We start from the raw sequence: 60948 nt of genomic DNA on the forward strand, positions 1-60948 counted from the left end.
ACTTTAATAGCAGGATTGGAGATTGAATTCTTTATGTTCAGAGTATTTTTTTTTTAAAAATAATAGTTAAATAGACCCTCCAATTATATACTAAAGTGCAATTACACCCTTGAACTAAAAAAATCATCTAATTAAGCCCTTAAACATGTTAAAATTGTGCAATTCACATATTTAATAGGTTACAAAAGGTAACCAACCGGTCAATGGCACTTGATATAAAAATTAAAAAAAAAAACAAAAAAAAAAAAAAAAAAACAGAAAAGCAAAAAAAAAAAAAACAAAAAAACAAAATTCTGGCAACGTCAAACTGGAGAAGCCGGATTTGAATGGAGCACAGTCGCCGTGTCCAATTCTGCCATGGCAGGTTGGTTACCATGGCTTCTTTGTCCATGGCAGCCAACTGCCAAGGCTTCTCCGTCCAGATTTGGACGGAGAAGAAGCCACGACGGTTGTGCTCCATTCAAATTCGACTTCTCCAGTTCGATCACCCTAACAGGAAATCAAGTCAAAAGCATTTGAAGCTAATCCCCCGCAGAACTCATCTCGTTCGACCAAATCCAGCAACCAACAGAACGTGCCCACAAGACTCGTCGGAAAGCCGAGGAGCAACAAACATATGAAGTCAACAGGTTTAATTAAACCAACAAGAACCAGCCGTAACGTTCAAGATTAACGTATGAAAAACATCCATGAACAAACTAACCTCAAGAGAGTCACCGGAGATAGTCGCATGAAGATACACCAACCCGTACTCGATAGAGATCGCCCTGCCTCAAACTGACTGGAAAAAACACGGTACGCCAGAATTTGCCGGCAGCCATACAACCACCATTACATAACTCAAGTCCCCAAACTCCAAGGCATCATTAAGAGGACAGTGAATCCATCAAAAGGTCTGCAACCTTCACGTAACACACGCCAAAACCAAACACTCAGTCCCACCGGAAATCATGGTACCTTCAAAGAAGCTGATGGTGAAGCCTTCGTCCTGGGGAAGAAGAAGCGGTTTCTTTTTTTTTTTTTTTTAATTAGTTTTATTTTATTTTTGAATGAGATGACACATAGGATGCCATGCAATCAAATTAACTAGTTACCTGTTGGTAACCTGTTAAATATGTTAATTGCACAATTTTAATCAATTACAGGGTTTAATTAAAACATTTTTTAGTTTGAGGGTCTAATTGCATTTTGACATATAGTTAGAGTTTATTTGACCCTTATACCAAAAAATAAACTACAAAAAACGACAACATCAACAAAAATGCTTCTTTTTACTTTATATATATATATATATCAGATGTGGCAGCCTCCTCTCGCACGGCCGTATAAATAGATCTGAACCATTAGATGAGCTCAGATGGTTGAAAATCAATGAAAATGGGAAAAAAAACGCAATGGCAAAAGTCACATCTCCGTATGCGTCCACAACTCCACACAAAAAGAAGCACTACAAAGTACAAAGAATGCTAACAGAATGAATAGATAATGGAGGAAAGCTTGCAAAAGAGAATACAAAAACTAACTGACCTTACCATACAGAAAGTAATGCTTTGAGTACTTTGCCACTTGATAGAGTATCTATTTATATCACATGAACGTCAGACATGCTGCAAAGGGGGGGTTTATATTGATGGCATGCATGAAGAGACAAGTAAGATGATTTCTTTCTTTTCTTAGTATGTACTATGTAGAGTGAAACAACAAAAGTAGCAGTAATTCTCCAATGTTTGTACAACTGTGTACTTGTATTTAAATATAAGCTAAAACTAGTTAGAGGCAAGCAACACTGAGAACTTGAAATGACTGATAAAGCCATGTAGCTAACATTTCTTTACATTATATATTATTAAGTTTCAACACCATTAATTGATTAACATGCTTAATGACCTAGTTCATAGACAACTCTTACACTAAAAACTTTAGCTAATTCTAACTAATAAAAATTGAGCAAGAAGATATATAAGAGAAATCTTTGCCAAGGGAGTTTACCCTCAGACAGATAATGATAACTCAAATTGGTGCTGCACATGTTGTTCTAAAGTGCCCGGTCTGATTGCAACGACTGCAATGCACAACTCGCTTCACACGACCACGGTCTTCTGCTCTAACTCTTTTTTTTCTTGGACGGCCAGGAGGGCGAAGTGATTTGGGAGGATTAATTAAAAGCTCGTCAGCTTTGACAGCATCAGGATCCCCTTCAGTTAACTCCTTCCATAACGATTTATCTGGAATGGGATGTATGGTTTGAGAATATGTCTTCCGATACGTTGCAACTGTGAAGCAGCTTTCTGTGAATCGATGGACATTTTGCCTGCAAGAAAGTAGAGCTGCAACAGCATGTGCGCAGGGTAAACCATACAGCTGCCAGCCCCGACACAGGCAGCACCGATTTCTAATGTCAACAATATTGGTTCCCTCGTGGGATATTACTTCAAACTCAGCTTCATTAGCTCGCAGAACTTGGTACGTCCGGGCACGCTCTAGAGCTTCGGCAACACGCCTCTCAGCGGTAGGCACCAGAATTGATGTCCACTGCATACTAATTTCACGGCGCTCATTAAACCAAGTCATAAGTTGTCTTCTTATGCATTCCATCATCTGAATTATTGGAAGTCCAGATGCCTCAAGAATCCAGGTATTCAGCTGCTCCACTATGTTAGCAGTCAAATGCCCAAACCTTGTCCCCTCAAAGTATGCTGTAGCCCAAAGTCGAGGTGGGATGCGCCGGATCCAATATGCAGCATCTTGAGATATTTCTTCAATCTCCAGAACTTTTGCCTCAAATTCAATCACCGTAAGTGCATGAGCTGCTTCCCATAATAAGTTAACAAGCATTGTATTGTTAAACTCTTTACGAAAGCTTTCACTCAAGTGACGCATGCAAAAACCATGGAAAGCTGTAGGGAAGTTAGCTTCCACACCATCCACAATGCCCTTCTGCCTATCTGAAAGAATTGTAAGCCTCGGCATGTTTTCTGTATTGATCTCAAGCAGGCTATGAAGTTCGGAAAGAAACCACATCCAGTTATCATCATTTTCTTCATCAACAACACCAAAAGCTAATGGAAAAAGTCCTCCATCCCCATCAAAACCAGTAGCCAAAAGTAGAGTGCCAAGGTATTTACTCTTTAAGAATGTCCTATCAAGACCAAGGAGTGGACGGCAAGCATTCAGAAAACCATAGATAGATGCCTGAAAGGATATAAACAGTCGCTGGAAGCAACCATCACTTGGATTGCCATAGACAGATGCAATACTTCCAGGATTTGTTCTTTTCACCTGTTCACAGTACTGCGGAAGAAGACGATATCCTTCTTCAAAGGAACCACGCATTGCAGCCATTATCCGTTCCTTTCCGCGCCAAGCTTGCTTGTATGATAGAGTGATACCATGGACACGGTGAATTTCTTCCAAGATCTCCTTTGGCTTGCAGTTGGGGTTTTCTCGTAGGCGTTGCTCAACAGAGTTAGCAACCCACTGAACTGAGGCTTGCTGATGACCAAGATGACCAATTCCCCCACACGTATGGTTGTCATTGATGGTTCTGATTGTGAAGGTGGGCACACCAGGAAGTTTTGCAGCATGAATACGCCATGGGCATCCTTCAGTGGCACACTTAGCAGTAAATCGAGTTTTATCAGATTTTATAGTCTGCATTTCAAAGTGAAGGGCAATAGCTGTATCACGCAAGGCCCTACGACAACTTTTGACATCAGGGAATTCTTGTCCCACGTGAAGCTCGAAATCAGGGGTGGCAGGAATGGTTCGAAGCTGAAGGACATGATGATTAGCAAGTACCATCTGACCATGTTGAAGCATGTCATCTCCAGAATCAATTCCCATATCATGGTTCTCAACAACTGCTAGATCCATATTTTCATCAAGTTCTTGGTGATCAACAACTGCCAGCTCATTGTGTTCAGATATATCTAACTCATTGTTCTCACCAGTAAGAACCAATGCTTGTCCTTCGTTCTCTGGTTTCTGCTCCATTGCAAGCCCATCAGTCCCATCTTCATCATAATCATGTTCATCATGTCCCTCATGCTCGTGGCTCTGTTCTAAACGCATTTCACTCTCATGGGCATGCTCCAAACCCAGCTCATGCTCATGTTCATGAGTCTGCCCCAACTCCAATCCATGGCTCTGGTTCATACCCATACTATGACCAAGCCCTCCTAGCGCCATCTGTTGGTTCTGCTCAAGACCCAATTTGTGATTTTGGCCAAGCATCAGCTCACGGTTTTCCATTCACCTACTGCCACAACAACAATACTTCCAGCAAATAAATAAAAACAACACAAGGTATCTGTCATATGAAATATAAGAGAAATCAAGTTCAAGATTCAAGAACAAACCTTTCTTCTAATCTACTAACTTAAAGCAGAAAATATCTGTGTATTAAATAATCAGTGCTGTTCTTGCTCTAGAGGAGACAAACAAAGCCTGTCTTAACAAATGGAAAACAGATTGTATGAATAATCACATAATCATAACTACAGCATAATGCAGAAGAAATCAGGACATAAGCCTCCATCTTACTTTTGCTTCTTTATTCCACTTCAAAGCACTCTATGTCAACCAAAGCTCCATACGATAGAAACCCACCCCCCCAATCACAACTTCCAACTAGAAAACTGAAAAACGCAAAGGAGCCAGCATGTTTTAGTAAGACCAAAATCCCCAGAACGAAACAAAATATTTCAAATATTTCAAATCATCCACCACAAAAGATGAAGAATACCTGAATAAGAATGAAAAATTTACCACGAGAAGAGTGAAAACCCTAGCTGTTCACACCGAGATCGAGCCGGGAACGTAGCTCAACCCAGCTGGAACTTCAGCACCAGGCGTTCCCAGTGTTGAAGTCGAAAGGCAAGCAAAGATCCACCTGGAATTGTGGAAAGAAACAAAGTAAATCGAGAAAATGGTCGGGATTAGTTAGGGTTCGGAATTGGAAAGAGGAAGAAGGAAGAAATTCAAAAAGGGCGGGTAAATTGGTTTGAGGAGAGTGAAGAGGAGGAGGGGGGTGGAGAAAAGGGGAAAATCGGAAAAGAGAAGGGCAATGGAAGAGAGAAGGGAATGGAAATTGAGAGAAGGGCAGAGAAGGCAGAAGGAGGGTTGAGTTGGGAATTCCAGACGCCTCTCTACGTTCAGAACGATGGTATTTACGTCAAAAACTCAAGGGCCACTTCTCCTCACTTACCATACTACCCCTTCTCTTTCTATCTTTTTTCTTTCTTTCCCCCTATTTTTATTATCTTACATTTCCACCCTCTTACCCTTACAAGTCAACAAAACAAGAATAGAATAGAATTAGTGAACAGAATGTAGTACTAAAAAAAAAAAAAGAATAAGTAACAAAAAAAATAAAAAATAAAAACTTTTATATTTTGTGCAATCTAATATATCTACCATTATAATAAGAGCCAATAAGTTAGGCGCTTAATTGGAACAAAAAAAAAAATATCCATAGTATTGTTTCTTAAAATAAATGGTTCATATTATTTTGATTTTAGTATTTTTTTTAATGATTTTTCACTTTTACCCTCTATTATATTATTTTCTTCCCTTAAATAACTTAAATTTCGTTAATATAAACTTTAGGTTAAGTTTTTCTTTTTCCGTTTAATTAATTTTCTTTTGATTATTTAGATCAGAACAAAACTTAATATTTCAATTATACTTTTACATTATTGCTATGATTTAGGTCGTTATGGTATTAATATTTTTTGTATGTATTTTTATAATGATACAATTATACATTACTTTACAAATATTATACGATTATTTTTTTATCGGACAAAATTGTTTCTTACATCATTGTCATACTTGAACGACCTAACTACAAAGTTGTTGATCATAAATACAATTACACCTGGACTCTAAAACGGTAGGACCATTTTCCAAATAATTGACAATGTTGACATCTCACTAGCTCCAATTAAACAAGTTTACACATCAGAAATTTATCAAAGCATGAAACTTCTAAAGAAATTTGTAAGTTAATTTTACTACTCCGTATATCATTATAACAATATCTATTGTAACTATATATTTTGAATTATTTATTATCATCCTCTATTGACATGATTTGTAACAATTGTCATTGACAAACTCTCAAAACAATTTGTCTCAACAACAAATGTAAATTAAAAAAAAAAATCAATGATTTGATTATTGTTGATGAAAAGTATGTATGCCACTTTACTACTCTTATTAAATTAAATAAATTAGTAGCTACAACAAAAAATGATACATATGCATTTAATTATTTTAGAATTAGATGTCTATAATGCCTTTATTTAAAAAAAAAATTATTCATTATAAAAAATTTAAAAGAGATATAATTTCATTAGTTATATTATCTTTATTTTCTACAAGTCAAAGCTTCATTACCTTCAAATTTATTAATTTATTATATTCACTACATTTTCCATTGTCTTCTTTTTACATTATTTTGTAATTAAATATCAATGTTATAATACAAAATATGTTATATATATTTATTTATCAAGTATTTTATACAAATATAATAAATATTAATATTTTGTTCAATACATCCACATGATAACTTACGGCACACATCTCACAACGCATGAAATATATATGTAGGGGAAAAACTACCACTACTAAATATCAATAGGTGCTTGTAAGATAAAGAGTTAATAGTACAACTATGATCCCATTATATACACACCAAGGCAAATATGAAGCTTCCTATACCATAATCTCATTGCACGATGAACCAATCTATCCTACCAACATTAACCCAATTACACATGACACATTACCAATAAAAAAAAAGACATGAAGATGAAGACAATGACAATGCTACCCAAGAGAGAATTAAGAAGAATTAGAGAAATTTAAACAAAAAGTAGTACATATTAATTTAGACTATTGTTTTTAGACTAAATATTTAGACTAGCGTTATTACAAAGTTGCAAACATTTATTTTAGTGACAATATAATCAATATCTCATATATTATCTTGCATTTATATACTTTAAATTACCGATTTAAATAAACAAATTCAATATTTATTTACCTATGCATGAACATCTCCGATATAATATTTGTATTGGTATACTTTGAAATACTTATTTAAAAATAATCATTGAGCATTATTCTATTCGCGCAAAGCGCGTAAAAGAACTAGTATATATATATATATATATATATATATATATATATATATATATATATATGATCAAATGAGCAAAATAAATTGCATTTGCATTGCATAAACTGTCAAATGTGACCCTGCTAGCATTTGCATTGCATAAACTGTCAAATGTGACCCTGCTAGTTTTGTGCCTTGCATTCACAGTGAAACTAGCAAAATAACATGGTCAATTTTAATCAAGCAAATGACCTACAAAATACAGCAAGCAACTTCATTGTTTTGCTGAATACCAAAATACATCAAGCAACCTACACAATGCATACATCTTTACTTGCACTTAGGTGTACTAGATGAAACTGCTACTTGCACTTGTAATACATTTTACTTGGCACTTTGATATTCAATTATTTACGAAAATGCCATCGTTTTTTTTTTAAAATCAGTGTTTCTCATCCGTTAGATCTGGACACGTGACCGAATGTCAGGCGTTCTGAGTTCTCTCCTGGGCGCATCGTTCTCACCTGAACGCAGCTATACACACACACACACACACACACACACACACACACACACAAATCTAATAAGAGCCAATAATGTTAGGCCCTTAACTAGAACAAAAAAATATCGGTAGTAGTTGTTTCTTAAAATAAATGGTTCATATTGCCCTGATTTTAGTATTCTTTAATGATTTTCCTTATTTAACATCTATTATATTATTTTCTTTCCTTAAATAACCTAAATTCCGTTAATATAAACTTTAGTAACAAAATATTCCGTTAACTATTTATTATTTTTAACATACTCATTAATTTATATAAAAATGGTCTTAGGTTCGAACCATACCCCAATTAGAGTTGGCATAATAATTAAACATATATTATTAATATGTTAAAATGTATTAAAAATATATATAATATAAAATTTAACATAAACTTTGGTCAAATAATTAGTCCGACTAAATACATAGCATTCAAAGTTGAGCATCAAAGATTATAAATCAGGAACTTTAAAAATCATTTGATTTTCTTGGTGTTTATTTTTTATTTTTTATTTTTATTTTTTACGTTTAATTAATCTTCTTTTGATTATTTAGAACAAAACTTAATATTTCAATTATGCTTTTGGATTATTGGAATGATTTAGGTAATTATGGTATTAATATTTTTTGTATTTTTTAATGGTACAATTGTACATTACTTTACAAATATTATACTATTATTTTTTTTATCGGACAAAATTGTTCTTACATCATTGTCACCTGAGCGGCCTAACTACAAAGTTGTTGATCATAAACACAATTACAAATGGACTCTAAAACGGTAGGACCATTTTCCAAATAATTGACAATGTTAACATCCTACTAGTTCCAATTGAACAAGTTTACACATCAAAATTTTATCAATGCATGAAAATTTCTAAGGAAATTTGTAAGTTAATTTTTTACTATATCATTATAACAACATCTATTGTAATCATATATTTTGAATTATTTAGTATCATCCTCTATTGACAGCAATTGTAGCAATTGTCATTGACAAACTCTCAAAACAATTTGTCTCAACAAGGAATGAAAATTTAAAAAAAATAATTGATTTCATTATTGTTGATGAAAAGTATGTACGACACTTTATTACTCTTATTAAATTAAATAATTTAGTAGCTACAACAAAAAATAATACATATGCATTTAATTAATTTAGAAAATAGATGTCTATAATGCTTTATTTAAAAAAAAAAATTATTCATTATTAAAAAACTTAAAAGAAATATAATTTCATTAGTTATATTATCTTTATTTTCTACAATTCAAAGATTCCTTACCTTCAAATTTATTAATTTATTATATTCACTACATTGTTCATTGTCTTTTTTATTTTACATGATCTTCTAATTAAATATCAAAGTTATAATACAAAACATGTTATATATATATTTATTTGCGAAGTATTTTATACAAATATAATAAATATTAATATTTTGTTCAATACTTTCACATGATAACCTACGACACACATCTCACAACACATGAAACGTGTAGTTCGATGACCTATTTGATCCTTATTCCTATATTTCTGGTATGATGTATCAAGTTGATCTTTTAAAATAGGGAAAATGGTCAAATAGGCCCTCAAACTTTAACTTAAAAGTCAATTAGGCACCTAAACTTTTTAAAGGTGCAATTACACCCATCAACAATTCATTTAGGTGCAATGAAGCCCAAAAACAAGTTAATGACCTGCTATCACATGTCATTAGGGTTCAGGCTAGGGGTGTAAACGAGCCGAGCCGAGCCCGAGCCAGGGTAGGCTCATGCTCGTGCTCGTTAATGTTAGCACTGCTCGAGCTCGAGCTCGAGCTCGGCAATTGTCGAGCTGCTCGAGCTCGATTGTTCGAGCTCGAGCTAGAATTCGAGCCTGAACTCGAGCTCGAGTTTAGGCTTGAATTTGAGCTCAATTTTGATATCGAATTTGACTTGTTTGATTTAAAATTTAAACTACTTTGTTTTATGACTTTTATCCATACATAATTATTAAAGTATTTTAATTTTCCTCCCCTAATTATTATTTTTATATACTAATATAATATAATTATATTATATATTATATATTATATATTATATACTATATTATAAGGCTCGCGAGCGGCTCGTCGAGCCGCGAGCCTACAATACCTAAGCTCGGCTCGTGCTCGTTTAATCCACGAGCTGCTCGAGCTCGAGTCGAGCTCGATTTTGACCGAGTTCGAGCCGAGCGTTGACCGAACTGCTCACGAGCGACTCGCGAGCGGCTCAGCTCATTTACACCCCTAGTTCAGGCCACCTTCCGGCGAAATTTTCGGCAAAAAAAAAAAGTGACTAGCGAAATTTCTGGCAAAAAGGTGACCAGCGGCGACCGTTCATCGGTCGCCGGTCACTTTTTTTTTTTTTGCCGGAAGGTGGCCTGAACCCTAATGACCTGTGATAGCAGGTCATTAACTTGTTTTTAGGCTTCATTGCACCTAAATGAATTGTTGATGGGTGCAATTGCACTTTTAAAAAGTTTAGGGGTCTAATTGACTTTTAAGCTAAAGTTCGAGAGCCTATTTGACCCTTTTTCCTTTAAAATATTTTATTCTGTTAATTCTTGCTTGAGCTTTGATAAATTCTTCATAAATCAACCTTCTGAGCTTGATCTGGTTCATGGTGTTACGTACTAGCTTCATAAAAATGGTTCGAATTTTGCCATTTTTACAAGCTCCAACTTAGACTATGTCGTCCAACATATGGTCTCCAACTTAGACTATGACCTCCAACATATGCTCCAAGTCACGCTCCAAGATAGATTTCACGCGTAGAGATTAAGTGCTGAACTCGCGCTCCTTAGTTCTTCAACATACTCTTACACTCCAACTTCTACTCTAACCATAAAATAGTCTCCTTAGAGGTATATAATTGTTTGGGTTGGGATTCGATCTCGTGCCCTCTTCCAAACATTTACAGGGCGTTTGGTTGAAGGGAATTTAAATCCCCTCCCCACTTAATTCCCACCTAATTTCAAAGGTCACAAAATTTTCTTGTTTGGTTGAAAGGAATTGCAATTCCATGGAATTGCAATTCTCTCATTTTCATGGAATTAAAATCCCATGTCCCCCTTGGAATTTTAGGAAGAAAAAAAGATAGTGATGAGTCAAAATTATCCCTTCATTTTTTAACTTAAAATTAATACCTAACAACAACAATGAACATTTTTGACTTTATACTACTTATTCCCTTTCAATTCCCATGTATACCAAACATTGGAATTGAAATTCCAGTAATTCTATTCCTGTAAACCAAACACTAGAATTTAAATTCCACTTTATTCCCAGTAATTCATCTCCCATGGAATTGCAATTTCTTTCCCACGTAATTCCCCCTCTCCAACCAAATGCCCTGTTAGATCTTCTCCAACACTCCACTTGATCATATGTGTTAAAGTGGAAGCAAATGATTTACAGGTATCATAACATGGAGAATTCTATTTATAGAATTTGTATCAAAATTTGACTCGATTTTGACTTTAGAAGAAATTATGGGGAATTTCTAAAAATACAATTTGGCTCATCAAAATTATTACACTTTATTCCTAACAGTTCATGCCTCACTTCCATCTCGTTTTTAGGATTTTGCCTTTGAATTTGCTGTCTTTCTCATAAAAAAATGCCATCCATTGGCTTAGGAAACTCCAGTCCTCACTATATATTAGATAAATCTAAGCCATCCTATTCCTTTTTACATGTCTTTGGTTGTTTGTGCTATCCTCACTTGAGACCATATAATCGTCATAATATGAGTTATAGATCCTCACCGTGTGTATTTTAGGCTATCCAGAGTCTTTCCGGGGGTATAGGTGCATGGACTTACACACTAATAAGATTTATATTTGCAGGCATGTAAGGTTCGATTAGGCAACATTTCCTTTTTTCTGCTAAGGTTGTTTTGCAGTCTTACTCTACTCCTTCTGCCACAGTGGTACCTGTCTCTCCTCCTACTATGCAGCCCGCTCCTTTAGTGCCCGTTGCCCCACCATCACGGGTTCAGGCCTCAAAACTCACGACAAAGACACACACCATGGTCACTAGGAGCATTTCTTGCGCCGCGCCCGCGGTTCTGACTGCCCAAGTTTAATTTGCCCCTCTGAGCCCACTTGTTATACACAGGCTGTCAAATATCTCGAGTGGCGTGATGCCATGGATCAGGAATTCAATGCACTTCTTCACAATCAGACATGGAGCTTGGTCCCGTCTCGTCTTGGTATGAATGCAATTGGTTGTAAGTGGGTCTTTCGCACAAACAAGAGGGTCTATGGTTCAATTGAACGTCACAAAGCTGGGTTAGTGGCAAATGGGTTCAATCAGGTTCCTGGTTATGAATTTTTTGATACATTTAGTCTAGTGGTTAAACTCGCAATTGTCAGAGTAATTCTCTCTTGTAGCTTTATCTTCTGGCTGAGTCATTCGTCAGTTAGATGTGCATAATGCTCTAAATGGTAACTTGGTTGAGACTGTGTGTATGCGACAACCCACAGGATATACTGATACACAATTTCCCAATCATGTTTGCTTGTTAAAACGTTCTTTGTATGGTCTCAAACAAGCTCCTAGAGCTTGGTTTCAATGTTTACATGCCTTCTTGTTGTCAGTGGGGTTCAAAGCGTCAAAGACAGATGTTTCTTTATTTAACTACTCACAAAATTCTGGTTATGTTTATTTGCTGCAGGTGTATTTTGATGATATTTTTGTTATGGGCAGTTATTAGAATCTGGTGAATATGTTGTTATCTAAACTGTTGCATGCTTTAAGATTAGGGATCTTGGTGAACATGCTTTTTTCCTTGGTATTGAAACTGTAAAGCAGGATGATGGTTTGTTGTTCTCTCAGCAACGGTATATGACTTATATCTTGAAATGTGCTAGTATGTCAGACTGCAAACCTCTTACCACTCTCATCCCTGTTTCAAAGTCTATACCTCATTGCATAGATTTGTATGATGATCCTACTCAGTACAGGAGCTTAGCTGGGCGCTACAGTATCTCACTATTACACATCCTGACCTGTCTTTTATTGTGAATCAGCTCTGCCAGAACATGCATGCTCCCAACGTGACACATTGAGATCAACTGTACTGAAACATGTATTGAGGTATGTCAAGAAAAAAAAAAGATATATTGTACCATAAATAAAAACTAGAAACCATATCTCATGTTAAAAATTGTTATGTTTTCAAATATTAAACTAAAGTGGGGATCTTCTTTTTATCATCTTCGTTAATAGTTTTCTTTATGAATTTTTTTAAAGTTATTTGATGGATATATTGGAAACGAGTTCAGAGCGACACGATCCAAAGAGACGAGTCAAGTCAACCCAGACCGACCTCGTAGTCGACCCCAAACCCCAAAGTTGTCCTCCATATATGGTCGACCCAAGGCCTCAAGGCCCACCTCAACGGTCGGCCGCGGACACCTAAGGTTGGCCTTGAGGTCAGCTTCAGGCGCATGCACAAAGCTGGTCTTGGACTGGAGATGAGCGGGCTAGCTGAGACTTTGTCAAAGGGGACGGTATGTAATCGCCTGTCTACTTCGGGTGAGGCGTTATACGAGAAAAAATTTATTAAAAGATTGTTTATTTTGTCTTGTTATTACATTATTTTGAGTAAGCAAAAAACATAAAATTAAAGTTACATTTTAAAAAAAAAGTTAATTGTATGCTATTTTTTTTCCGAGTTTGTGAATGAATTATGAGTTTATTTGAATTTGGTGGCTTAATTGTTATCCACTCTAAAAGTTATATTATTGATTCACTTAAAAGAACTCCTGACTTCGCCAGTGTGATACAATGGCACAAATAAAAACACCACATGTGTATATTAGTGTATATATATATATGCTGTACCTTGAGAAGATACAAGGGTTTGAACATACAAATTAAAGAATGAAATTGCAAAAACGATACAACCTAACAAAGCCAAATCATGAGCTGATACAAACCTACACCAACCGCAACACAACGGGCGATCCAGTTGCCTAGCTCATCGCTTCGCTATCTAAGATTTATATAGATAAATATGTATATAGTTTATAGTATGTAGTTAACAAATTAAAGACTGTAAATACAATTATATGTATGTATATATATAGCAGAAAGATAGATATATAATGGAATTTTGGTGTTGATCCTCTTCATATCTAGACTGAGATACAGAAAGTATGAGTTTGTACTGGCCGGCATCTGATGCTAGTGGATGGGCGGCTACTGCAGCTGCGCCACCTTGTTTTCCTCGCCGGCGGCGGACATCACCGTCTTCGTCGACTCAATATTCTTAGGTGCCTGTTCTTGTGCTCCTCCTGCTGTCGTTGCTGCATTATTGTTGCTGTTTTGTGGAGCCATCTGCTTATCCACTTTCTCCGTCTTGGTTAGCACAATCTCAATCTGAAGTTATAATAATTATCACCATTTGATAAGGCCAATTGAAACATGTGCTAATGGGCTCCAAACAGATATAAGGTTATCTCTGATACTAAATTGAAACATGTGTTCTGTTTTAAAAAGGTGGAATAGTCAACTCAGACGCCTCACACATCGGCCAGACAGAATTGTAGAAGGATAAATCAGGCTCAACTGATCAACATATGTTAGACTTTTGTGCACTGTGCACAAGAAGCCTCTCTCATCTTGAGAGGTTGTTCTCACATTGTGAGACTTATCTATCCTTATTTCTTATAATAAATTTTAGCTGATAGTTGAATTGCACATTTACGTTTATATATTATATATATATGGTCAATATAATAATTTTTTTTTTGGTAAGGATGGTCAATATAATAATGGGTAAAGAAGAAATGTGATGCGATTAAATTACCCGGGCTTTCTGAACCATGCGGCCTTTAGCTTCATCTTTCACTCCAACTGTAGATGTTAGGACCTCTGCAACAATTTAAGAATGAATGTTGGCATTGATTAATTACTGCATATATAATAATATAATCCATGCATTATTGTTTTAATAAGTTTTCAGTATATTTTGCTTACTCTTCTCAGTTGCGTATCCGTTGTTCTTCAGAATCTCAGCAACGGTAACAACTGTGGTGATTGCTGTAATTATATTTAACATTGCATGGAAATTAAAATGAATCATTAAACATGGACAAAATAGCGAACCCAGAAACAAATGAATTGAAGCCATCATATGCATAATTCGTAGAAAAATATAATGATGTTAGACGATGAAAAAGTGACGGTCGTTACCCATGCCCAAAGCAGAGAGCTCAACCTCATTATGTTGCTGAATGTATCTCTGCAGACACAGAAGGATCCAACATTAAAACCACTCTCAACTTCACACATGCAATAAGAATCATCAATTAGTTAGTGGAGGCCAGTAAAGGACCAAATGCATTTGATTAGGAGATTAGATTGTTGAGCAGAGACCAATAAAGAGTCAAGTTCAACACTCTGTCGTTCGAAAATGTGATGACTGTCCTTAACTATTACTATAATTTTTCGTGCAGTGATAATTAAGCATTTGATCTTAACACATTTTATATATATATATATATATATATATATATATATATATATATATATATATATATATATATATAGAGGATCAGTTTCCCCGTACAGCCATGACGCCATGCACCATTAGGTAGGCATAAATGTATTACAAAGTGTTCCAAAATGCACCATTCGATGTGGTGTATTTTTTTTGTGTGTGGTGCATTTTGTGATGCATTTCATCGTAGTGCATTTCAGAACACTATATGGTACATTTATGCATACCTAATAGTGCAATAATCCTACTTACAGCACGGGAAGCCATGTCATCATTTGAATGGTATATATATATATATATATATATATATATATATATATATATATATATATATATAGAACAACATAACCTTAGCAAGATTGACGTAAAAGAAGAGGGGTTTCTTGGTGTTGGACACTTGAATCCTGTTCTTCTTCTGCCCATCAGAGTTGGTGTCGGCAGCGGCGGCGGCGTTGGTTTTTGGCAGCGGCTCCACCGTTCCCATCGTCATATCTCGATCAAGCACAGAACAAATTAAATTGAAACACACTTTGATTTGATTCTAGGTTACGCCCTCTAGCTCTCAGGTCTTTTGTTTCTTTCTTTCTTTCACCCTTAGCTTTGATTCATGGATGAAGTGATGAAGAATTGGATTGGATATAGAGACCCGGAAAATGGGGGCTACTAATATTGTTTTGTTTTGTTGGAGAAAAATTAGCAAGCATTAAGATCATCAATGGAGGCCCTTCCCTTTCTGCAACGCACAAAACATTGACCAAGTAAACACCCTTTTGGCAGTTATGGCTATGGAAACTGTAGGATGCTGTCCATTGAATCGGTTAATTATTTGCTTCCTTATATTATGTGTGTCTGCCTGTCTGCTTGGTAAATTTTGTTTCACTATGATGTTGATAATATGAATTAATAACACATTTTTTAGTATGTTTCGTAAAGATTATACTACCTATTAGGATTAATTATAAATTTGATCTCGATTTTAATTATTACTTTTTTCTTTTTTTTAAATTTAGTTTTAATCTTTGAGTATAAAATCAGTTAGATTTGGTCTATCTACACTATTAAAAATGTGCACTTTTAATTCTCAAATCGACATATTTTGAATAATTAATTAAAAGACAAAATTTAGTCAATTTTAATTGGAAAACCAAAAGGAGTTGATGATCCCGGTTAATTAAAAGAATAAGCCTGGGGTTGGGGTGGGGGTGGGGGTGGGGGTATGGGAGGAAGGGGGATGGATATATAGACTTACTGAGGAGGAAGGGGGATGTAAGCATGAAAATGTTAAGCAACTAACACAAAAGAATATGTGAGAAATTAAAGTGAGTAAAGTAAAGGAGCAAATTACACTTTTGGTTCTATGATTATACGTGTAAATTTTGGTTCTTGACTTTTAAAATTAATAATTTAGTCCTTTAATTGTGTTTTTTTAGTAGATTTGATCCTTTCGGCTAAATCACCGGTGGAAATTGACCGAAAAAACGTAAACTTTTTTAAAAAATTATTCACGGGGAAAAACGGTTATTTTACATTTTTTTATATAAAAAAAGGAAAGTTGTTATTTGCTTTGCTTCTTCCTCGCGGGCGAGTTATTTACTTTGCTTTGCTTCTTCTTCCACCGTCACCATGACTCACCAACAAGTTCCTCTCCCTCCGCCGTTCTCCTCCGTGCCACCAAGACAGACAACATGGAGGGAAGCCGAGGACAACGACGACCATTTCACCTCCACCTACGTCAAATCCCTGCTGGAAGAGCCGTACAATGTAGCTGTCCTCCAAATCAGCCACGCCATTATCTCCGGTGAAGAGGAAATTCTTGAAATCGCTGGAGATGGCGGAGGCCAAGACGGTGAGGGGATTGTAGGCGGGGTGACGTTGACCAGGAAGGCGAAGAAGAACATGACGGCGACGCGCGACGGCATGCTTGAGGATCTCTGTGGATGAAGACCTTGATGAGCACGCTGGACCATACCCACATCTAGGACATCAAAAAATCAAACGCCAGCATCCTCCGGCCTCTGCTTCCTCCGGTGAGTCTTGGTGGCGGACTGGCGGTAAGCGTGGTACGCGACGAAGAAGAAGCAAAGCAAATAACATTTCTTTAAAAAAAAATGTAAAATGACCGTTTTGTCCCCCTGAATAAAAAATTTAAAAAGTGTACATTTTCCGGTCAATTTTCACATGTGATTTGGCCGGGAGGACCAAATCTGCTAAAAATGCATAGTTAAAAGATTAAATTGTTAGTTTTAAAAGTTAAGGACCAAAATTAACACACCCCTATAGTCATAGGACCAAAAATGTAATTTACTCTAAAGTAAAGACACAACAAGTTTTATAATGGTGTAATTCCTCTAGTGAGTTTACTCCACTTTTCTCCTTTTTTACTAGGAATTAGATATTCACTAGTATCTTCGATCCACCACACAAAATTACCAATGAACCTAAAGGTTTTAGGACATACTTTTTATTATTTTGTTCTTTTCCTTTTTTTTTCTTTGTCTAGCACTGATGTCAAGATTGTTGCAACATCAGTTTCAACACACCTCTATTCTTTAACTTTATACTTCAATTTTTCTACAATCACCTATGATCTTTTATATTCTCAAAAATGAGTACAATATAATGTTAGGAAAAATATGAGGAAAACAAAGAATCAACCCACTTCAAGTATGCAAGAGATACACTTTCCTAAAAAAATTTAATCACCATGCATAAGCAATTTATTAGGTTTCAGAAAAAAACTTGTGAGATATAAGAAGTTGACAAATTATTACTGAACTTGCAATGAATAATTCAACAAAGGAGAAAAAGTTAAGAAAATATCTTAGATTTTTTGAGCTTATACTACAATACTTTGGAAAAAAGGTAATAATGGTGATAATAAAACCACCCTCAGACATCGAGATAATGGGAGGTTACAACTTACAAGGATCAAATAAGTTCTTGGTGTTGTAAAATCTTATTATGGACATTATTCTGGCATTAATAACATGATTTGTAACAGCTTAGTATTTATGGAATGTTATGTAATAGCTGTCAAATATAGATTATATATACTTTGTAATCTTGTAGAGAATGCACCGATGAATGAGATGATCCTTTTCTGAATATTCTTACAACACGTTATCGGCACTTTGCTCTACCAGAAAAACACTGGCTCTTCTCCCTTAAAAATCTCGGTTCGGTCGAGACGCGTCTCCGCAATTTTCGGCGTCGGCAGGCCTCAAATCGGCGATCAGCTTCGTCTCGTTGAGGCCATCATGGAGGTGGGTCAGCCGCCTCCCAACTCAGTGGAACAAGACCTAGATCGTGTTCGCGACATTCTTGCAGACTTGGGTCGTAGAACCGTCCGTTTATCTCCATCGGCGATCCGTCGGCCTCTGGCTGGCGATGAAGGTCCGAGACAGTCAACAGGCGTCACCAACAGGCAACAACATCATCGCAATCATCAATTCCCCAACTATCAAATCGCGATCCAGGGCGGCGGTGATAATTCTCCAACTACCCGGTTGATGAGGAGAACCCAGGGCCATCACCCACTCCCTAATCCGACGGCCGGATCACTGGCGATGGGATGAGAATCTGTTCTCTGTAAACAGCTGCGGCGAGAGGCGTGCGACAAGCGATCAGCGTGGTCTGCTTGGCCGTTCCAGGCGACTCTTCGATCGATTGAGTGTTCTCCATCAACCCCCCGGTGAACGACCAGACCAGATCATCGACCTCTCCGCAGTCGGCAATCGGACTTCACAATCCGGTAACCAGATCTGTCTCCTCTCTGCACTCATGATCGGCTTCTTTTTCCGTGGAGATCAAGACCAGCACGGCTACAGGTCACGCCCGGGGATGGCGTTGCCTCTTCATTGCGACTGCAGGACTGCAGCACAGCGGCATCATCACCGCCCCAGAAAATCTTCATAAGAATTTTGCCTCTCCTTGATCTGGTGAACCTGCGAAAGGGAAGCCTGAATACACCATCACAGAATGTTATAATGCTAACAATCCCATGACCTAAGGAGGAGGCCCAATTGTATGCTGCAACTGAGATTCCAACCAGGTTCCCTCTTATCAATTTATCTAATTTTGGAATGCTATTTGGCGATATATAATTATATTTGGTGATATATAATTATATCTATGCATATTGTTAATGATTTGAATGTTATAGCTTCCTTGTGCAATTTTTGTCTATGCATGGTAGTACTGCTACAATGGCATATGATTTGTGTGCATCAGAAACCAGTATATAGATATAGCCAAAGTTCAATTATCAGTAGTAAAAGGCTTATATGACAAGTTTGAACATGGGGATTTGAAAATGTGATTGAAATTGTGCACAAGTGTGTGTTTTGCTTGTTAGGAGGTTTTGACAAGTTAACTGTGAAGAGTATGACTGCTTTACATGCTTTGGTGTACATTTGGAGTGGAGTAGATCCCTGTTCGAAAGATTATGATGATTTCATTGTGATTTTATGGTGTCTAGAAAGAATGATTTTCACACATAGTAATCGTTGCCATAAAAATTTTTGATCGGCGCAATTTGAAAACTAAATTCGTGAAAAATACTTATTGAATTCCTTTTGGCATGAATTTTTTCCTGGAGAACCTACACTTATGATATTTGATGTCTTTAAAAAGATTTTCTCAAAAATATGCTTTGGTTGTTCCAGAAAAATTCTGTAAAGTTATGGCAGTGTGCTGCCAGTTATTTTTCTGCCTGGCGCATTGTTGGGAAAAGTTTTGGGAAAATACTTATAGACCTTGGATTGGCATGAAACTTTTTATGTACATTCTAGACTTGCTGAACTACATATTTTCAAAATTTTGTGCCAAAATGTGTTACCGTTTTCTCCAGAAAATTCTGCAATCCAAGTCAAAATTCTGAAATTTTCGGCCGATTTTAGCTTGTATATCTTGCTATTTGTGTTGTTAATCATGAGTTCAACCTTCATATTTGTGTTGCTAATGAGGAATCAATTTTAGTGGAACTCTTTATTGGCTTTCTAGCCATACTCATGCTGCCAATACCAACTGATGGAGCATGTATCTCATTATGGTGAATGGGTTTTGTAATCCCATTATCTAAGCTACTCAGTATATTGCACTGGTACCAAGTGGAAATGCATGGCATTCAACCATGGTAAAAATATTTGAACTTCAAAGTGAAGAAAATGAATGACTGTTTGGCACTTCAACTGCTTGTCCCTTGTTGGGGGTAACTCTGACCGAACAACGATCCACAAACTACTGATATCAAGTTTTAGATTCAACTAAGCCACTGCAGGATACGTAGTTTTGTGGAACTAAAATCAAATTGCACCGGATGAACGGTACTTCCCTCAATTTATTTTCTAATTTATGAATTAATAGAATCTCTCTTGTCATGTCATGCATTGTGTGTACCACACATGATACTCTTTGTTTAAAATGGATGTGCATGACTTAATTGAGTTTTTGGTGTCCAAGACATAAGGGACAATTATATCACATATTGAATATGCTTCTCTTTAATTGACAACATTTGGCATATAATCTATTGATTAGGTTCATATAAGAGAATTTGTTATTTCTCTTGTTGGCAATTAATTATTTGCTATAGGCCAAAGCTATTGTGATTTATCACACAACTTATAAGTGAGACAATAGCATGAATTATCTATATGGTTTTCATTGTTAGGTTGCACCTGTCGTTGCTAAACCTTAATTTGATCTTGTGATATCAATTAGATGATATGAGTCTAAATATTGTGATATATAGCATAAATATTGAATATAGCTTTGCCCAGAAGGCGAATTTATTGCACTAATTATATGATAATAGCACTAGGACAAATTCTCCCAAAATATAAAATTGACTTGGTATTGATTTAAAAGTCAATTGTTATTTGTCTAAAATTCAAGTTTATTGGCTGCGATAATTTATTATAGCATTGTTTCACACGAGTCTTTGACATTGAAATAAATCTCAAATTTGAGTATTTAAACAAAAGGATAGTACTTAATTTTTAATATAGTTTTGTCCAAAAGGTAAACTTAGAACGTTAATTTATCTGTGACTCGTTATCTTGCATGTCATTTATGATAGTCACATTGTACTCCAGTAATAGTTCTTTGAGTGACCAATGACTCATGACTCGTGAATGAAGTCTGCAACTTCTATTTTTTTTAATGCTATGCTACTATGCAAAATTGTTATGTGCTTAACCGCCAAAAGTGAGTCACATCATGTTGGTTTGCCTGAAGCAAACAAATTGTTAATATTTGATAATTTTTTGAACATCTATACTTCTTTTGGCGTTTAATCTCTCTAAGATTGTCGAATGTTTTACTCATTTTGTTCAATGTGTATGCTATCCCTATATGATTTTATATGTCGCTTGTGGTAAATTTCATATACATTTGAGAAATTATTGTGTTGCGATAATCTTTACATTTTAGAGACCTAATTTTTAATTATGGCATGACCAATTGGGTCACTGAGGGCAAACATAATGTGTTAGATATTATAATTTCTTATCCACATGAGTTTTTATAGAGCATGTGTGAAAGAGAAATTATTGAATTATCTGTTTTGGGGATATACTTTTGTTTGAAATCCAAATCTAACTCACTGCATATCACAAACCAATCCCTCAAGGATTGTTATACCTAGTACATGTTTTCAAAATAAACATTTCCCTATCTGCGTTATTATTTATAGTGCGCAGTCTATTTCAATATATCACCACCACATCATACCTCTAAAAAGGCTACCAAAGAAGCCTTAGTCTCTTGATTAATTAATGCCAAGAGCACATGATAGGAGACTAATATACATATCCTTAGGTACGCTGACTGCATAATTAATGAAGATTGTTTCTTGGCATTAGGGGGAGATAAGAGTTCAAATTTAATAGAATGCCAAGAAATTCCATAGAATAAAAATATCTTCATTATTTAATCCATGTACTAGTTAGACTGAACTGAAAGCTCAGAACATGATATATTTGCGATATTAGCAAATAATCTGCCAAATACATCTATTGATCATACTGATCATAAAGAGTGACTAGGTCCATATACCATCCCCAATTTGGACCAAATATATCTACCGATACTCCTTGATGCCAGAAGTGTAGGAAATCTATCGGTGTAAGAGATAAAAATCATTATACTAGATCTAGTAAATAAACATTGTCACTCTTGATATACCTTGAATAATTATGTCTTGGAGACATTCGTCCAGATGACGAAAAACCCTAGTCAATTTATAGGTGCACCAAACAAACATAATACTAGGGATGCGGGACAACCAGATGTGATCTGAATAAGTTCTGGGAAATGTTTAGAATCTGGTTGACTTGAATATTGCCATAAACTATTATAAATATGGGAGAGATTTATGAAAGTATTATAGTTGTCGACAACACAATAGCCTGTACAAATTGCTCCATTATATGATAATCTGGATCCAGAGTTATGCACCGGAAGTGCCATGACTATTTAACGTATAAAGGAGCAATTAAGGCATAGCTCGACTCGCTAATTATTAATAATTCTCTTTATAAAAATACACCGTTAAGAGTTAACCCTAAAGGTTACAAGTGGGTGTGTGCACGAAAGAGAAGTAAGAATAATGAGGTGATATGATATAAAGCGAGTTTGTAGTCTTATGGGTTCACGTAGATACCCTTGATTGATTTTAATCAAACATATTTTCCCACGATAAATGGCAATAAGTTCCGCTACATCATTGGCAGAATAATAAATTAGATATGCAACTAATATTAAATTCAAAAGTCCCCGAAGGATTTTAAGTTCTCAAAATGAGAAAAAGTGAAAACCGCACATTAAAATATTAAGGTCTTTATAGGACCTGAAATAGTTAATATTTATTTTGAGAAATTCCTGATGGATTTATAATTCCCGAAATGAGAATTTAAGTGTCATTATATTTACTCTTTAAAAGGTTGCGAATGGAGTTAATATCCTCATTGAAGGAATAATATGTACCATTGTGTGCTCGATAAAGGGTTGATAATGAACTCATTTATTATTTATTATCTAAGTTAATATTGATGGTGGAAAACATCAATGAAATATATAAAGGGCTTGATGATGTCAGCCCATATCTAAAGGCGAAGATTTTTGAAACAAAAGCTTGGGAAAGCTAAGTATTATCTCGACTTGAAGATCGAGTTTTTCTTTGAAGAAATTTTTATACACCAGTTAGCCAATATATGATTTTGATTGGATACTTAGTCAAACCAATATACAATGGGCTACTTGGGTACTGGCTATTATTTTTGTATCCCCATAATGCCAAGTCCCAAAACTGGCTGTACTATATTTACCCCCATTGTCCCATAAAAGGGTCAATAAAGATTGTGTTTCACAAATGATAAAAGGATATATAATGAAATCCTTTTGACTAGATATTATGATATCAATATTATACCACGTGAACTCTAGAAGAGTCACGAGATTATTTATTCAAATGACAGTTGTATATATTTATTTACAAAATCCCTCTATACAGTTTGGAAATTTAATGTATGGGAATTAAAGATTGTTATCTTGAGGGGGAGTATCATTTTACATGAATCAATCCTGAAGATTGGGTCTTAGATGATTTAACGGCTGTACTCTTTTCCTTAGTTAAGTTTTTCCCAACGGGGTTTTTCCCTTAAATCTAAGGTTTTTAATGAGGCAGCTAATCTAAAACAAGAATACACATACATCATGCACTCTTTTGCTCAACTAGTTTTTTCCCACTGGGTTTTCTAGTGAGGTTTTTATCGAGACATGAGTATGATATAGTAATGTAAATGGGGAAAAGTTGCAAAATAATTGCTTAAGTAGACAAACCCCAAAATCTTGAAGATTATGTTGATTGTGCCCTGAAGGTTTTGGTTGTACTCTTTTTCCCTTAACTAAGTTTTTCCCACAGGGTTTTCTTAAGTTAAGGTTTTTAATGAGGCAAGTACAATATATGTTCTTACAAATATCATGTACTCTTTTCTTCAACTAGGTTTTTCCTATGTGGTTTTCCTAGTGAAGTTTTTAACGAGGCATGAATATACATATTTTATATTTTTTTTGTCTAGATTTTTCCCACAGGGTTTTCCTAGCAAGCTTTTACGAGGCAGGATCATATCAAAATAATGTCCAAGGGGGAGTGTTGTAAAATCTTATTATGGACATTATTCTGGCATTAATAACATGATTTGTAACAGCTTAGTATTTATGGAATGTTATGTAATAGCTGTCAAATATAGATTATATATACTTTGTAATCTTGTAGAGAATGCACCGATGAATGAGATGATCCTTTTCTGAATATTCTTACAACACTTGGTAAATTTTTAGTACTCATTACTATAAAAATCTCCAACAAACAATAGGCCCCCACACTCTGCCCCGACAGAGCATTTGGGAGGATGTAAATCAGGGTGATGGTAGCTCAATGACTCAGTAGACAAGGCTAAATGCCGGTGCGAACCTTGGCCTCTTTTCTCAAATACTGCCTACTAAACCAGTGAGCTTGTGAAGAATAAAGTCACATGTTGAAAGGAGCAAATGCTTGGGCTAAGGTTTGAGCTTGAGCTAAGGTTTGGAGGAGCAAATGCTTAGGTTAAGGTTTGAGCTTGGAGTTGATTTGCATTTATTGTTGCATTAAATGTTTGCAAATTTCTAGGCATTTGGGTTTACTATAAATAGGCAACTCCTCTTCATTGTAAATCATTCCGTCCAATCCTATTAGCTAGCAAAGTATCAATGGAGAGAGATAGAGAGTTATATTTGTAATTCCGATATATTGTAATATCTTTTTGTTAATAAAAAATTCTTCTCCAAAATTATCTTATTCTGTGTATGATTATTTATTCTAAATATTTCCCGCTCAAGTTGTTATTGTAATTAGGTGTTGTGAACTAGTATCGATCCTAATAGAGCTAAGCCTGTGCGGGCAAACAATAACATTTCTAATAATAATGCAAGTTGGTCGAATAATTGGTTTGATAATTATAAGGTTCTAAGTTAGATTCTTCTAGGAGAAGATGATATTTAGAACGAAACACAATAATCATTATAAATTAAAGCACATAATTAAGATATTAGTAATAATCATGCATGTCGTTCACATTGATTCTACATTATTGCTTTCGATCTAATAATTTTTTTGACGTTTAAAACAAGCCTTAAAATACTAGAAAATTAAACACCACAACAAACAATAGGGAAAAGCCATATAATAATTAATACAGAAGTAGTACTCCATAAGTAGAAGCAGTTGAGAAGTGTAAGGTATACTACTTGTGCGCACGCTGCTCCTTTAATCTGCAATCAAAAAAGCCTTCTGTATGTAATAAGGTAACATATACTATGTAATAGTTAATGCCACTGAAGAAATTGAATTGTAAAGTTGGAATTTTGAAACCAAAATTAAAGGATGAAGCTTTAATTTAATTTAATTTAATTACCTTCGCAACTCTGCAAATTTAGTTTATTGTTCTAGCATGCCTTCTTGGAACTGCATTTTTGGAACCCTTTCCTCTCTTCCATGTGAGTTTCCTTAGCAACCAGTTGAGTTTTCCATATCGCAGACCAAAATATCCCACACAAACTCCAAATGGAAATGCACAACAGTACCCTATCGTCACGCTCTGCCAAGAAAATCCATTAAAAAAACCTGAATCCTCTTCATCATCCTCTTCTTTTGAGTGCACTGGTGGGTTTTTAGCTTCACATTCTAGTGTCAATGGAAAACCCCACAATGCTGTGTTTCCCATATAGGAATCATTGCCAAATGTATCAAGTTGTCCACTGCGCGGTATCTCTCCATATAAATGATTATAGGAGAGGTTTAGTACTTCAAGAAATCCAAGCTTGGACACTTGCCATGGAATCTTCCCAATCAGTTGATTGCAAGACATGTCTAATGCCTCCAGCAAAGTTAGGTTTCCCAATGATGATGGTATATTGCCAGTGAGGCTGTTGTGAGACAGATTAAGAAGCCGAAGAGTATAAAGGTTTCCTATGGAAACAGGAATCTCTCCATGGAACATGTTACTTGATAAGTCGATGCTCGTGTAAAGCTTTAGAATCCGTTTGACGGATGCCTCTTTCCCTTTCACCATTAGTGTTGCAGAGGATATATAAGTGTAGGATATGTTGCCTTTAATGTTTGCTACATCTAAACCAGAAGGAATAATATTATTTATTATCCCAGTAAAATGCAACAAGTAATATTCAGGCAAGGGTCCAGTGAAGTAATTGTGGGAGAGATCAAAAACTCGCAACATAGGGAATGGGAACTTGGTGGTAGGATTGCTTATCTCTCCACAGAAATGATTAGATCTTAAGACGAGCACTACCAGATTCGGAAGAGCATCTAACCAGTGTGGGAATGAGTCATTTAGCTTGTTGTTTCCAACATCCAGGACTTGGAGATCAGTAGAGTCGATTAGAGTACGGGGCAGAGGCCCTTCAAATTCATTATCATTCAAGTTGAGAGTTTTCAGAACATTGCCCTTTTTCGTCACTTCTTCTGGAATGCTCCCTTGAAAGTTATTCATGCTTAAATCCAGTAGTGACAATGTAGAGCTTAGATTTCCTAAACACGAAGGAATGACACCACTCAAAGAATTATTGGATAGGTCAAGTACATTGAAAGGGGTTGAGCTACTGCAGAAATCTTTGGGCACAGCTCCATGAAAAAGATTATTGGCAAGACTGAGTTGTGAGAGTTGGCTGCTGAAGTTTCCCACACAATTTGGAATTTCACCACTCAGGTAATTGCTTGACAAGCTAAGATATTGGAAGTCGGGTGCGTTGCATAGTGACTCTGGAAAACCTCCGTGAAACTGATTCTCCCTAAGATCCAAAAGATATAGAGCAGTGGCGTTTCCCAAACATTCTTGAATAACTCCATTCAGTTTGTTAAATCCTAGTGAAATGCCTTCCAGGGAGGTGACATTGCAAATGTTTGAGGGAATGTGACCTGAAAGCTGGTTATCGGCAAGATCAAGATATTGAAGTTGTGTCAATAAACTAATTTCAGAGGGAATTCTTCCAGTGAAAAAATTGCTTTCTATAGAAAAGGTATTCAATTGTGTCCAGTTGGCAATGAGTTGTGGTAATAACAGACCTGAGAGTTTATTAACGTCTAGCTGTAAGATAACTAGCTTGGAGAGATTGGACATGGTAGCAGGCAATTCTCCTGTTAGAAAGTTATTCTGCAGATACAAGTTGTCAAGATTTGTGCACAGGCCAAGTTCAGAAGGAATTGTATAATTCAATAGATTCTTTCCAAGATCAAGATATTGAAGTTGTGTCAATAAACTAATTTCAGAGGGAATTCTTCCAGTGAAAAAATTGCTTTCTATAGAAAAGATATTCAATTGTGTCCAGTTGGCAATGAGTTGTGGTAATAACAGACCTGAGAGTTTATTAACGTCTAGCTGTAAGATAACTAGCTTGGAGAGATTGGACATAGTAGCAGGCAATTCTCCTGTTAGAGAGTTATACTGCAGATACAAGAACTCAAGATTTGTGCACAGGCCAAGTTCAGAAGGAATTGTATAATTCAATAGATTCTTTCCAAGAGCAAGATATTGAAGATGTTTTAGATTTCCTATGGAAGGTGGAATCCTGCCATGAAATGAATTATTGAAAAGTTTTAGGACCCGAAGACTGATCATGGAACCAATTTCATCCGGAATTGTGCCAGAAAGGTTGTTATTTGAAAGGCGAAGAAGTTTAAGTTTGGTCAAGTTGGTAAGACGGGAGGGAAGTGGCCCTTGAAATAAATTGTTTCGGAGATCAAGATGCTCTAAGTTTTGTAGCTTGGAAAACGCAAACTTGGGGATTTGGCCAGTAAAATGGTTTATTGACAAATCAAGATAAGAAAGATTTGGGCAATTTGCTATCCAGTAATTTGGGAAATCCAAAGTGAGCTTATTATGCCGGAGATTGAGATGTGTCAACCAAGGCATACCGCGGAATTTGGACCAATTCGGAGTTCCCAGATTATTCACTCCTAGATCAAGATACCTCAAGTTTTGAAGATTGCTAATTTCAAATGGAATAACACCGGTCAAACGGTTTCTGAAAAAGCTCAAGTACTGAAGCTCTGTCAACTGCCCAACCTCTGCTGGTATTTGATGGACTATCAATATATTGACAAGGGCTTTGTAGTCTTTTCCAATCTTTTGTCAGTTATAATTGTCAGCTAGCTTCCCCCTTCGTTTATATATACTGTTCTATTCTTTCCTTTGGCTGCTGTAAGAGAAAAAAACGGTTCCATGAATAAACAGGTGATGGTTTCCTTTCTCCTGCTCTCTGTTCCAATCAGTTCATAGTGAGTAGAAGTGTTTGTTGAGCCGCAATCAATCCAACATGGTATCAGAGCGACGCCGTTCCTATGCCGCTGCTGTCGTAATGAATGCTGAAGCCGGCGAGGAAGCTCCGACCGGAAATGCAGAAACTCCGATCAATCAGAATCCAAATTCCTCCAATCGCAGTTCGATTTATCGAACGGATGAGTTTGACGATCCGTTATATCTTCATATTACGGAAAATCCTAACCTAATTTTAGTCTCTCCTCCCTTGTCTGAGTGCAATTATGCATCATGGAGCAGGTCCATGAAGATGGCGCTGGGAGTGAAAAATAAGTTCGGATTCGTGAACGGCGACATTCCGAATCCAGGTGAAGGAGACAGTAGGTTTGCCGTCTGGAAGAGATGTAACGATATAGTGTGTTCCTGGATATTGAAGTCCTTGAATTCGACCATAGCTGAGAGCGTTCTATACTTCGAGAATGCGGAAGACATTTGGAAGGCTCTCATGAGGAGGTACTCACAGGCTGATCCGCACAGAATCGCAGAGGTTCAGAATGAGATTTACAAAAATGTGCAAGGTACTATGACTATTAACGAATACTTTACTAAATGCAATGCTCTATGGGAGAAATTGAATGCAATGAGACCTATGCCTGTGAGTGTCTACCTAAATGTTCCTGTAGTCTTATGAGTAAAATAAGGAAGGATAAAGAGGATGATCAGGTTATTAGGTTTCTGGAGGGTCTAAGTGATGAGTTTGAAACTATGAAATCTGGAGTATTAGTGATGGATCCTATTCCAACAGTGGAGAAGGTATTGAATATGGCCCTGAAATTAGAAAGAAAGCTTAATGGCTCTGCTGGTCATAGAAACAATGAAATTATGCATTCTAATGCTGTTGAAAGCAATCCGATTCAAAGCACAGATGATCAGAATATAGTGGCAGTGTCAGCCTCATATAATAAGAAGAAGTTTAATAACAGTGGGGGAAAGAATGTACCAAAGTGTACCTACTGTAATATGCTTGGACACACCATAGATAAATGCTACAAGAAGCATGGATATCCCCCTGGTTGGATACCTGGTTACAAGGCTAAGAACAGGCAGGGTCAGGACTATCAACAGACATCCAGTGGATCAGTGAACCAGGTTGGAGATATAGGCTTGTCTGCTGATCAGTTTCAGAGGCTAGTGTCCTTATTGCAAAATCAAAACCAAGGACATCAAGCCTCTACTAGTGCTGCTATGACAATAAGCAAGTCTGGAATGAAGTCAGACTTCAAGAAACTGCCAGAAGAATCTGAGAAAGGCAGGTCCATTTCTAACTCTCTTGTTAATTCTATTCTGAATTCTTCTACTATATGGATTCTAGATTCAGGAGCAACAGACCATATTACTTGTTCCCTAGACTATTTTGAAAGCTATCACAAAACCTATGATACATCTGTTAAGTTACCTAATGGAAAATCAGTGGAGGTGACTCACATAGGAGACATCAGGATTCATCCTAATTTGCTGTTGGAAGATGTGTTGCATATTCCATCTTTTGCTTTCAATATTGTGTCCACTAGCAAATTGACAAAACAAGGGAGTTGCAAAATCATTATGACTGCTAAATCCTGCCATATCCAGGGTCCATATGGGATGATGAATGGCTTTGCTGAAGAAAAAGGTGGATTATACTTGCTTAAAGACCCCCCTGCAAAGAGAAGAGTTCAGCAGCTTGATAATGTTCTCAGTAGTCTGTGTAGTAGTGTAAGCCTACAATTGTGGCATAACAGGCTGGGACATTATCCCATGAATAAAATTCAATTTTTGAATGGAATAAAACACACTCAGTCTCATAAGGCTAGTGATTTGGTTTGTGACATTTGTCATTTTGCTAAACACAAAAAATCTGTTTTTCCTATTAGTATATCAAAAGCTGAAAACTGTTTTGATTTGGTGCATATGGATGTATGGGGACCTTTTGCCATTGCCTCTTTGAAGAGAGAACACTATTTTTTGACAATTGTGGATGATCATAGTCGTTTTACTTGGCTGCATCTAATGAAAAATAAATCAGAAGTAAAGGCCTTGTTTCAGAAATTTTACAATTATGTGGAGACACAGTTCTCAGCAAAAATCAAAATGATAAGGACAGATAATGGGAGTGAATTCTTTATGGACACTTTCTTGGCTGAGAAGGGAATTGTTCATCAAAAATCTTGTGTGCATACTCCTCAGCATAATGGTATTGCAGAGAGAAAACATCAACACCTTCTTAATGTAGCAAGGGCACTGAGGTTCCAATCTGGCTTACCTATGGAGTTTTGGGGTCAATGTGTTCTACATGCTACATACCTCATAAATAGATTGCCAACTCCTGTAAACAGTGGCAAATCCCCTTATGAGATTATGTTTGGGAAAGAAATTTGCTATGATCAGCTTAAGGCTTTTGGTTGTTTATGCTTTGGGGCCACCATTTCACAAGGAAGAAACAAGTTGATGCCCAGGGCTAGAAAGTGTGTTTTCCTGGGGTTCCCAGCTCATGTCAAGGGTTATATACTTTATGATATTGTTGATCAATCTGTGTTTATTTCCAGGGATGTTCAGTTTTATGAAGAAGTCTATCCCCTTAAGGAAAGCAGTTCAGCAACCAGATCTGAGACTCTTCAAGCCCAGAGGTTTAATCCTTCTCTGCCCTTGGTCCCCATATCAGCTGATGCTGAGCTCATGCCTATGAGATCTATAGAGAGGCATACAAGTCCAAACTCCACACCAGATTCAACTGAAAGTGAGCACACAGATAGTATCATGGAAAATAACTTGCCCACTGATGCTTGTGATGAGACAGTGTTAGAAGAGAATCCTTCAGAAGAGTGTGACAATCATTTGCAGCCTAGAAGATCTGGAAGAGTCAGAACTCTTCCCACCAAACTACAGGACTATTGTTGTCAGTCCATGGTGAAGGACAATACTAAGAAGATGACATCTCCTCATTCACTAGATAAGGTCATGTCCTATGATTCCCTTTCTCCTTATCATAAGATATGTGCTGCTTCTATCTCATCAGTCCATGAACCACAATCCTATCAAGAGGCTGTTCAACATGAGCCTTGGAGGAAAGCAATGGAAAAAGAGATAGAGGCTTTGGTTGCCAATAACACATGGATTTTGACAGATTTGCCTAAAGGGAAAAGCCCTATTGGCTGTAGATGGGTTTACAAGATAAAACATAGGGCAGATGGAACAATTGAGAGATATAAAGCTAGACTTGTTGCCAAAGGTTACACTCAACAACTTGGTGTTGATTACACAGAAACCTTCTCACCAGTGGCCAGGATGACCACAATCAGGACTTTCCTAGCTGTGGCAGTTGCAAAAGGTTGGGATATCCAACAATTAGACATTAATAATGCCTTTTTGCATGGAGACTTAGAGGAGGAAGTTTACATGGTCTTGCCCCCTGGTTTCCAAAGTAATGACTCCAAGAAAGTATGCAGACTTCTGAGATCTTTATATGGATTGAGACAAGCCAGCAGACAATGGAATGCTAAATTAACAACTGCTTTAAAATCTATTGGTTTTCTTCAATCCACAGCAGATCCCTCATTGTTTACTAAAACTACAGAGACCTCTTTCACAGCTTTACTTGTATATGTGGATGACATCTTGGTGGCTGGAACTAATCCATCTCAGATTCATGAACTCAAACTATTTTTGGATGACTCCTTCAAGATAAAGGATCTTGGTCACTTGAATTATTTTCTAGGCATTGAAGCTTTTAGGTCTTCTGCTGGCATCAACATTTGTCAAAGAAAATATACTTTAGAGATCTTGAAGGAGAATGGCTTTTTGGAGGCCAAACCTGCATCAACTCCTGCCATTACAGGCCAGAAGCTCACAAGTTCAGATGGTACATTGATTGATAATCCTGAGATATATAGAAGATTGATTGGTAAACTTCTTTATCTAACCAATACAAGGCCTGACATTTCCCATGCTGTTCAACAACTGAGCCAGTTTGTTGATAAACCTAGAGATGCTCATTTGATAGCTGCTCACAGGATACTCAGATATCTAAAGGGATCCCCTGGCAAGGGACTTCTATACTCTGCAAATAACCAGCTCACTTTACAAAGCTTTTCTGACTCTGATTGGGCAAACTGCACAGAAACTAGGAAATCTACCACTGGCTACTGTATCTATCTTGGTGAAGCCTTGATTTCTTGGAGGACTAAGAAGCAACCCACAGTATCAAAATCTTCTTCTGAGGCTGAGTATAGAGCTTTGGCATCCACTGTGTGTGAAATTCAGTGGCTTCACTATCTATTAGCAGATCTGAGCATCACTTTTTCCAAGCCAACTACTTTATTCTGTGATAATTTGTCTGCTATTGCCATAGGGGAGAATTTTGTCTTCCACGAACGTACCAAACACATTGAAATTGACTGCCACATTGTTAGGCAGAAGGTGCAAGAAGGACTCATCAGATTGTTGCCAATTCCATCTCATCAGCAGATTGCAGATGGATTTACAAAGTCTCTGCCCCTGCCAGCTTTTCATACTTTCCATTCTAAGCTGGGCCTTCATAACATTCATGCTCCAGCTTAAGGGGGGGTGATGGACTATCAATATATTGACAAGGGCTTTGTAGTCTTTTCCAATCTTTTGTCAGTTATAATTGTCAGCTAGCTTCCCCCTTCGTTTATATATACTGTTCTATTCTTTCCTTTGGCTGCTGTAAGAGAAAAAAACGGTTCCATGAATAAACAGGTGATGGTTTCCTTTCTCCTGCTCTCTGTTCCAATCAGTTCATAGTGAGTAGAAGTGTTTGTTGAGCCGCAATCAATCCAACAGTATTGCACCCGTGAAGTTGTTATTGCTCAAGTCCAGAAAAGTGAGCTTAAGGAGATGGTCCATAGCAGATGGTATCGCTCCGCTGAAACTGTTGTTCTTAAGGTTGATGGCAGTAAGATTAGGAAGTAAGGAAAAGTGGAGCGGTTCAAGTGTACCTTTGATGTTTCGATGAGGTAGATTCAGCTCTGAAACCGAACCAGCAGAGTTGCAGATAATACCCTCCCAACTGCACACATGTATGAGGTTGTAGGCAGACCAGGAATCCAGTAAGGAAGTAGATGATGATGATGATAGGCCATTGTTTTTCCATTGTAAGAGAGCTTCAGCTTCTTCTTTGTTTGCATGTAAGGGTGCGGTGTTTACTGCGGTAAGCAAACAAAGGATGTGAAAAAGAAGAGTGAAAATGGAGATTCTCAGCATGGTTGAATTAATAGTAATCAATAAAGTGATTGATGAGAAGTAATGCTTCTATGTGATCCTATATATAGCGGATTTAGAGGGAATGCCAATGTGGAAAAATAATTAATATATATATATGTGGATAAGGATAGGAGGTAGGGTAGGTTAATATGAAGGTGAAAGACTCTTTTGGTCGTCTGATCTCCCAAGTTTCTTTATTTTCATTTTCACTAATATAATATCACTATTTCATCCCTTCGTCATGTTTGTTCTTTAAATTTGTCTTACAATGTACAATCAGACAAAATACTCTCTTCTAATTGGTAATTTGACAATTGGTATAATTGAGATCATGATCAACACAAATGTATGCATGGACTGTTGGTACAAAAATTATTATTTAATTTTTGTACGTACTAATGTTAATTGGCATGTTATTTATGTTGATTATGAACCAAAGTAAGTTATGGTTAAATGGGAATGCAAAATAAATGGGAACATGATGGGCCACATTGCTTTAATTTGTATTGTCACAAAACAATTTAAAGTCTAAAACAAAAATGGGAACATGAGGTACAGTAGGTGTGTTGTGCATGTATTCTCACAAATCAAAATGCAAAATAAATGGGAACATGCATAGGTGTATAAATGGAGGTGTTGAAATTGTTTACATGCTCAACTACCATACATTACGTGTTGACCACGAGAATGTATTGATCATGGGAAAATAAATCCTAAAATCAAGGCGTCCTATAATATTAAAACAAGCTTGGTAAAGATTGAAAGTTTCGAGTTTAGGGGATTATGTATAACATATTTTTTTTAGAAAATTGAGGCCCTGTGCCGTCGTCCTGATCGCACATGATTAGGATCGACTCAGTCCGCATATACAGCTCAACTGGAGTGAAGTTTGGGAAGAATGACCATGAATCGAGTCTCACTAACGGCAGTGTGGAGCAACCTCTCAAAGTGAGAGGCTCTTTGTGCGCAGTAATAAGTAAAGGCTCTATATTTGGGTTGAGTTACCATGTTTTACATCTTTCCAGATACTAAGTGAGGGGCTCTTTGTGCGCAGTAATAAGTAAAAGCTCTATATTTGGGTTGAGTTACCATGTTTTACATCTTTCCAGATACTTTGTCGGATCGGGGTGTGGGGAAAGTAAGCAAAGGTCTAGCCTCTATGAGGGAAGTAGACTAGTCAAAATCTCAAAGTATGAGAGTCTTCAACATTATGGAAGGAAATGAAACAGTGGTTGAGTCTGGGTGAATCGTTTGAAGAAGAAAAAACTGGCTCGAAAAGTGCTGAGATTGCATTGTTGCTGTCAAAATTCAAAATGCAGATAATGGCAATTAAGCAATCCACAAATCTTTCTAAACTCACTACCTCTTGATGCCTGGATGGGAAATTTGCTGAAATACGAGATGGAGATAGATAACGAAGAAAGTATTTTGAAGAAGAATAAAGGATTAGCAATGGAGATTCTCATCATGATTTTTAATTAATAGTAATTCAATAAAGTGATTGATGAGAAGCAATGTGATCCTATATATAATAAATTGAATTTACAGTGAATGATTATGTGAAAAAAATAATTAATTTTTGTAGATGTGAAAAAAATAATTAATTTACAATGAATTGAATGATTTCGTCTAATCTGCAGAGTTTCTTTACATTCATTTTCATTAATGGAGTAATGTCGTCTCTGCTTTCTCTAACTACTATCCCATGATTGCCATCCCTTCATTACATTTGTTCTTTTTTGAATTAGATCACGAGGTGTCCTGAACAAGCCCTAATAGTAAGATGTACCTTTAAACCCGTATCATACTCAGACTAATCCCCGTTTACATTTCTTCTTTAAGATTTTGTTAGGTCTTAAGACAAAATTCGATCTCTCTTCTAGACAATATTAATTAATTACTTTTACACAATATTAAGACAAAAACTTCTCAATTAATTAATTTTTGGGCATTTAAGCTACGATAAATTTAGCGTCAACATTAGTAAACTGAAAAAATGAGATATAAAGCCTTTGGAATTGGGGATTTAACATTTTTGGGAAGAAGAAAAAGGAGATATAAAATATTAGACACAACATGCATTTATATATACCCCAAGGAGTTGGAATCAATAGTTATATCATGCATGTATCATATGAACTCATCACATTATTCTTAATTTAAATCAGCTCAAAATGAATGCAAGTGTCATGTTGGTGACGGAGAAGTAACTACATTGCACGCGAAAGGGAATCTCTACTATACAATTCAATTTTTTCTAAAAAGAGAATTGCATATATACTAGTGCAAACAATATCACTTTTCAATGTAAGACAAATGCTTCTTATAAGCCTTCGCAACTCTAGTTTTTCCAACTACGTGGGTATACTTTGAGAATCAATTTTTCATTGTAGTAGAGGTTTAGAACACCGAGGAATTCAAGATTTGAGAGTTGGCACGGAACCTCCCCTGTGAGTTGGTTGTTGGAGATGTCTAAGGCCTCAAGCAAAGTTAGATCTCCGAGTGATGAGGTATATGGCCCGTCAACCTGTTGTAAGACAGATTAAGAAGTCGAAGAGTATAAGGGTGGCTTCCTATGGAAATAGGAATATCTCCATGGAACATGTTACTTGATAAGTCTATGCTCGTATAAAACTTTACAGTTCCTACCACGGATTGCTCGAACCCTTTCACCACTAGCATTGCAGAGCTATCATCTTCTTCAAGAACCGCAGCGGCAATATCATCGAAGACAAGTACCTCCTTGTTGTTGACTAGATTGATAATTATTTGATTTTATATATATATATATATATATATATATATATATATATATATATATATATATATGAATCCGGTAGACTTTGGAGTAAGATTTCAGCACGTTCATTCACTTCTATTTCATAACTCAACATCGAGAGTTGTGAAAATAGAGTGTTTAGAGTGTTGATGTGCTCAGTTACTGATGATGTATCCTGAGAGTGTATAACTTTCTCTTCAAGAAAATCTTGTTGTGCAGTGATTTAGCCTCATACAAATTTACGAGAGTATCTCATACCTCTTTTGCCGTACCTTTTTTTGTCACACTTGACAAAACTTCATCAGCAAGTGCTAAGTGCAATTGGAAATAGCATTGCTATCCATTTCTGTCCACTTGGCGTCGTCAGTGAAATCGGCTAGTCTTTCTCCAATTGCTGCTACGCAGTTATCTTTCCTGAGAACTGCTTTCATTCTTATTTTCCACAACGAGAAATTGTTCCCATTGAACTTTTCAATCTCATACTTTGCCGCCATTGTAAGTAGTGTTCTTGATTCAAATCCTGAACAATATATCTATGAACCAACCGGGTTCTGATGCCACTTTGTTAAGATCGATACGGTTTAGAACACCAAAATACAATAGCAACTTGGACTGGAAATAATGAGAATATTTATAATGTAAGATTTAAAATAAATTATACACAAATGGAGGCAATTTGAAGAAGAATTTTCTGTATTGGCAAAAGGATATTACAATAGGAATTACAAATATAACTCTCTGTTGTTACTCTCTATATTTTTGCTATGCTACTGTAATTTTTCGGATGGGATAAACCAAATGAATGCATGCAGAGGTGTTGCTTATTTATAGCAACCCAAAAGTCTAGAGAATTCCAAGCATTTAATGTTATGCTTCTTTTCAAGCAAAAGAAACTTAGCCCAAGCTTTTCCCCTTTAAGAAAAACCTATATGCCCAAGCTTTTCCCCAAGCAAAACCTATGCCCAAGGAATTCCCTTTTCACAAACTTCTGCCCAAGCATTTAATGCAACAATAAATGCCTAGAGATTTGCAAGGCAAAGAATGAAAATCTACTCCTGCAAATTTTCCCCTTACTCAAACCTATGCCCAAGCAAACCTCATCCCATACATTTACTCCTCCAAACCTTAGCCCAAGATTATTTTGCTACTGTAAACCTCTGCCCATTTCCACATTTGACTTTATTATTTACATCAACAACTTATAACTAAATTTCTAATGGAAATTTGTGTGATTTACTAACGATTTATAAGGATAATTGCTTCAATAACACTTAAGCTGAATAGCTTCCCTTTTTTGGTACCATAACTTGCTTCGATTGCACATTTTTATGCCTTCGAGTGCAAAATTTTGGTCTTCAAATGTACATTTTTGTGTCTTCAATTCAAGTGCATGTTTTTGTATTTGTTTTTAAGCGAAGTAGATTAGACGAAATTAATGACTGATGAGATTGTTGCGTATTTTTCACCTTGACAACTCCTTCGCGCGCGCAGAGAGAGAGAATATTTTTAAATATTTCTAATACATTACAAAAACAAGTAATGGCAAATTAAATTAAGCATTTAAAAAAATATGTTATTCTTGAGAATGGCCCAAGAATACGAAATACCCTAATACTAGCTAGGTCCCTTCATTGAAATAACTATTCTAATTGCATGTGGATTAACACATTCCTGATAATAGTAATTTTGAATAAAGCGACGACTTATCAAATGACAACCTCATAGCAAGACGCCAAGACAAGACCAACGGCAGTAGTATCAAGTTGGCATATAGAAAATAAAAAGTCCTATATGATGTCTAAATACAAGAATGAAATTTCATTCCAAGCTTTTTTCTTGAACTAAGCACACCGTGAAAGCAGGGACGGAGCTAAAGGGGCAGGGGTCAGCTGCCCCCCTCATCCCATCCCTACCCCCACCCCACATATAATTTTTGTATGTATATATGTATATATAGTATAGATTTTAGTATTAGTATAAAAAAACTAGTAAATGTTAACAAGTAAGGAGTTAGATTAGTTGGTAAAGCATGTGTTTGTTAATAGGAAATGTCTTGGGTTCTCAAATCCTTGCATTAACATAGTTTTAGATATTTTTGAGTCCTCCTATGACTTCAACATAGTCACTTTTTAAATATTTATAATGTGTTTTCTATTCAAATTATTTTATAAAATTAATTATGTTTCATATTTTGTTATGAATATTTTTATAAAGTTTAGATGTGTTTCATTTTTTGTACATATCCAACAATATTTACAACTATATTTCTTAAGTAATGGTTATAAAAAAAAATTCTTAGGTAATTTATTTCTTTTTTTAAATGATCTCTTTTGTTTTAATGTTTCGTTTTTACTGGAAAAAATTTATGAATCTGTCCTACTTCTTCACCCCCTCAATCTAATTTCTGGCTCCGTCCCTGGGTGAAAGAACAACCATTTCATAATGAAATAGATGGAATAGGCACACTAGAAAAATTAGACACTGATGAAAATGAATTATTGAAAGCAATAATGGTCTTTGGAGATATATATGTGTGGACTAAGAAATTTCATACTTTAACAATTAATCCGTATCTTTTGTCTTTTTTTTTTTTCAATATATTTTTACAATACACATATGATCAACTTTTCAATACTTTATCTAAATATATATTAACATTGTTATCTCTGATCTTTACATATGTTTTTATATGAAATTGGTATAAACTTAAAATAGCTTTCTTATCCCCGGCCTGCTCCAATTCAAAACACGGATGCAAATGTGATCGATTTAGATTACATTTTTCTTGAAGAACAACGGAAACAAAAAAAAATAAAATAAAATAAAGTAAAATAATCATTGAAGAGCGCAACCTATCCCCCTATATTAATATTTGTGAGTTTGCCAATTACCCCTAAAAAATGACACCCCTATCAACCATTGATCTAAAATCATGTGGCTTAGATTTTTTGATATAACATTTTGATTAAATTTTCTTTTCAATTACCCTCAATTTGTAACCAAATTACAAGTTTGCCATATAGCCTACTTTTCTTTTCTCTTTTTGTCTTCTTTCTAAAACAACCCCAGGTGGCTGCTATCATCTTCCCCTTCATTTTTTTTAAATATATTTTCTCTCTCCAAAACCAGAACCATACATTTCTTCTTCTTTTCCCATTTTCCTTTCTGCAATTCCAAGGCTAAGCAAAGCCTCGGTTTTTAGCTCTTGAGAGAGCTGAAGAATATGGTTCAACTAGCTAGCTTCACGGTATAGTTGGTGACCGAAACATCGAGGCAGAGTCGGAAGCTGACACTGGAGTGAAGGACGAAGGCGGAGAATGAAACGACTCCGATCGAAACAACGACAAGGATGATGATGATCTGCCACGACCGGTCTGTTGCTTCGATGCCAACCAAGAATTTGCCGGAGACCAAAGCGAATGAAACCAGAACCTAAAGCATTTCCAAATTCCAAGTTCCTTTCGAAAACTGATGAAGAGAAAGACAAGATTGTGAATCTGTTTTCAAAGCTCTGGATTTGTTTGTTTTAGTCACTTTGTAGTATATGTTAGAGAATAAAGTATATTTTTTCACTACAGATAATTTAAAAACCGAATGTCACAACCGGGTTACAACCTTCAATAACATATTGGCTATGGTAGAGCCACCTTGTGGTTGCAGGGGCCTCGCCCCCCTCCCCCCAAAATTTGTTTTATTAATATTATAATATTTTTTTGGCCCCCCTCTATTCCATCCAAAAATAAAATTTTTTTTATTAATATTATACGGAGTAATTTTTTTTGCCCCCTCTGCCCCATTCAAAAGCTTTCAAAGTACCAGAGTTCCAAAGTACTGTAGCTTCCAAGGTAATTTTTTTATTTCTTTTTTATTCTTTAAAACTTTGGATTTTTTTTTTTATATAAATTACTCTTTATTGAATTATTGGAGATGAATTCATCCGACATCATCACAACAAAAAGGGTCTAAATATTATAGTTAAATGGTAGCTAAATTGTCTCTTAGAACACTATGCATTTAGTTCTAAGGAAAATAAAATACATTGCAATGGTGGGCTCTCTGCACTAACAAATTCTTACTCCGCCCCTGAAACTCGGGTAACTGGAAAACATTATTATTTTTTCTAAATATCATAATCAGAAATTGATTTTATGTGTTTCTAACAGTATTTTTTCTGACTTGCAACTCATCAACCTTTACATTCAAAATCACTTACATTTATTGGGGACGAAAAGGTCAATCTTTCATAGAGGGAAGTTCCAAAATTCTCGATCAACATCATGCTTAATTGTGTATATCCTTTGAGTTGAATCATTTTTCCTAGAAATTAAAACACCATCCACTGACTGCATGGCAATTGAATCATCAAACTTTCTATGCTAATGTGTTATGGGTCAGACAAATGGGAAGTGTATTAAGTTTAATATATTTATATATGAACATAATCAGATATTCAAATGCCTCACTATCAATAGCAAAATATTCTAAGAATGTTAACAGATTATTATATAAAAATTGGGAAGCATCGAAGGGGAAGTTGAGGGGAGCTGGAAAATTAATGAGAAATGTTGCTAAAAGATCCAAATTTAGAGTTGGATAATGCTGTAATAGTGCAACAACAAGACTAAATTAAAGCAAGTGTGCTCGAGGAGAAGCTATTTGAAGACAAGGTTTACGGGAAAGATGAGTTATTCCATTTCTCCGCCAAGCCGGCTTTAGATGAAATTGACTTTTCTCTTTTAGATCAATCAAAATTGATTGTTCTATTATAGACCTAAATAATTGATCCGTGCCTAATACAATGCATATGATATTTTGTTATAATAATGTACTATTATGGTTTAATTTGTCATTATCATTTTGGAATTATAATTATATCATGTTGATTATTAAATTTTTTTTATATATCATACCATTTAAAAATTAGAACACATCAATTTATCGTTGGACATAGCGTTTCGCGCAAAGCGCGTGCCTGCGACTAGTATAACTAATAAAAGGTGATATTCTCCCAATAAAGTATAGGTTGACATGTTTTAGGAATCCAAATTAAAATGTTATAGGAATATTTATAAGTGAACTAATTAATACGGAGTATGTTTTATCCTTTTTTTTTTTTTTCTGTTTCTGATACACAATAATTAATTAATTAATTAATTAAGAAATAATATCAAAATAAAATAAAATTTAGTTGAAAAGATATTTGTCTTCAAAAAGATTAAAGAAAAATAAAACAGATAATACACTAGTAGAGAAATTAATGGCATGTTTGGTTCATGGAATGTGTCAGGAATGAAATAACATTCATTGGAATAGGCCTATTCCATCGTTTGGTTGGACCATTTTGTCATGGGAATAACGTGCATAGGAATGTGCTATTACCTTCGCAAGGGGAATAGTCATTCCTAGGGGAGGCCTTGGTATTAAACGCTGCAAAATGTGTGTGTGTGTATATATATATATATTAACTGTATAAGACTCGTTAATTATGGAGCCTTGGCTCCTAAATTAAGTAGCCTGGGCATTGCAAACTTGCCTAGCGGATGAGCATTGCAATTGAAATTATGGAGCCTTGAGGTAGGCTCCTTTTATAGGAGCCTCAAGGCTCTATTCCTTACTTCTCCAACCGATGTGGGATAAGTGAGAAAATAAATATAAATATGTATGTGTATATAATAATAATAATAATAATAATAATAATAATAATAATAATAATAATAATAATAATAATAATAATAATAATAATAATAATAATAATAATTATTATTATTATTATTATTATTATTATTGTTACATTATTGTTATTGTTGTTGTTATTCTCTCACACACACACATGCATATACATGTATATAAATATAAATTGGAAGAATGTATATAAATATAAATATAAATATAAATTTATATATATATATATATATATATATATATATATATATATAGAAGAAAGTTCAAATGCGGCGGGGTCTTCCAGTGCGGCGGTGCGGCGGAATTTCAAAATACACCAACAGTGTTAACAATATGCACCAACTGTGTAAGGAAAACACACCACAATGAAATGCAATAAAACATCAAAAAATACACAACAGACCCAAAAAAATGCACCATATAACTCACCACCCCCAATGGTGTATTTCCAAACAGTGTATGGTGTTTTTACTCACACCTAATGGTGTGTGTTTGGTGATGCGTACCTAATTTTCCTCTGTTTTTTGCGGTATATTTTCCTAACGTTGATGGTGTATATTTGTTGAACTATTGGTGATGCCGCACCGCCGCACCGTAAGACACCGCTGCACCTAAACTCGCCTATATATATATATATATATATATATATATATATATATATATATATATATATATATATATATATATATATATATAATCGCACTCAGGTGCGAATGCTTCGCCCAGGCGCGAAATAGGAATGGATTCTGTCCGTCCACGTGTCCAGATCTAATGGATGAGAAACACTGATATTTTAAAAAAACGCGGTGGCATTTTCGTAAATAATTGAACATCGAAGTGCAAGTAAAATGTATTACAAGTGCATGTAAAATGTATTATCGGTGCAAGTAAAAATTTACACTGAGCATCAATACTTAGTTGCACCTATAGTTATAAGTATTTGCACCTATAGTTCTAAGTAGTTGCACACATAGTTATAAGTAGTTGCACCTATGTGTATGAATGTTTGCGAGTGGTATTTGCACCTATAGTTCTAAGTAGTTGCACACATAGTTATAAGTAGTTGCACCTATGTGTATGAATGTTTGCGAGTGGTTTTCAGGGGTATTACTACCCGCTGAACTCAGATCAATGAATGTTAACAAGACAAAATTATATGCACTTATAGGTGAAAGTAGGTGCACCTATAGTTATAAGTAGTTGCACCTATAGTTATAAATAGTTGCAAATATAGTTATAAGCACACCCAGGTGCATGAATGTTTGCGGAAAGTGAATGCTAACAAGGCAAAATTACATGCACTTATAGGTGAAGGTAGGTGCACCTATAGTTATAAGTAGTTGCACCTATAGTTATAAATAGTTGCACATATAGTTATAAGCACATCCAGGTGCATGAATGTTTGCGGAAAGTGAATGCTAACAAGGCAAAATTACATGCACTTATAGGTGAAAGTAGGTGCACTTGTAAGTGATTTTACTTGCACTTAGATGTTCAATTATTTATGAAAATGCCACCGCATTTTTTTTTAAGTTATTAGATCTGGACACGTGTCGCGCGCTGATTCGTTCGCATTTCCCTCCTGAGCACTTATTCGCATCTGAGTGCATCCCTCTCTCTCTCTATATATATATATATATATATATATATATATATATATATATATATATATATATATATATATATATATATATATATATATATATATATATATATAACATTCAGTATATCATAATCATATTTATTATTATTATTATTATTATTATTATTATTATTATTATTATTTTGTATAAGGGTATTTATGTCTTTAAAACCTATTCCATTTCTATTCCTTTAACCAATCAAACACTGGAATACAATTATTAAAGTCTATTCCTTCAACCAACCAAACAACATAATACAATTCTTATTATATTCCTTACCTATTCCATTCCCTCTGGAATAGTATTCTTATTCTCTCTAAATTCATTCTGTGAACCAAACGTGTTGTAAGTGTTAATGAAAATGAAACGAAAGCAGTGGTCTTTGGCGTTATTAGATGACTTAGAAATTTTGTATTTGGAGTATTATCTTCTTCTTCATTTTTCCACAATAAATGACAAAGATGGGGTGCAAAGAACCTGTGTTCACAAAAGAATCATAAAAACAATATCATAATGGGATTAAATAGTCACATCAAACAACATTAAAAGTGTGTTTGGTTCATGGATTTACACACTAAGAATGAGAATTAAAATTATAGTTATTATTTGGTTGACAAATTTTTAAAACACAATTATGAAATTTGATTACCATTTCAATTAAGAACCATATTCCATAATTTAAAACGATATCATTTTATCTTGTATTGGTAATTTGATTTTTAAGTTTAATTAGTGTTTTTAAATTTTTGTTTTGATTTTTTGTTCATATTGATATTTTGGATAGATAGATATTATTATAGTAGGATTAATTACCTTGATTTTTCCTTTAAAAAAATTATCTTAATTTTTTGTTTTTGTATTTTTAAAACTTTTATTCTTGTTAACTGATACTAAAACCTCAGCAAAATCAACTGCCAAGCCAACTGATTTCTGAAGCTGTTAGAATAATCTGTTAGGACTAGTTACAACTTATCTTGATGTATATAAAGCTCTTTCATATGGTTAGAATGATGTAAGTGAGGAATGAGAGAATAACACATATCAGAATCAAGCCTTCTTGATAAAAGAGATACGGCACATTAAACTGCTTCTTCAATGGAACAGTAGCTTCCTGATTCTTTTCCTTTTCTCTGTTGCTTCTGCTTGAGTTCTTCATATGGTATCAGAGCCATAAATGGCGTGGCGTCCACCTACAGTGAACATGGTGCAACATTGAGCCTCAATTCCAGCTCCAATCCCAGTCTCAGCCCCAAATCAGAACCAAAACCCTAGTTCTGCCTCTGCTTCAGGATCAAGTGGAGGATTCGATCCAAATGATCAAACAAATCCGCTCCATCTTCACGCAAATGAAAGTCCTACCCTACAGCTAGTTACAGCTCAATTGGAGGGAAGGCCCAACTACCATTCTTGGGCAAGAGCCATGGAAATGGCCTTGAGATCCAAGAACAAGATGACATTTGTGAACGGGCTTGTGGTTGCTCCAAACAGGCTCGATCCGAAATTCTATTACTGGGAAAGATGTAATACCATGTTGCTGTCTTGGATCCTGAGAGCTGTGTCTCCCACCATAGCTAGCAGTGTACTCTGGATCAATACAACTGAAGGAGTATGGAAGGATTTGAAGAAGAGGTTCAGTCAGCAAGATGTCTTTAGAATTGCTGAAATCCAGTCTCAAATCCATCACACAAGGCAAGGTAACTCCACTGTGAATGAATATTTTACACAATTGAAATTGCTGTGGGATGAGATTCTTGTTTTAAGGCCTATTCCTAGCTGTGAATGTTCCCCAAACTGTGCATGTGGAACCAATCTGTATGATAAAATGAAAGCCTATTTGGAAAATGATATGCTGTCTGCCTTCCTAATTGGCTTCAATGACAATTATGCAAACACCAAGAGGCAAATTATGCTAATGAAGCCCCTCCCTGATGTTGGTGAGGCCTTCTCTATGGTCTCACAACAAGAGAGACAATTAAGCATTGAAACAGTCAACCTGGAGGACAGTATGACAGGAGCAAATGCCTTCTTCACAAAGGCAGATAACAGTGGTAGGAGGTCCTTCCCCAATCAGAAACAGAAACCTGTATGCAACTATTGTGGATATACAGGGCATACAATTGAAAAATGCTACAAAAAGCATGGCTACCCCCCAGGTTGGAAACCAAGAAGCAAAGGGATGGGTTCAACTAATCAAGTTCAGAGTCATGTGCAAGAAAATGCAGTGACCAGTCCTTCTTTCACTCAAGAAGATTGTAGGAGATTTTTTGAGTACATTCAGCAAGAAAAGGCTAAGGCCAACACCCCCCTTGACCTTAGTTCTCAGATCAACACTATAGCAGCCAACTTCATCCCCAATGATCAACTTGAAGGTAAATCTGCTAAATCTGAGTCAGAATGGATCATTGATAGTGGTGCCACACATCACATTGTGTGTAGGGCACATTTGCTTCATACATCTAAGAGGGTCCAAGGCATCCATGTAGATTTTCCAAATGGCCAATATGCAGAGGTTTCACACATTGGAACAGTAAACCTGTCTGCTAACCTGGTTTTGAGGAATGTTCTTTGTGTTCCTATATTTCAGTATAACCTCATATCCCTAGGGGAACTAATCAAAGGGTCAGGTTGTAGTATCCTCTTCCAATCTGATCAGTGTGTTATACAGGGTCAACACCATGGGAAGATGATTGGTGTGGCTAAGCTGAAGAAGGGCCTCTATCATCTCACCTTTCCAGTTTCTGCTCAAGACAAGTATGTTGTTTTTCCTACTGTAAATACTTGTAGTTACTGACATGCTAGACTAGGGCATGCCTCTGAAGGAAAGATAAAAGCTCTTCATGCTATAGATAGTAAGATTTGTAATGATGCATCCACAGTTTGTGAATGTTGCCATATGGTCAAACAAAAGAGATTACCCTTTCAATCTAGTACATCCTTTACAAATTGCTGTTTTGATTTAATTCATATTGACATATAGGGTCCCTTTCATGTTCCAACCATCTATGGACACAAGTATTTTTTAACCATAGTGGGTGATCACAGCAGAGCCACTTGGGTTTATCTAATGAGAAGCAAAGCTGAAGCAAGGCAGATTTTTCAGAACTATTATGAGTTGATCAAGACACAATTTGGAAAGGGAATCAAATGTGTCAGATCTGATAATGGAAAGGAATTCCTCATGGAAGATTACTATCAAAAGAAGGGTATAACTCACCAAACTTCTTGTGTCTATACCCCTTAGCAAAACAGCATTGTGGAAAGAAAGCATTGACATATCCTATCTGTGGCAAGAGCTCTAAGATTCCAAGCCAACCTTCCTGAGGAGTTCTGGGGTGATTGTATACTACATGTAGTGTACTTGATAAATAGACTCCCATCAGCAACTCTAAACAAACAAGTACCATATCAGATTCTCTTTGGCAAGACACCACAATATCAACATCTTAGAGTCTTTGGTTGCTTGGCATTTGCCACCATACCTAGCTGTCAAAGGGATAAGTTCTCTCCAAGGGCTAGGAGATGTGTTCTTTTGGGGTTTGCTAATGGGGTAAAAGGGTATAAACTACTTGACTTCAACACCAGGGAAGTATTCTTGTCAAGAGATCTTTCCTTCAATGAGGATGTTTTCCCTTTTTAGAATCAGCAAAATGACTTGGGCCAGCCATCCAACCTGGTCTTACCCTCTGATGGTGTGTCATGTTTAAACTATGATGAAGACACAGCCTGGTCCCCTCCTGAGGTCACAACTGCCCCACAAAACCCAACTGAACCACCAGTTGTTCAAGACACTGACCCTAGCAATACAGGTCAATCAACAGAACCAAGAAGATCATCAAGGACAAGAGTCAGACCTGCTTACCTTGGTGACTATACATGTCAGAATGTTACAAGCAGAACATCTCCACATGATATTTCAAAGTTCATGTCCTATGACAACCTCTCAGAAGCCTATAAGGTCTTTGCAGTGAATGCCCTAAATGCCAAAGAGCCAAAGACTTATAATGAGGCAGTCAAGAAGGAATGTTGGTAAGATGCCATGCAGGCAGAAATCACTGCACTGCAGGACAACAACACTTGGATTATCACTGAGTTACCACCCTCCAAAGTGCCTATAGGGTGCAAGTGGATATTCAAAACTAAACTAAAAGCAGATGGGACCATTGAAAGACACAAAGCCAGGTTAGTGGCAAAAGGGTATACTCAGACACCAGGCTTGGATTACCTTAACACCTTCAGTCCTGTGGCAAAAATAACTTCAATAAGGGTGTTGCTTGCTGTGGCTGCAATCAAAGGTTGGGAGCTTCACCAACTAGATGTGAATAATGCTTTCCTACATGGGGAGTTAAATGAAGAAGTCTACATGACATTACCCCCTGGCTTTACATCTCCAAAACCAGGTCAGGTATGCAAATTACTCAAATCTCTTTATGGATTAAAGCAGGCCAGCAGGCAATGGAACATGAAGCTCACCCAAGAACTTCTGAGCATGGGGTTTAAACAGGCAGTATCTGATTCCTCCCTGTTTACCAAAGGGAAAGGCAATGACTTTGTGGCTCTACTTATTTATGTGGATGATGTGGTTGTTGCCAGCCCAAGCATAGATCAAGTACAAGCAATCAAAAAACATTTGGATACTGTTTTCCATATTAAGGACTTAGGTCCCTTAAAGTTCTTCTTGGGATTAGAAGTGGCCAGAAGCAGCAAAGGAATACGTGTCACTCAAAGAAAATACACTTTAGAATTACTTGAAGAAACTGGGTTTTTGCAGTGCAAACCAGCTAAAACACCTATGGCATCATCAACTAGACTCAGTAAGACCACTGGAAATGCTCTGGAAAACATTACTCAATACAGGAGGCTAGTGGGAAAACTACTATATCTTACACTCACAAGACCAGACATATGCTATGATACTCAACAATTGTCTCAGTTCTTAGACTGCTCCACTGATGAACATCTTCAAGCAGCACATAGAGTGCTAAGATATGTCAAATCAGCTCCTGGACAGGGTTTTTTCTTCTCAGCATCATCTTCTCTGATGATAAAAGGATTCTCTGACTCTGATTGGGCTGCTTGTCCAAATACTAGAAGATCTGTAACTGGTTTTTGCATATTTCTTGACAACACCTTGATATCCTGGAAATCAAAGAAGCAGCACACTATATCCAGGAGCTCATCTGAAGCTGAGTATAGGGCCTTGGCATCAGCAGCCTGTGAAGTTCAGTGGGTGATCTACTTGTTGCAAGACTTAGAAGTGAGCCTTGATTCACCAGCCATGATATACTGTGATAGCAAGTCAGCGATTGCCATAGCTGAAAATCCAGTCTTCCATGAGAGGACAAAGCACATTGAAATAGATTGTCACCTTGTAAGAGAAAAGTTGCAGAAACAAGTCCTGAGGCTGTTACATGTTACCACAACCAATCAATTGGTTGATGTGTTCACTAAGCCTCTTGCTGTCAGTACATTCTGCAGTCTCATATCCAAGTTGGGTTTACATTGCTTGTATACTCCAGCTTGCGGGGCGAGGGGGGGGGGGGGGGGTGTTAACTGATACTAAAACCTCAGCAAAATCAACCGCCAAGCCAACTGATTTCTGAAGCTGTTAGAATAATCTGTTAGGATTAGTTACAGCTTATCTTGATGTATATAAAGCTTTTTCATATGGTTAGATTGATGTAAGTGAGGAATGAGAGAATAACACATATCAGAATCAAGCCTTCTTGATAAAAGAGCTACAGCACAGTAAACTGCTTCTTCAATGGAACAGTAGCTTCCTGATTCTTTTCCTTTTCTCTGTTGCTTCTGCTTGAGTTCTTCATAATTCTCATTATAAATTCTTACATAACTTACATCAATATTGGTAATCATTCCAATCAATTTTTTTAAAACCATATCATTTTGATTCCATGTAATGGTATCCTTGAGATCATTGCCATTTGATAATAAAACTCCGTCCTCTAAGTTTTTTATTAATAATGTGATGAGGCAGTAACACTTTCAATCTTTAATTTGAAGATTCTACCGATTCTCTTCAGACAAATACTTCCTCGATCACTTTAGCATTAATCTCTCTTCCGTGGGAACTTCCATTATATATGGCTCTTTGAAGCATCACCTTCTCATTAGGCCACTTTTTACGTGAAATAAGCATGATATAGTAATATTCAAGGAGGAATGTTGTAAATAAATATAAGTGGACATTACTAGCTAAGAGGTATTATATTAAGATAATAATTCTTCATCCTTTATAGTTATAGTATAATTTTGTACATCATGTATATATATATTTGATTGAAAGATGAATAATAAAAGATTGATGATTTTCTCCATGTATCTTGTTTCTCTTACTTTTTGACAATAGTGATGATATAACATTCATACAAGTATAGGTTAGTTTTACAACAAATAGAAATAATCATGTATGTTTTACATACACATTGATTCTGCATGCCTTTTGTCTTCTTTTTTTTTTTTTTTTTTTTTTTTTTTTTTTTTTTTTTTTTTTTTTAATTAAAGGTCTGAAAATAACAAGTACAAAAAAAAAAAAAAAAAAAAAAAAAAAAAAAAAAAAACACTGTGATAACAGTTTTAAAATAGCTTCAAATCTGCAGAGTATACTAAAATACTGGAAAGCAACACAACAAACAATAGGGAAAAGACATATAATTATACAAATTAAAAAAGTAGTACTGCACTCCATCAAGTAAGGTTCTCATGGCCAATTAGTAGAAGCAATTCAGAAGTGTAAAGTTGTGTGCACGTTCGCTGCCCTTTAATCTGCCTGCAATCACAAGCTAAGGTCTATGAAATGCAACAACGTAACGTTGTATAATATGCAATAGAAAAAGCAGTACGTAATTACCTTTGCAAATTTAATTTAATTTGTTCTTCTTCTGCCATGTCTTCTTGGAACAGTAGTTTTGGAACCCTTTCCTCTCTTCCATATGAGTTTCCTTAACAACCAGTTGAGTTTTCCATATCGCAAAGCAAAATATCCCACACAGACTCCAAATGGAAATGCACAACAATATCCTATCGTCACGCTCTGCCAAGAAAATCCATTAAAAAAACCTGAATCCTCTTCCCCCTCCTCTTTGTTTGAGTGCACAGGTGGGTTTTTAGCTTCACATTCTAGTGTCAATGGAAACCCGCACAATGCTGTGTTTCCCAAATAGGAGTTGTTGTCAAATGTATCAAGGTGTCTGCTGTGAGGTATTGCTCCAGAAAAGTGATTATAGGAGAGGTTTAGAACACCAAGGAATCCAAGGTTTGAGAGTTGCCACGGAATCTTCCCAGTGAGTTGGTTGTTGGAGATGTCTAGAGCCTCGAGCAAAGTTAGATCTCCGATTGATGGAGGTATTTGGCCAGTGAGCCTGTTGTGAGACAAATTGAGAAGTCTAAGAGTATAAAGGTTTCCTATGGAAATAGGAATTTCTCCATTGAACATGTTACTTGATAAGTCGATGCTAGTGTAAAGTTTTAGAATTCGTTCCACCAAGGCTTCAAATCCTTTCACAACTAGTGATGCAGAGCACTCATAGCCGTATGTGCAGTTGCCATTTGAGTAGTTTACCAGTAGATCAGAAGTAATATTACTTGTAATACCAGACAAATGCAACAAATAATATCCAGGAAAAGGTCCGGTGAAGTGATTGTTGGAGAGATCAAAAACCCGCAACATAGGGAATGGATGCCTAGTGGTAGGATTGCCTATCACTCCGTGAAAATGATTAGATCTTAAGACGAGCACTACCAAATGTGGAAGAGCATCTAGCCAGTGTGGGAATGAGTCATTTAGCCTATTGTTTCCAACATCTAGAACTTTGAGATGAGTACAGTTGATGAGGGTACGAGGTAAAGGCCCTTCAAATTCATTATGATCCAAGTTGAGTTCATAGAGAACATCACCAATTGCCACTTCTGTTGGAATGTTTCCATGAAAGTGATTCATGCTTAAATCAAGTAGTGACAATGTTGTGCTTAGATTTCCCAAACAAGGAGGAATAACACCGCTCAAAGAATTATCAGATAAGCCAAGGAATTTGAAAGGAGTTGAACTAGTACAAAACTCTCTATGCATAGGCCCATCAAAATTATTTTGGTCAAGAAGCAAGACTGAGAGTTGATTGCTAAAATTTCCCACACACTTTGGAATTACCCCACTCATGTAGTTACCTAACAAGGAAAGATTTTGAAGGTCACATGCATTGCACAGTGATTCTGGAATACCTCCATGAAACTGATTATTACCAAGATGCAGAATAATTAGACTTGTGTTTCCCAAGCATTTTGGAATAAGTCCATTCATTTTGTTGTGTGCTAGAGAGAGGTGTAAAAGAGATGTGACATTGCAAAAGATTGATAAGGTATCAGGTTCGTGAAGCAAGTTGAAATTTATCAAAACACCAGATAGTGATCTTAAATGTCCAACCTCTAATGGTATTGATCCACTAAGATAGTTATCTGAAAGCTCTAGCACAATAAGCTCCGACAAATTTCCAATTGTTGAAGGAATTAAACCAGAGAGGTGGTTTTTCCGAAGGTCAAGTTTAGACAACTTTTTTAGATCCCCAATGTTTGAGGGAATGCGACCTGAAAGTTGGTTATTTCTCAAGTAAAGATTATGAAGTTGTGTCAATAGACTAATTTCGAAGGGAATCCTTCCAGTGAGATTATTGCTACCTATAGACAAGGAAGTTAATTGTGTCCAGTTGGCAATGAGGTGTGGTACTAACTCACCTGAAAGTCTATTGGAAGATAAACATAACCCAACTAGTTTGGAAAGATTGGACATACTGGGAGGCAACTCGCCTGTTAGAAAGTTATGGCTTAGCTTCAAGTACTCAAGATTTGTGCATAGCCCAAGTTCAAAGGGAATCATAAAATTCAGTATATTTTTTCTAAGAGAAAGATACTGAAGATGTTTTAGGCTTCCTATGGAAGACGGAATCTTCCCCTGAAATGAATTTTTGGACAATTTCAGTACTTGAAGACTGGTGATTGAACCAATTTCTTCTGGAATTGTGCCAGAAAAGCTATTGTTTGAAAGACAAAGAAATTTAAGATTGGACAGGTTGGTAAGACTAATGGGAAAAGGTCCTTGGAATAAATTGTTACCAAGATTAAGATGCTCCAGTTTCTGTAGCTTGGAAAACACAGACACTGAAATTTGGCGTGTAAAATGATTTTTTGACAAATCAAGGTAAGACAGGTTTGGACAATTTGTTATCAAGTCTTTTGGAAAATCCAAAGTGAACTCATTAGCACGGAGGTTGAGATGCTTCAACAAAGGCATAGCATGGAATTTAGACCAATTGGGAGTTTCCAGATTATTCACTCCCAAATCCAGGTACCTCAAGTTTTGAAGATTGCTAATTTCAAATGGAATCACATCGTCCAGAAAGTTTTTGAAACAACTAAAGTACCTGAGCTGTGTCAACTGCCCAACCTCTACTGGTATTGCCCCCGTGAAGTTGTTATTGCTCAAGTCCAGAAAAGTGAGCTTAAGGAGGCTGCTGATAGCAGATGGTATCACTCCGCTCAAACTATTGTTATTGAGATTGATGCGAGTAAGATTAGGAAGTAAGGAAAAACGGAGTGGTTCAAGTGTACCTATGATCTTCCCATGAGGTAGATTGAGCTCTGAAACAGATCCACCCCGATTGCAGATGATTCCCTCCCAATTGCACAAATTTGTGAGGTTGTTGACAGACCAGGACGAATCCAGTAAAGAAGTAGAGGATGATGATAGGCCATTGTTTTTCCATTGCAAGAGAGCTTCAGCTTCTTCTTTGTTTGCATGTAAGGGTGCTGTGTTTATTGCAGCAAGCAAACAAAGGATATGAAAAAGAAGAGTGAAAATGGAAATTCTCATCATGGTTTAATTAATAGTAATTCAATAAAGTGATTGATGATGAGAAGTAATGCTTCTATGTGATCCTATATATAGCGGATTTAGAGCGAATGCCAATGTGGGAAAAAAAAAGGAAAAATAATTAATATTTGTGGATGAGGCGGATAGGAGGTAGGGTAGGTTAATATGAAGGTGAAAGGCTCTTTGGTCGTCTGATCTCCAAGTTTCTTTATTTTCATTTTCACTAATATCACTACTCCATCCTTTCGTCATGTTTGTTCTTTAAATTTGTCATACAATGTACAATCAGATAAAATACTCTCTTCTAATTGGTAATTTGGCAATTGATATAATTGGGATCATAATCAACACAAATGTGTGGACGGTTGGTACAAAAATTATTATTTAATTTTTGTACTAATGTTAATTGACATGTTATTTATGTTAGTTGATCATGAACCAAAGTAAATTATGGTTAAATGGGAACATGATGGGCCACAATGCTTTATGTGTACTTTGTATTCTCACAAAACAAAGTGCAAAACAGAAAGGGAACATGAGCTACAGTACGTGTATTGTGTATTCTCACAAATCAAAATGCAAAATAAATGGGAACATGCATGGGTGTATACGTGTGCTGTGCTTATAATTAATGCATGATTATAGGAAAATGGAGGTGTTGAAATTGTTTACATGCAATGCATGCTCAACTACTATACATTACGTGTTGACCACGAGAACGTATTGATCAAGGGAAAATAAAGCCTAGAATCAAGGCGTCCTATAATATAGAAAACAAGCTTGGTAAAGATTGAAAGCGTGGAGTTTAGGGGATTATGTATAACAATTTTTTTTAGAAAAAATTGAGGCCCTAAGCCTTTCGTCCTGACCGCACATGACCAGGACCGACCCTCTGCTGGTTTGTATCGTTGGTCTCTGTAGTAAAGACAGCAAAGCATGCATATGATCATGTCAAAGTATGAGAGTCTACAACATTATGGAAGGAAATGCAACGGCGGTTAAGTTTAGTGCAAAGCACGCAATCTGGGTGAATCGTTTGAAGAAGAAAAAACTGGCTCGCAAAGTGCTGAGATTGCATTCTTGCCGTCAAAATTCAAAATGCAGATAATGGCAATTAAGCAATCCACAAATCTTTCTAAACTCACTCTTGATGCCTTGATGGGAAATTTGCTGAAATACGAGATGGAGATAGATAAAAAAAAGAAAGTATTTTGAAGAAGAATAAGGGATTAGCAATAATGGAGATTCTCATTATGGTTTAATTAATAGTAATTCAAATAAAATGACTGATGAGAAGCAATGCTTCTATGTGATCCTATATATAGTATATATATCGAATTGAATTTACAGTGAATGATTATGTGAAAAAAAAATAATTAATTTCTGTAGATGTGAAAAAATTAATTAATTTATAGTGAATTGAATGATTTCGTCTAATCTCCAAAGTTTCTTTAATTTACATTCATGATTCATTTTTCATTAAAGGAGTAATGTTGTGCACCAGGGCGCGCATTGCATTGTGCGCCCGGGTGTAAAATGACGTCGTTTTGGATTTTATTTTTCTTTTAAAAATCCGTTTTCTTGTGTCGCTTGTTAATTTTCTTTTAAAAAAATCTCATGTTTCGAAAATATATATAATTGTACACTTAGAATGTATATAATTATATAAAAAAAATGTACATAATTGTATAACAAAATACACATACTTTTTTTTTTTTGAAAAGATAATACATATAATCTAACATAATACATAATTCACATAAACTTTTAACATAATACACATAAATTCCATGTTTAATTCGGATGTAATAATTGTATAAAAAAATGTACACAATTGTATAAAAAATGCACATAATTATATACCATAATTTACATAATCGCGTCAACTCCCTACATAACTTATCAAAACGACGTCATTTTGGTAGGCTGCGGGGCGCATATAACGATTGCTTCATTAAGTTTGTTCTTTAAGATTTTGTTAAGTCTTAAGAAAAAATGCTCTTCTAACCATGTATTTTAAAATACGGAGATCACCTTCGAACCATCATAGTCGACTGCCCAAGTGAAGATCTCCTCAAAATTTTGGAAGATGACAAATTTGGTGTGCCGGTATGGCGTCAAATAGGTTTGTAAATTTGATATTTGGGTTTACCCTTCCATTCTGATCGGAAAATTATGATTGTAATTCATGTATTTATTTATTATTCTTCAACTATTTTTATCATAAACAACTTTAATTATTTTTGATAATTATAGATTCATTATAATATTATAAATAAACAGTTAGTCGTGCATCGCATGGGACAATACTAGTTAAAATATGACAACTAACAGACAATAGAGTAATTAGAAGACATAATTATACAAATAAAAAGTAGTACTCCATAAAGGTTCCCATTCCATGATGAATCTGCGGTAGAAGCAATTCAGAAGTTTGGCCGGCTGGGAACTTGTGGGTAGCGTTATGTTGTGCAACCGTGTGCATCATGTATGGTGCACACGGTTGCAAAAACGACGTCGTTTTGATGTTTGACTTTAAAAAAAAAATAAAAAATTTAGAATTTCATAACTACACATCCATAACTTCATAACTATAAATCCATAATTGCATAACTACACATTCATAACTTCATAACTATAAATCCAGAATTGCATAACTACACATTCATAACTTCATAACTATAAATCCAGAATTGCATAACTACACATCCATAATTTCATAACTATACATCCAGAATTCCATAACTACACCAACTTTATAACTATAAATTTAGAATTGTATAACTACACATTCATAACTTCATAACTATAAATCCAGAATTGCATAACTACACATCCATAACTTCATAACTATACATCCAGAATTGCATAAGTACACATCCATAACTTCATAACTATAAATCCAGAATTGCATAACTAAACATCCATAACTTCATAACTATACATTCAGAATTGCATGCATAATTACACATCCATAACTTCATAACTATAAATCCAAAATTGCATAACTACACATCCATAATTTCATAACTATAAATCGAGAATCTGAAATTATAAAATTATGAACATATGTTTACGTAACTAACGACAATCGAAAATGATTTTTAAAAAAAAAAAAAAAAAAAATTAAACAACGCTGTTTTTGCATCCGTATGCACCATGCACAGCATAATTTGCCAACTTGTGTGGACGCTGCCCTTTTAATCTGCCTGCCAGCAATCACAAGCTAAGACCTATGAAATGCAACAACGTAACGTTCTTCTATATGCAATAGATCAAAAATGTCACTTAAGAAATAGGAATTTTATATTTGGAGTTCGTAAAACAAAAAGCAGTACGTCGTTTTAATTTAATTACCTTTGCAAATTTAATTTAATTTAATTTGTTCTTCTTCTGCCATGTCTTCTTGAACCAGTAGTTTTGGAACCCTTTCCTCTCTTCCATATGAGTTTCCTTAGCAACCAGTTGAGTTTTTCATATCGCAAAGCAAAATATCCCACACAGACTCCAAATGAAAATGAACAGCAGTATCCTATCGTCACGCTTTGCCAAGAAAATCCATTAAAAAACCCGAATCCTCTTCTTCTTCTTGTGACGGCACATGTGTTTTTCTGCTAGCTTCACATTCCACAGTCAATGGAAAGCCACACAGTGCTGTGTTTCCCAGGTAGGAGTCATTGCCAATTGTATCAAGTTGCCCGCTGCGGGGTATTGCTTCCAATAAATGATTATAGGAGAGGTTCAGTACTTCCAGAAATCCAAGCTTTGACAGTTGCCATGGTTTCCCCTATGAGTTGGTTGCAAGACACGTCTAGCGCTTCAAGCAATGTTAGATTTCCCAATGATGATGGTATATGGCCAGTTAGCCTATTATGAGACAGATTGAGATGCCGAAGAACACCAAGAATTCCAATGGAAATAGGAATATCTCCATCAAACATGTTACTTGATAAGTCTATGACTGTGTACAGGTTTAGCTAGAATTTCTTCCACGGAATGGTCAGACCCTTTCACCACTAGCATTACAGAGCTTCCATAAACGTAAACAAAATGGTCACTAGAGTATGTTACATCTAAATCAGGAGTAATATCATTTATAATCCCAGTAAAATGCAGCAAATAATTTTCAGGCAAATGTCCAGTGAAGTGATTGTTGGAAAGATCAAGAACACGCAGCATAGGGAATGGAATCTTGGTGGTAGGATTGCCTATCACCCCATGAAAATGATTACAACTTAAGATGAGCACTGCCAATTGTGGAAGAGCATCTAACCAGTGTGGGAATGAGTCATTTAGACCATTGTTTCCAACATCAAGAACTTGGAGAGCTGTACAGTTGAGCAGAGTACGAGGTAATGGTCCTTCAAATTCATTATAATGCAAGATGAGAATTTGCAGAACATCACCCTTTAAAGCTTCTTCTGGAATGTTTCCATAAAATTGGTTCATGCTTAAATCAAGTAGTGACAATGTTGTGCTTAGATTTCCCAAACACGAAGGAATAACACCACTCAAACTATTATGAGATAGGTCAACAAATTTGAAAGCGGATGAACTGCAAAACTCTCTATGCAAAGCACCATGCAAATTATTATTGTCAAGACGCAAGATTGAGAGTTGATTGCTAAAATTTTCCAGGCACGTTGGAATGACACCACTCAAGTAATTTTTTGACAGGTCAAGAAAATGAAGGTGGCATGGATTGCAGAGTGATTTTGGAATACCCCCGTGAAACTGATTGCCTTGAGAAAAAAGAAATTTGAGATTTGTAATGTTTCCCAAGCATTGTGGAATATGTCCATTCAATTTGTTATCAGCTATGAAAAGGAGTGAAAGAGATGTGACATTGCAAAAGATTGATATGGTCTCAGGTCCGTGAAGCAAGTTGGAACTTATGGAAACAAGAGATAGTGATGTTAAATATCCTACTTCCCAAGGTATTGGCCCCCTAAGATAGTTTTCTGAAAGATCTAGCCCATTGAGCTCTGTTATATTTCCAATTGTTGAAGGAATTACACCAGAGAGGTGGTTTGTCGAAAGGAGGAGTTGAGACAACTTTTTCAAATTCCCAATGTTTGAGGGAATGCAACCTGAAAGCTGGTTACTACTAAGGGAAAGATATTGAAGTTGTGTCAATAAACTAATTTCAGAGGGAATCCTTCCAGTGAGCTTATTGCTATCTATAAACAAGAGAGTTAATTGTGTCCAGTTGGCAATGAGGTGTGGTACTAACTGACCTGAAAGCATATTGAGACGTAAACCTAACCCAACTAGTTTGGAAAGATTGGACATGCTGGGAGGCAACTCGCCGGTTAGAAAGTTATGGTCTAGATACAAGTACTCAAGATTTGTGCATAGCCCAAGTTCAAAGGGAATCATAGAATTCAGTTGATTTTTTCTGAGAGAAAGATACTGAAGATGTTTTAGGCTTCCAATGGAAGGTGGAATATTCCCAAGAAATGAATTATTGGCCAATTTCAGTGCTTGAAGACTGGTGATTGAACCAATTTCTTTTGGAATTACTCCAGAAAAGTTGTTGTATGAAAGGCAAAGAAATTTAAGGTTGGATAAGTAGGTAAGACTAATGGGAAAAGGTCCTTGGAAGAAATTGTTACCAAGGTCAAGGTGCTCTAGGTTCTCTAGCTTGGAAAACACAAACACTGGAATTTGACCGGTAAAATGGTTTTTTGACAAATCAAGGTAAGATAAATTTGGGCAATTTGTTATCAAGTCTTTTGGAAAATTCAAATTGAACTCATTAGCACGGAGGTTGAGATGCTTCAACAAAGGCATAGCATGGAATTTAGACCAATACGGAGTTTTCATATTATTCACTCCCAGATCCAGGTACCTCAGGTTTTGAAGATTGCTAATTTCAAATGGAATCACTTCCAGCAGAAAGTTTCTGAAACAACTAAAGTACCTGAGCTCTGTCAACTGCCCAATCTCTACTGGTATTAGACTCTTAAGTCTTAACTGGAACAAAAAAATATAGATAGTATTATTTTTAAATGGTTCATATTATTTTGATTTTAGTATTTTTTTAAATGATTTTCTTTATTTACCTTCTATTATATTATTTTCTTCAATTCCTTAAATAACCTAAATTCCGTTAGTATAAACTTTAGTAACTGAATATTCCGCAAACTATTTATTATTTTTAACTTACTCATTAAATTGTATAAGAAATGTATTAGTTTCGAACCACATCCCAATTAGAGTTGGCATAATTGGTAAACACACACTACAAATATGTTAAAATATATTTAAAAATATATATAATGTAAAATTTAATATAAAGTTTGTTCAAATAATTAGTCCGGCTAAATACATAGCATTCAAAGTTAAACATCAAAGATTATAAATCAAGAACTTTAAAAATCATTTGGTTTTTATCCATTTAAAAAAAAAAAACAAATTTAGGTTAAGTTTTTTTTTTTTCGTTTAATTAATCTTCTTTAATTTTGATTATTTAGATCAAAACAAAATTTAATATTTCAATTATATTTTTGCATTATTGGTATGATTTAGGTCGTTATGTTATTAATATTTTTTGTATGTATTTTTATAATGGTACAATTGTACATTACTTTACAAATATTATACTATTATTTTTTTATCGGACAAAATTGTTCTTACATCATTGTCAGGCCTGCGCAACCTAACTACAAAGTTGTTGATCATAAATACAATTACACTTAGACTCAAAAACGGTAAGACCATTTTCTAACGAATTGACAATGTTGACATCCCACTAGCTCCAATTGAACAAGTTTACACATCAGAATTTTATCAATGCATGAAAACTTCTAAAAAAATTTGTAAGTTAATTTTTACTATATCATTATAACAATATCTATTGTAACTATATATTTTGAATTATTTGTTATCATCCTCTATTGACAGGGACTGTAACGATTGTCATTGGCAAACTCTCAAAACAATTTGTCTCAACAACGAATGTAAATTAAAAACAAAAAAAAAAACAAAAAATCAATAATTTCATTATTGTTGATGAAAAGTATGTAGCCACTTTACTACTCTTATTAAATTAAATAAAGAAGTAGCTACAATAAAAAATAATACATATGCATTTAATTAATTTAGAATTAGATGTCTATAATGCATTTATTTAAAAAAAAATTATTCATTATAAAAAATTTTAAAAGAGATATAATTTCATTAGTTATATTAT

The 60948-nt window shown here is 35.6% G+C and overlaps 6 protein-coding genes across 15 annotated transcripts; all 6 read right to left on the bottom strand.

The window, feature by feature from the left end:
• Window positions 1-1660: 1660 nt before the first annotated feature.
• LOC109158163 lies at window positions 1661-5149 on the bottom strand. 6 transcript variants are annotated; one of them, XM_019306011.1, is made up of 4 exons: window positions 4745-5149; window positions 4543-4637; window positions 4359-4450; window positions 1661-4255 (listed from the first exon to the last, which is right to left on the bottom strand). In XM_019306011.1, the coding sequence occupies exon 4, from the start codon at window positions 4249-4251 to the stop codon at window positions 2011-2013; it is 2241 nt and encodes a 746-aa protein (XP_019161556.1). In that variant the 5' UTR covers window positions 4252-4255; window positions 4359-4450; window positions 4543-4637; window positions 4745-5149; the 3' UTR covers window positions 1661-2010. The 6 variants fall into 6 exon arrangements, with proteins under 6 accessions (XP_019161556.1, XP_019161555.1, XP_019161554.1 ...); XM_019306010.1 differs by having other exon boundaries at window positions 1661-4258; window positions 4359-4446; window positions 4745-5148; XM_019306009.1 differs by having other exon boundaries at window positions 1661-4258; window positions 4745-5148.
• An 8339-nt stretch (window positions 5150-13488) lies between these two features.
• LOC109158165 (uncharacterized protein At2g34160-like) lies at window positions 13489-15920 on the bottom strand. The gene is made up of 5 exons (XM_019306016.1): window positions 15547-15920; window positions 14891-14939; window positions 14675-14737; window positions 14505-14569; window positions 13489-14074 (listed from the first exon to the last, which is right to left on the bottom strand). The coding sequence occupies exons 1-5, from the start codon at window positions 15685-15687 to the stop codon at window positions 13895-13897; spliced, it is 498 nt and encodes a 165-aa protein (XP_019161561.1). The 5' UTR covers window positions 15688-15920; the 3' UTR covers window positions 13489-13894.
• Window positions 15921-25238: 9318 nt separating this feature from the next.
• LOC109158263 (receptor-like protein 12) lies at window positions 25239-33937 on the bottom strand. 2 transcript variants are annotated; one of them, XM_019306166.1, is made up of 4 exons: window positions 33356-33937; window positions 27153-28330; window positions 25652-26957; window positions 25239-25508 (listed from the first exon to the last, which is right to left on the bottom strand). In XM_019306166.1, the coding sequence occupies exons 1-3, from the start codon at window positions 33770-33772 to the stop codon at window positions 25670-25672; spliced, it is 2883 nt and encodes a 960-aa protein (XP_019161711.1). In that variant the 5' UTR covers window positions 33773-33937; the 3' UTR covers window positions 25239-25508; window positions 25652-25669. The 2 variants fall into 2 exon arrangements, with proteins under 2 accessions (XP_019161711.1, XP_019161710.1); XM_019306165.1 differs by having other exon boundaries at window positions 25652-28330; window positions 33356-33936.
• LOC109158264 (receptor-like protein 12) lies at window positions 25531-52706 on the bottom strand. 4 transcript variants are annotated; one of them, XM_019306170.1, is made up of 2 exons: window positions 50742-52706; window positions 25531-25651 (listed from the first exon to the last, which is right to left on the bottom strand). In XM_019306170.1, the coding sequence occupies exon 1, from the start codon at window positions 52671-52673 to the stop codon at window positions 50757-50759; it is 1917 nt and encodes a 638-aa protein (XP_019161715.1). In that variant the 5' UTR covers window positions 52674-52706; the 3' UTR covers window positions 25531-25651; window positions 50742-50756. The 4 variants fall into 4 exon arrangements, with proteins under 4 accessions (XP_019161715.1, XP_019161712.1, XP_019161714.1 ...); XM_019306167.1 differs by lacking the exon at window positions 25531-25651 and adding an exon at window positions 50623-50660; XM_019306169.1 differs by lacking the exon at window positions 25531-25651 and adding an exon at window positions 50647-50680.
• A 152-nt stretch (window positions 52707-52858) lies between these two features.
• LOC109158042 (leucine-rich repeat receptor protein kinase EMS1-like) lies at window positions 52859-57694 on the bottom strand. The gene is made up of 3 exons (XM_019305860.1): window positions 57502-57694; window positions 52997-53689; window positions 52859-52914 (listed from the first exon to the last, which is right to left on the bottom strand). Exons 1-3 carry the CDS (start codon window positions 57692-57694, stop codon window positions 52859-52861), a joined length of 942 nt encoding a protein of 313 aa, XP_019161405.1.
• Window position 57695: 1 nt separating this feature from the next.
• LOC109158043 (receptor-like protein 12) lies at window positions 57696-59000 on the bottom strand. Its single transcript, XM_019305862.1, has one exon. It carries the CDS (start codon window positions 58998-59000, stop codon window positions 57696-57698), a length of 1305 nt encoding a protein of 434 aa, XP_019161407.1.
• Window positions 59001-60948: the final 1948 nt, after the last annotated feature.

This window comes from Ipomoea nil, unplaced genomic scaffold (genome assembly GCF_001879475.1).
Source record: "Ipomoea nil cultivar Tokyo-kokei standard unplaced genomic scaffold, Asagao_1.1 scaffold2805, whole genome shotgun sequence".
NCBI lineage: Eukaryota > Viridiplantae > Streptophyta > Magnoliopsida > Solanales > Convolvulaceae > Ipomoea > Ipomoea nil.

What these genes read in the sequence shown, in the direction of transcription:
- LOC109158163 (XM_019306014.1), bottom strand. Translation starts at nt 4,251, where the DNA reads ATGGAAAACCGTGAGCTGATGCTTGGCCAAAATCACAAATTGGGTCTT.
- LOC109158165 (XM_019306016.1), bottom strand. Translation starts at nt 15,687, where the DNA reads ATGACGATGGGAACGGTGGAGCCGCTGCCAAAAACCAACGCCGCCGCC. An exon ending in GCTCTCTGCTTTGGGCATGG is followed by an intron (nt 14,738 to 14,890) that starts GTAACGACCGTC and finishes ATATAATTACAG; the next exon opens with CAATCACCACAGTTGTTACC. An exon ending in GCATGGTTCAGAAAGCCCGG is followed by an intron (nt 14,075 to 14,504) that starts GTAATTTAATCG and finishes TTATAACTTCAG; the next exon opens with ATTGAGATTGTGCTAACCAA.
- LOC109158263 (XM_019306165.1), bottom strand. Translation starts at nt 33,772, where the DNA reads ATGCTGAGAATCTCCATTTTCACTCTTCTTTTTCACATCCTTTGTTTG. An exon ending in ATAACAACTTCACGGGTGCA is followed by an intron (nt 28,331 to 33,355) that starts ATACTGTTGGAT and finishes ATAGTCCATCAA; the next exon opens with ATACCAGCAGAGGTTGGGCA.
- LOC109158264 (XM_019306170.1), bottom strand. Translation starts at nt 52,673, where the DNA reads ATGTCCAATCTTTCCAAACTAGTTGGGTTATGTTTATCTTCCAATAGA.
- LOC109158042 (XM_019305860.1), bottom strand. Translation starts at nt 57,694, where the DNA reads ATGTTTGATGGAGATATTCCTATTTCCATTGGAATTCTTGGTGTTCTT. An exon ending in CAAAGCTTGGATTTCTGGAA is followed by an intron (nt 53,690 to 57,501) that starts GTACTGAACCTC and finishes CAATAAACACAG; the next exon opens with CACCCTTACATGCAAACAAA. An exon ending in ACTGGAGCATCTTAATCTTG is followed by an intron (nt 52,915 to 52,996) that starts GTAACAATTTAT and finishes TTCAAACAATAG; the next exon opens with CTTTTCTGGCACAATTCCAG.
- LOC109158043 (XM_019305862.1), bottom strand. Translation starts at nt 59,000, where the DNA reads ATGCTTTCAGGTCAGTTAGTACCACACCTCATTGCCAACTGGACACAA.